The following is a 71227-nucleotide window of genomic DNA, read 5'->3' on the forward strand; positions in this document are numbered from 1 at the left end:
AGTTAGAGCAAGGAATGTGTTCATGGAGCAGAGTGTATAAAGAGAAGGGAAGAGAGGTGGTAGCTGCAGAAGAAGATAGATGGATGCTTTTTTTAAAAAAAAAGATTTATTTCTTCATTTTATGTATGAGTACACTACTGCTCTCTTCAGACACACCAGAAGATGCCATCGGGTCCCATTACAAATGGTTGTGAGCCACCATGTGGTTGCTGGGAATTGAACTCAGGACCTCTGGAAGAGCAGTCAGATCTTCAGCTCTTAACCGCTGAGCCATCTCTCCAACCCCTAGATGGTTTCTTTTTAAGGACACACTGGAGAATAACCTGTTTATAATGTCAGTTGGTCAGTGAGGAAAAACTGGTGCTCTGGAAAGAGGACAGAGAAGCCCCCTGAAGGGGCTGGTGGGGGTGGCTCTGGTGCACAGGGCACAGAGTGAGTATTGGTGACAGTGGGGGAGGCCAAGTGTACAAGCACAGGTGTTCTTGTGTGAGCAGGATGCAGGACCTTCCCAGGTCCTCTTCCTGTGGTGTCTGTCTTCCCTGCGAGTGGGAAGCAAGGCTGGGCACCTCTGCTGGAGGAAAGGAGAGCCAGTCACAGGACCAGGCATTGAGTTCTGTCTGTGACACAGCTCCTTAAATAACCCAAGGCTCACTTCACTCAACTTCAAATTTAAGTCACAAGAAACACATATGTGATGCTCAGATTTTCTTTATTTTCAATATTTACTTAACCCACTCTACAAAATGCTCTACAATGTTTAGAAAAACTCTGATAATTTCCTGAAGTTAAACCCCACCAGGTACCATCAAAATACCACACAAATATTGCTTTAGAATCCAGTTAGCTGTGATGATATACCCCAAATACCACATGAGACTTCACCTCAAGCTCTGAATTAAAAAAAAAAAGGAAAGAAATACGAGGCTGAGCCAGGCCAAAGTAAAATGACACATGACAAAGCCACAAGAAAACCCATCACTCTGTGGGTTCTGTTTGTTTGTCATTGTTGGTTTTAGACACAAGTGAAACAAAAATCCCCATAGGTTTGTTCTGCACTGTTTCAGATGAGGCTTTTTTTTTTTTAAAAAAAAAAAAACCTTCTCAATACTTAAAATTAGGCTCAAGCCCCTTAAGCAGTTCGCGCCTGGGCGTTAGGCAGATCTGAACAATGCAGAGCCACTGCTTTCCCAGCCGTCCTCTGGCTCACTTGTCAGAGGTAGAAGAGATTATTGGCTAATTCCAGACTTGGTTCCTTGTGGACACTTTGTGCCACCAGGAAGGTCAGCTTGTGTGCATACTGGCATGGCGCGGGGACACTGATTAAGCCCTGGGGAGGGAAAGAAAGGTAACATTGCAGAGATAATGCATTTGGCCTCCACAGTGACTAAACCCAACCACCAAAGGAGGGAGGCAGGTCCATTGGAAACACAAGCTCACTGGCAAAATGGGCTGGGGGTGTGTCTGTCTCTTCACTGTGTGTAAGCTGGGAGACACTGCATACAGGCCTACCCTACACTGCCTGTGGTCTGATGTCCCAGTGGAGCTCAGAGCTAACCTGGGCCTTGGGCTCTTGCCTGAGGAAAGGAACAGAGGCAGGCCTACACCTCTTACCCTCACCAGGCTCGCCCTGCTGGCTTCCATCTCTCCTAGTATGTTACCCTCCATCTTGTATCCTCAAGTCCTCTGGAGACTGGACCTGGGCCTGTTGATACGCTCCCTGCGGTTTTATTTAGTTGGCAGAGAGGGCTCCTCCTACCACGGATTTAAGGAATCGTGTACCCACTCCCTTCTGTGACACTAGGAGTGCACAGCAAGCCCAGGTGGTGACGTCACACCCGCCTCACTAAGACGCTCCTCCTCCTCACCTGCCAGTTGTAGTAGAGATGGCACAGTTTGAAGGTCAGTCGCTGCATGTGGTCCGGCTTCAAGGCATTGTCATCATAGATGACGTTGTAGTGGGTGGGACTAACAGTCCCACGGTTAGCAGTCTGGCTGATCAGGTAGAAGTCATACCTGCAGAGGAACAGGGAAGGGTGGAGAGAAGGAGTCACAAAACAAGGCCCAACTGAAACGATGCACAAGGGGTGCGTGTGAGAATCCATCTTTCCGGGAGATCGCTCAGTGTGAAACACCCTCTGTGTGAACTTGAAGACCTGAGCAGGATCTCCTGCCACTCATGTCAATACAAACAAACCGGGGCATGATTGTGTGCCTGTAATCAATCTAAACACTGGGAAGGCAGCCAAAGGTAGAAAGCAAGCAGGAAGACATTCAGTATCAAACTCTGGTTTCTACATGAGCACATATTTGCACATGCATACATACCCACAAACATGCACACACATACATACACACACAGACACACATATACATACACATACATATACACAAACACATACACACACACACACACACACACACACACACACAGTTTTCCAGGGACACTTGCCACTCCGGACGTGTTGCTTCTGAGTCCACAACAGTGCCGAGTGGGGGGTTCTGCACAGTGTGGCCAGTCGAAGCAAAGAGGCGCAGTAGACATCTCTTCCTGACCACAACTACGGACAGTCTGCAGCTCCTGCAACCAAAACGGCAGGAGTGAGCCAAACAGCTCACTTTTTTTGTTTGGTTAATTGTTACTTGATCAGGCTAAAAAATAGATAGAAAACCATGCTATAAATACTGCAAAACACAGAAAAAAATCACCCATGAATCCTCCTCCTCTTGACAGATATAGTTATTTTAATTGAGGTCTATTTGGATGTGTAACAAGGGTGAACTATGCTATCTGCCTAGTTTATGGAATGTTAATAGGAAAGAAGAATGATGCTACTTTGATTGCCTTTTCTTGCAGAACTGGGGCTGGATCGCAGGGTCTCGCGCATGTTAGCCAAGTGCTCTGCTGCTGCTATATTGAAGCAAGGTCTCACTAAGTTGCCCAGGCTGGAACTGCAGGCCTGTACCGCCCAGATTTTCAACTGAATCTTAAGGGAAGATCTTCCAGACTCTCCTCTGCAGGAGACTTCCCTTGCGTTAGCAACAGTCACCCCGGCCACCTTCACTGAGGCACCCATGCTCAGACAGACAAGTGGAAGGATGGATGAGTGGACGGACGGATGGACAGATGGGTGAATGGAGGGAGGGAAGGAAAAACAGACCAGATGCTGACTGCCCAGGTGCTAACTCACTGAAAGAACATTCTCTTACGGTGTACAGAAAACCATTCTCCCTAGAAGCCAGTGACAACTCAGTTACGGATGTCTCCTTCACTAAAACTGAAATGTTAGCTCCTTAGATTGTCACTGCTGGCTTCGCCCACCTCCTCCGGTGACATCATTTTTAGTTTTAATCGTTCAACTGAGATACAGTCACCAGAGGTCTGGTGAGGAGCAAACAGATTTCCCACTACCAGCTTAGTTACAACTACAAGTAGCTGGCTTTCCCACCTCTGTACCAGGAGCAGCCCGAGGACAAGACCATCCCTCTGTGGCTGGTGGCCTGAGCTTTGGTTGATCGCAATGTGAGCATGTTCAGAAACAGATCTGCACTGTCTGGGAATAAGATGATCTCTAAGAATTTTTCTTAAGTAAGTAAATAATTTGTTTGTTTATTTATTTGTTTATTTATTTGTTCATTTATATTGAGTGCTCTATCTGCATGTATGCCTGCATGCCAGAGAGGGCATCTGATCCCATCCCATCACAGATGGTCATGAGATACCAGGTGGTTGCTGGGAATTGAACTCAGACCCTCTGGGAGAGGAGCCAATGCCCCTAACCGCTGTACCACCTCTCTAGCCCCAGATCATCCCTAAGAATTGAAGACACCAGCTGAGAGTACAGTCTTTACTCATTTTCCCATTCTAGGATTTCCCTTGCATCTCGCCCTCCACACAATCACTGGAGAAAGTTACCCATGGAACACAAGTGACCACAGCGCTCAGTGAATGGCAGTGAGGCTCCCCACCTGTGTTCATAACCTTATTTGTGACCCAGTGACTTTAACCAGAGGCTCTGTCTGGAACTCAACTTTTAAATCACGGCTCCACATCCCAGGGGAGCATTAATATGTATACAGTGCCTTTGATATTCTGGCCTCTGCTAGCTCAGAAAGATGCCTGCCTCCCTCAACATGCCCTACTCAAGGCTCCCAAACCTTACAGCATTAGGGTATCTTTATTAGACTATCTGAACTACACTCTAACATCAGGAAAACCCATCCAAGCTGGGCATGACATGGAAACACAGCAAAACTTCACTGTCTGAAAAATGAAGGCTCTTGTCCACAAACCATACATGCAGGATCACATATGTACGTTATCACACAAATGTCAGAGAAAGAGAGGGAACACAGTACCTGGCATCCGAACCACACTCTGTTACACTTTTCAGTAGCTGTGGGACTTCATATTCCAAAACTGTCTTTAGCTGGCCATTGCCTACACCGTCCCGGTACACGACTATCCGTGCCGGCAAATCATGGTTGTGCCTGTACCACTTGCTGAGAGCACCTGGAGAATGTGATGTTAGTGAGAAAAGAGGCATCGGTCCAGGGCCTCCAAAAATAATATTTCCATGGTTTTCACGATTAAGTAACTTTGCTATTTCAGAGCACAGTAAAATGTTAAGACTTAGTTTGGGTTGTATCTACAGCAATAGAAAAAGGGCTAACTAGGACCAATCCTTCATGTCTGCTACTTGAGCAGTCACAGGGTTTCTGTGGCATAATATAGTCTTTAACACATTTCTTTAGCCAAAATTGAGTAACAAATCAAAATTTAATTCATGCAATAGACAAATGCCTAAAACCTAATTAACACTAATTCAAGTCTTTGAATCTGCTCAAGACCAGACTGGCTGTGTTTGTCTCATTTTCTTCCCTAATGAGAATAAATATGCAAACATGAGAAAATGGCTCCTGCGTTCCTCTCAAAACAGTCTAATTCTCACAGATGGGATGGAGTCTGAAAACACTTCCACCCACTCGAACTATAAACCGCCTCCAAATAGGCACCAGACAGCAATTCCCCCATGAGAGAGACTTTCAGCAGGAACGACTAAACATTGGCCAGGTTTTCAGATGGAGGGAAAATGATAAGATCCTTTTTGTGTCTACACTGCATAGTTTATTTCAGGAGAGTTTACTGCCTAGGGAACTTGGCTTGACAGAAGATAATCGTGCTTCTATGAGTGCAGCCACCAAGGGTCATCAAATTCACTTAAAAAAATATCTCAACTCCTCAGGCTTGCAGACTGGGAGAGGGAAAGACATGAACGTGGATCACATGATAAAGCCAAAGCAGGCTGGGGCCGTGAAGAGGAGGCCTGTGTCATTTCCTCTCTCCCCGTCTTCTCTTCCCACATCCCTGTCCTCGGGGTGAAAGGCTGGTCTTCCATGTGCGCATTCACTGCTGCTTGCTCTGTCATTAGCCTCCCTTCTCCAGGGCAGGCTTCCTTTCGCCACACTGCTTGCTAGGGCCACCTGGGTGGCCACACACTTGCTCTCCTCTTGACTTTGTGTTCAGCACACACAGCGACATAAATGCTACGCAGTCTGTCAGGCAGCACACAGATGTGCAAATCTCTGCCTGGGTGAGAGCTGCCAGGTTTGAGTGTTTGCTCCCACGGGTCTGTGGGTTTGGGGTGTGGAGGAGTCCCCAGAGCCCACTCCATTACATACCAGTCATGCAGACTTTGAGGCAGTCTGCAATATCAGTGGCTGTTCTCTGAAGGACACAGCGGGAAAACCACCTGAAATAAACAGAACACACAAGTGAGAATTAACTTCCAGATGCCTGCTACAAACACATCCACTAAGTTTGAGACAGATGCAGCAGCAAAGGCCAGGGCTCCTGACTCTGTTGTCTGCTACAGTCATGCTAATGGGTCCTCTTCCCTCCTTCAGTGTTGCCATCTAGACTCACACTCTGACCAGGAAAGCCAACAGCTAGATGGCCTTGCCTCAAACCCAAACTTGAACTTCTCTATGTGCACCAGGAAGGTTTAAAGGACAGTAGTTAGTATGTCAATAACACAGTGCAATATTTGTGGAATGCTACCTGGTACACAGTGAGAGCTAATACAAGCTCATGTCTCGATTGCAAGAGAATATGTTAGTTTAACAGATTTGCTTGCAAAATGTTCTAACCCAGTCCTAGAGGTGACTCTTCCAGGATCACCATCTCAACACTATTAAGCTGTCAGGACTTGAAAAGTAATCTTGATAGTTGTTAATTGAAGGTACATGGGAAATGGGAGCTGGGACTTAGTATGTGTTAGGACATGGATATGAAGGGTCCCCTCAAATGGGCTTATGTTAGAGGCCTTCTCTTCAGCTTGTGGGGCTATGGAGAAGCGGGTGTATCACCCAGGGTGCCAACTGCATCAGATGAATCCACAAAACTAAGTTGAACTCCTAGCTGAGCATACACTGAGGAAGGAGGCTTTGCTGGATGCAGGGCACCGGGGGCATACCTTTGAAGACTGTGTCTTTCTCTCTTGACACCCCCTCATGCATCTCTATATTTCTATCTCCTGGCTGGCTCAAGGTGAGCAGCTGTCTCAGGCCCACAGCAGTGGAGCCAAGCGACCACTGCCTGATACCTCCGCAATTGTAAACCAAGTCAGTCTTCCTTGAAGAGTTGTTCTCAGGTGTGTCACAGCAACAGGAAGTGACTTACACATTTTGCCACCATTGTCACAGTTCCCTGACTGTCTGCAGTTACAGTAACACAACTGCAAATGCTTTTGACAAGTCAGAAGCCTTAAGAGACATGGAGATGGTGGAACAGGCGCCTTCTAAGATCCAGTTGACAAATGATCTCATATTTGTAACAGTGTGGGCTGTGCCCATGCAAACACCATGTTTACTCTTCCTGTATCTTAAAAGTGTGGATACAAACTAACACTAGATTAATGGAGAAAATCAAATGCCTGAGACCAGGGAACAAACATTTTCCAAGTAGCTGCTATGGCCTCAAAATATATTATTTAATTACAAATCTTGAAGCAATTCTAAGAGAACAATTTAACAAGAGCCAGGAACCTGTTCAAGGCATTTCTAGTTTATCTCCATCTTATAGGCTTGCCATACTCCCCACCTTAAGCATCTGCAAAAGTTGACAAGAAAGATAACTGGATGTGCTGAGGTATTCACCTCAGCTTGCAATGTTTGGAGCACTGATCTGACATAACCCCCACAAATGCCTTATGAAATAGGAACTGCCACTCTCCCCTAACTATGGAACTTGTAGCTAAATTAAACAACTGTGCTTTGGCTGCAAAAGCAGACCAGGTACTGCAAGTACTGCTTTAAAGCTAAGGTGCCTTACATAATATATGCAGGTGCCTAATTCACAGCGTGCTCCTCACAGACACTTAGAACATAAAAACATGCACAAGAATCCATGTGTTCGTGAGCCAGGGATGTGGCTGGAAGACAAATAACAACTCACCCCAGTGGATGTGTGAAAATGGTTCTAAACTGAGGCCGCCTTTTACTTCAGTAGTGCCAATCACATTGTAATATGTAATTCACGAATTTAACAGCTGATGTTCAAAATGTAAGCAAGTAATACAGTTTGGTATGTATGTATGTATGTATGTATGTATGTATGTATGTATGTATGTGAAGAGCATGTCAGTATGTTCTTTAAAATATACTTAAAAATCTGGTGGGGAGCAGGTTGGATGCTCAGAAGGAACCTGACACCAACCTGACATCCTGAGTCTAATCCCAGGAGCCAAGGAGAGAAGCAACTTCTACTGCAAGCTGTCTCCTGACATCACACACACACACACACACACACACACACACACACACCATGGCACATGTATATCCATAAAAATATATATATCAATAATAAAATGTTTTTAAAGTGTAACAGAATAATAATGGAGTGGGCTGATCAAACTAATTCTTGTATGTTTGAAAATATAATGAAACTCACTGTCTATACTATTAATACTTTAACTTTAAACTTTAAGGCATGTTCTAATAATAAGTCTTTAACACTTATACGTATTTTTTGAGAATTTCATGCCTCATCCTTAGATGAAGAGCTATAGACCACAGATGTCTGCTAAGATGGGAAGAATTGGTATTCTCCAGGGACAAGCCCAATGCGTTATCCAGTCCAAAGGTGTCATCCCTGACCACACATCCACACAGGTAGGCCTGAGAGGTTAAGTTTAGGAGAGTTAAGAGCATTTAAAGTACCTGGTGATCCTGGAATTAATGCTGGCTACAAACCCAACGACCACCACATTCTTGTTGAGGGCATCTCTGCAGATATCAATACCCACGACCATCAGGGACTTCAACTGTTAAATCAAGTTAATTGTGGTTAAATGGAATGAGCTTATTTCTCCCTAACAAGGACATTTTAGAACCTCTCCAGTTACCACATTTTCAAAGTAAGCTGTGTGACAAACAAATGGAGTTCCAGATGGGACAGGTGATTAAGAAACCGAAAGAAACCAAAGACTGAAAGACAAGGAAGATTATGATAGATCTTCAGTGAAAGCCTGATTGACCCCAGGGCTGGTCAAGGGGCAGAGGTGGCAAAGGAGGCAGCCAATCCCTTTACCCTCTGCCCCGTCAGAAGGACCTAAGGATGAACCATGCCTGCTTTTCACAGTTGCCGTGGATGAAGAGGGACGAGCAACAGGCAGCCCAGCCACCTCACTTCCTCCCAAGGTGGCATCTGGTGAGTCCTCACCACAGCTGGGCCGTGGTTCCCCTGAAAATGCATACTCTGCTGCACAGACAAGGGTAGAGGCCATGGGACAGGGCTTAAAATGGCAGCCAGGAAAACCCAAATCAGGCCCCTCCTGGGTCTATGACACCCAAGAGTATCTTGCATGAAGTCTTTTAGTAGCTAAGCAGAACCTCCTTGAGAGGAGAGGGTGTGCCTCACCATCTTTTGGAATTTCTCTGCAAAGGTTTGTATGATGTTACAACCCTGGGTGTGTGTGTGTGGGGGGGGGGACCACACACATCAGAAACAGTGAGCCCCAGAAGGTTACAGGTTCAAGTGCTCTCCATGCTAGCAGCTAGAAGCAATCTGGAGCTGACTGGAAGCATGCAGTTAATTAATTATATAAGTTAGTTATATAAGGAAACTGAGTGTCAAAAGATTTAGGCATCACATCTTCAAGGGATCTGAGAAGCCCCCTCCCAAAGTGCTCAAGGGCAACTGGGATCACAAGATGCTATGTCGAATTGTGTCTGGAAACTGACTGGTCATGAGAAAGAAATAGTCCTCACTGGAATCTCCACAGCCCACAGCTCTCCGCCAAGTTTGCAGGTCATCTGCATGGCAATCTTGGTGGCCACACTCAGCATCATTCCCTGCTTATTCAAGGTCCGGGTCAGCACACACTGGCTTGGCACTGGGCAGTCAGAGCTCAAATACTTTTTAATGGAGTCGTAATAGTTCTTCTGATTAGAAGGCAGAATGCACATCACCTAATGCAAGACAACAACAGAAGATCAATCAGGTCCAGCTCCTTACATGTGTGAATAGCTCATGGACAACACGAAGGTGTGGCATCTCCAAACATCAGGATGCATGGATTCGCTAAACATTGCCAGTCCCATGCTCCCAAGAAGCAAAAGTAAACATGGTAGTGGTTCCCTTATGTGGCCTTGAGGCCACTGATTACTTACAGTGCTGTTTTGCTCCGTCAGAGTCCCTGGAAAGTCAGCTGTATAAGTGTTCAAGCTGCACGGACACACCCATGATTCCTCTCATCCCTCTCCTGAACTGCCATTAGGCTCCCCAAATCCCCTTCTTGCTCGCTCTTTCTCTCATGGTTAGCTGGCCACCCTGTGGTTCTGTAGTAGAGTGGCCTGGTTTTTAGGGCATTCGCATCAAGAGCAGTCAAGAGTAATGGGTACCCTGAAACGTACCCTCAAAGGGTTCCAAAAAGTGACAGTGCATGTCTGGAACTCTGGGTTCTGGGAAAGAACATGCTTGTACATGCTTGTACTTTTCCTTACAGTTTTGTTTTGATTAAATTTAATGTCCTTGGAGTGAGAATTCTTTTCATTTAATGTAATACCCATGAGAGAGAGAGAGAGAGAGAGAGAGAGAGAGAGAGAGAGAGAGAGAGAGTGTTGTCTGTCTGTCTGATTGTAACAGAGATGACTACAGTGGTCTGCAGGGGGAACTGAGCAGGCATGTGAGTGATTGCATGGCTTAGCAGCTGTGGGCCCAGACCTGGTAGATAAGGACTATACTCATTTTTATTTTAAGTAGAAAGCTCTCTGGTAGCAGGAATGCCAACCTTAACTTTTCTGGGGTGTGATGAAATCATGCTTAGGCTCTAGTCTCCAGCTGTACATGCAAAGCATAACTGGGGACACACACACATTCATGCATCCACACACTTATACATAAACAAACACACATTCAGGCAAATGGGCACATGAAACACATATGTACCGGCACACATACACACACACAGGTATGCATGTAGGCAAATACATGCATACAAATGAACACATGAGCATGCACACATACAGCAAACATGTAGACATGCACATATACCACACACAAATGAGTACACGAGTACACACACACACCATTCAGGCAAGCAGCCACACGAAGTGGCACACACACTGCTCTGGGAAATTAGGTGACTGCAGATGCACGACATAATCACACTATGCAGGAAAAAACGGCAGCTGCCAAAGATGAAACCTACAGCAGGTGGCATGAACTCAGGGGATGTTGGAGCCAATGCCACCTGAGACCTAGGAGCCTGCAAGAATCTTCTGAACTACTGTGAAGACCTCAAGTACTCTAACACTACTGGAAGAGATGGGAGTCTGTTTCTCTTAAATCATATGTAAAAGATGACTCCAGCAAGTTATACAATCTATAGACACAAATAAGGCTTGAGAAAGCAAGTAGCAAGTTATTTAAAAGTTGTTAGAATTAAGAAAATCAAATATTGATAATAATACTGGAATTTATACTTTACTGAGTATTTTGGGGGAAGAACACAGCAATCTGAAAACATCAGACATTGTGCTGGCTGGTTTTAGGCCAATTTAGCTAAAGTCATCTGACGAGAAAGAACCTCAGTTTAGAGAACACCTTCATATGATGGGGCTGGAGAGAGTCTTAGGGAATTTTCTTAATCAGTGCTTGATGGTAGCAGGCAGGCCCAGCCCACTGTGGCTGAGTAAGCCTGCATCATCAGCTCCGGAGTCCAGGTTCCTGCCATGCGTGAGTTCCTGCCCTGGCTTCCTTCAGTGATGAACAGAGCTGTGAAAGTATATCCTTTAGCTAGTGTGTGTGTGTGTGTGTGTGTGTGTGTGTGTGTGTGTGTGTGTGCAGGGAAAGTATCTCCATAAGGGAAAGAGAGGGAGTCTGCAGTCTGACTGACTGTCGGCCTGTAACAGACAGAGATGACTGCAGTGGTCTTCAGGGGGGCTGAGCAGGCATGTGAGCAGCTGCATGGCTCAGCTCTGGGGTCCACGCCTGGTAGATGAGTAAAATACACATTCTTATTGTAAGTACCAAGCTTTCTGGTAGCTGTATAAGCCAAAAGAGCCCTTTCCTCCATGGGTTGCTTTGTTCATGGTGTTCATCACAGCAATAGGAACCCTGACTAAGACAGACAATATGCTCAGAACCCTCTTTTTTAAGACGTCAGACATAAAGGAAATATAAAAATTATAATCTAAAACCCAGAACGCATCCCACACTTACCAACTGAACATCAGGGTCGCCGTGCACCTGGATGGCTCGAAGGAACGCTGCTGGGGTCTCGTCCACTTTTATGCTGCGTGGGAAGATGATTTTATTGTCTTTTTAGTGCACTCAATCAGTCATAGGGTGTTAGGTAAAGGACAGAGGCCCTTAAACAGACCAGCCATTTTACGGGAAAAAAAAAATCCTTAGAGAGAAACAAGAGCCTCTCACATCTAATGCATTTCTCCAAGGCACGATGTGCCAAATATTCCATAACTGGCCGGTTAGCATGTAAACATTAGTAAAAATAGAAATGTTCTCAGTTGTACCAAATCCCCTCAGTTAATTGATTTGCTATTCAAAAATGGGTCAAAAGTGAACTTCTGAAATTAGAAGCCCATAATTTCAGATGTCGGAAGCAGGCCTGAGTTTTCCAAAATGCTTTGGGAATCATTAATTAATACGCGAGGTTTTAACTAATCTTTGAATCACAAAAGGGGTGGTGTTTGCTCTTCTGTAGGGACAACTTGTTTGGAGCCTGTCCTATTTAACTGTAATCAGCCAATCAGTCAACAGCTATTTGTCAATTAAATAATGATATCAGGGCTAGAGGCTACAGAAAGGATTCCTACATACAGGCACTTGCCAATCTAGTCTCTACACATGAAATAAAATTATCTGCAGCTTTTTGCAGCCACCACCACCACATGAGGTGGGGAGAGGGAGAGAGAAGCAGGAAGGGTCTTAGTCATTGCCTTTTTAAATACAGTTGCTCAGCAGGTGGCAGGGCTCCCCGCCTCGTCTCACAGCCCCCTGAAGGCCTGGGAGCACTGCATTGATAATTCTGTAGTTCTGGCTTCTCCAAAGCAAACCTCTCACTCCAGCTCAGACACACCACCAGGCAAACATTTTAGAAGAGAGAGGCCAGGTCTGTAAATCTAGCAGGCAAATGGATACTTCATAGATGAGACAGAGTGAAATAAAACATGGCTTTCATTAAAAAACAAAACAAAACAAAACAAAACAAAATAAAACAAAAAGTCCAGAGACATACGGACACAGGATGGCTCTTGAGCCCGTGACAGGCAAAGACTGCACTCCCAGCTCAGGTCTGCTGGATTAACTTCTACCATCATTATAGTTATAATTCTCTTCCTGCTGTATTAACTCCAAGCTTAGAGAAACTCGAGTACGGAAACTACAGAGAATTTGTCAGCAGATTCAGTGATAAGAGGAGAATTCTAAATATGATGTAAATAAGGCTTTGGGAGGAGCTCTGGACAGTAGATGTGCTGCTGACATAATTAATTAGCTACTGTCTGCTTCCAAGTACGTCTAGTCCAAGTGAGATGTGGTCAATTCAGGTAAAATGCTGTTCCGTTTCGAACTTGAGCGTGTCTGGACACACACAGCCCTTAGTGAGTCTGTAGCGTCTTCATTTCTGGCAGCCAACCGAGTATTTGATGCACAGCAGTTACTCCAGAATGCTCAAAGCACGGAAGGCTGGCCTTGGTTTTGGTTTTTGGTTGGTTGGTTGTCAGAAAGCTACCTTAACACTAACCTTACTGTAACTTTCGAGAGCCTAGAATCTATCAAGTCAGGAATTTATGCAATGTTTACTTTTTAATTTTTTTTATTTTTACTTTTTAAAATATGTGTTTGTTTGTTTGTTTGTTTGTTTTTGGTTTTTCGAGACAGGGTTTCTCTGTATAGCCCTGGCTGTTCTGGAACTCACTCTGTAGACCAGGCTGGCCTCGAACTCAGAAATCCGTCTGTCTCTGCCTCCCAAGTGCTGGGATTAAAGGCATGCACCACCACTGCCCAGCTAATGTTTACTTTTTAATATCATGTTTGCTATTCAGTTTTATAATAACTGGCCTGGAAGGTTAACAGTAGAGGAGGCACCACATAGACTTCTTCAGGATGTATACCCAACTGACTTGAAAGACTCCATGAGACAGAGACTTCCCTAGACACTACAAAACCAACTTTACAAAGATAAAATAGAATGTATTCCAGGGTTCTTAATGATTTACTTATTTTTGTTTTCTGTATATGAGTATTTTGCTTGCATGTACATGTCTGGGTACCACTCATGTGCCAGGTACCTTAAGAGTCAAGAAAAAAACCCATCAGATGCCCTGGACTTGAGTTACATAGAATTGTGAGCTGCCATGTGGGTACTAGGAATTGAACCTGGTCCTCTGGACAAGCAGCCAGTGTTCTGCTGAGTTGTCTCCAGCCCCTATATTTTAGTTTTATAAAGCAATTTAATAAATATAAAATCTAACTTCTTGTGACTATTTCTGACATTTCAAGAAATAATACTAATGGTCTAAAGAGATGGGTCAGAAGTTGTATGTTTCTTGCAGAGGACTGAGATTCATTTCCTAGCGCTCTCACCAAATAATTCAAATCCACTCTCAACTCCAGCTCTGGAGGCTGACAACTCTGCCTCCTGTGGCCACTTCCACTTGTGTGCCTAAACCTACACAGATACATGGACACAGACATCATTTATAAAAGAAATCTTTAAAAGAGAAACATTAGTAAAATAAATGCTTGATAAATATACCAGGCGTCACTTCCAACTTTCAAGCCAAGCTAACAGATGGAAAAAATTGACTGTACACTCACATTTTAGGGTAGCTCACATTAAATCCCATGGCACCTCCAACTCTCCTCAGACAGCTCAGAAAGGCTTCAATCAAGTGCTCAGCCCTGTTACAGCACACGATCAACCATCTATTCAAAGGCTGAGAACTCAAAACTTTGCAAGATCGCATATCTTTGGACCAGTCAGCAGCAAATGCAGGTTGACACTGAGAGAAAGATGATCACGAAAGGACTGAGCAAGGGTATTCAGAGAGCAGTTTAGACCATTTGTCACAACAGAGCAACTGAAAGACAGCTGGGCCTTTGTCCCTCTTCACAGAACACACTGGCTTCCTGGGAAAAAGGGGTTGAGAGGCTGCAGTCAAGTGGCCTCTCCGTCTGGTACCTGTTTCATTTCTTCCACCAAAGCCTGGATGGAGGGTAATTCGTCTCTTTATGTGTCAGCTTACAGCCAACACTGTGTGAGATCTGTACGAATCCCTTACCTTTTGGGTAAAGCTGGCCAATGTTAGCTATTAAAGTCACTCTCTACCAGAATTTATGTGGGTGACCATGCTTCCTTGATTGCTTGTTTTCAGTTGCTTAAAGTAAGAGTGACAGCTGGTCATAGGCAGCCCTGTGTGACTTGCAATGGTTTACAATACCAATTACGTACAGACCTAAACCATGCCCACCAGATGCTGCTAAGTCCACACAAAGATACCAAACTGAAACCAAAGAGGAAAAATCAAAAGAAACTTGTAGTCTTAGGACAAAGTCGGGGCATGAGCGTGCTCGCGCGCACACACACACATGAGCATGCGCACTCATGTGCAGCAAGCCCCATCACCTTAGGAGAGTGAACATATGTACACAAAGTCAAGCACACACTTGCAAATGAAGAGAATGACTACTCACTGTGTGGTCCTGCAGCAGGATTTTTTCAGAGGGAACAACCCGGCCAGTCAGGGATAGCTGGCTTCCAAAATGCAATCCCCAGGTCTCAAGCTCAAACCGAGCCACTGGGTTCCTGTCAACAGAGTCATTTACAATCACTGAAGTGTATATCTTCTAAAGGTTTTTAAATATCAAAGACGTAATAGTGACTTGCTGAATTATCGAATGATGGTCTCCTATTTATCATGATATATGTAAAATAATTATATCTATTTTGGGCAGCTCAAAAGAATTATGTCAATCATTGTCCCCACCAAGAACAGGAAGGAGGGAGGCTTGAGGTGGGGCAGAGGGATTCCCGGGGAGAGGCTCAGGGCAGTTAACAGCTGCTGGGCAAAGGGAATCACAGTGCTCAGTGGTGTAGCACTGCTAAGTTCTCCTGGCTCTGGGGCCCACAAAGGCAAGGAAGTATGAGGGAGAACTTCTTGAGAAGAAGGTAAGGTTCTGTGGGAGAGGCAAGGACGACACAGGGACTATGGTCAAAGTGCATTATACATGTATATATTTCACATGTACGAAAGTGTTAATGAATAAACATTTTTTTAAAGATTTATTTATTTTTTACATGTAATACACTGTAGCTGTCTTCAGATGCACCAGAAGAGGGCATCAGATCTCATTACGGGTGGTTGTGAACCACCATGTGGTTGCTGGGATTTGAACTTCCAACCTTCAGAAGAGCAGTCAGGTGCTCTTACCCACTGAGCCATCTCACCAGCCCATGAATAAACATTTTTAACACACACAAAATTTAGCTTCAGAAAATCCAAAGGATATACCCAGAGAGGAGCGCTGAGAAGGCTAGTCTTATCAACTGAGCATCCTTAATGTTTCTATAAATCTCTGTATTTGTGACATAGGAGGCTTTGATCAGCTTATGGTTTAGCTTGAGGGATCACGACATGGTGTACTTTCACTGAGCTGTGAGCTCCGTGACGCCAGTGAACCTGTTCACATCACTCCATTTCCTCCAGAGCTGCCAAGACTGTATCAGCCAGCAGCCCAGAGGATGCTGGTGAGTCCTGTGAAAAGCCCCGCCCCCTTCCCTTGAAAGCACAAACCCCTCACAGCGCTCTCCTCAGCAGGGACTTTTCTATGCTACAGCTGTCCTCACACTGATCCTTGCAATTACTAAGTTGCTTCTGATGTCTGCCACGGGTGAGGCCGTCATCGGCCCAGACATGATGAACAGGAGGCATGTGGCGGTGATACGTCAGAAGACTTACGCACAGCCCAGTTTAAGGGGCCAAACAGAATCTCTTTATATGATGCAGGTATATCAGGTAGTATCTACAAGACATGTTAAAAACTGTACCCACAGAGTGGGTGCTACAAAGCCAGGGGTATGATAGAGATGTACATTTATCATACAAAAACACTTAAATGAATGATATTAGAAAATATGTCTGCTATGCTGTTTTCCTGAGAAGAGTGGGATTAGACTATGAATCTGCAAATATCAGCAACATTTCTATCATTCCCTGGAATAGGGTAATTCATTATTAACCTATTTGCCTACTCTCTATTTTCCTTTCTCCTTTTTAGTTTGCTTATATCTATTTTCACGATGACCTAGTATTACTCAAACATCTCTAAAGAAAACAACCGTCTAACCGTAATGTGAGGCCACAGAAATCTAAAGGCAAGTATTGCACACTGAATTTAAAACTTCTGGCAGCCTCATTAAGAGTTAAGAGGTGATAAGAAATTACTTTATTCTCACATCTTCAAAATGTTAACAGCTTATAATGTGCCACTAGGCACATTTCAAGTGCCCCTCAGCTGAGACACAGGGTCACAATACTGGTCAGCACAGCTTTAGGAAGGCAGAAGGGAGAAGAAAGAGCTCTCCTTACAAGTCATAGGAAACCATGGTGCAGGCAGGAGGCGCCTCAGAGATGAGCTGAGGAGAACAGAAATTTTAGAGACTGTGTTCATCCAGATCTCTGAAATCCTCGTCTGGATCTGGCATCCCTCACCGGAAGTCCTGGGAGTCTGGAGTATTGTATTGCTGTTTCAGTTTCTATTTCTCTTTTTAATATGGCCACTAGCCCTTTCTTCATTGGGAACACATTACAGTTTTGAATAAAGAAATCATATCAGCTATTCAAATCCTGTCAGCTGTGACTGCTGAGCTCTTGGCTGTACCGATGGGCTCTGGACTTGGGGATTTCAAACCCACGGGGCCTCGCTCTGAGTTGGCAAGCTTAGACATTCTTATCAACAAAGGAACAGACGATCATCAGAATCATCCGGTGCTACCCACTCAGCCCCCACACTGGACACATGAGATTTCAACTGGTGGCCCCTACCTCTGGATGTCATCCACGAGTCGGGCCAGTTGCTGCTGCCTTCCCACAGGACTGAGCCGAGTCTCTTCAGCTACTGCCTTCATCAGGCGGAAATCTGAGGTTGCTTGGCTGCTCAGGCCTGGGAGAGGCAAGCAAAGGGGAGTGCAGAGAGTGAGCACAGGCAGAGGGGCTGGCCCTGTTTAAGCATGCTTTCCACTCAAATCAGTAAGCTGACCCCATGCAGGGCACTGTGAAGTAGAGAGGTAAGCCCTAGGAGTCTTGAACATGGTGGGTCTCAGCCTTCCTACTGATGCAGCCCTTTAATACAGCTTCTCATGTTGCAGGGACAACACTAGTTGCTACTTTGAACTACAGTTATGAATCACAATGTAAACATTTGATATGCAGCCACAAGGGGTTTTGGGAGCCATAGACTGAGAACCACTGCAACAGTTTCTAAGAGCTGAGAGTAGCACACGACTCTAATCACAGTGTTCAGGAGTTCTAGCCCAGCCTGCTCTATGAGGTGGGTTCAGTGCCAGTTTGGATTACACAGTGAAACTGTCTGGTTTTTTTGTTTGTTTGTTTGTTTGTTTTTAAGGAAGTTTTGGGCTGCAGAAATGTCTCAGTGGTTAAGAGCACTTGTTCTTCCAAAGGACCCAGGATTGATTTCCAGTACCCACATGACAGCTCACAACCATATATAACTCCTAGGGGATTCAACTCCCTCTTCTGACGTCCTTGGGTGCCAGAAACACACTTAAAGAGCACTGGCTGCTTTTACAGAGGATCTGGGTTCAATTCCTAGTCCCCACAGGTGGTTAACAACTGTCTGTAATTCCAGTTCCAGGGCATCTAACAACCTCACACAGAGAAACGTGCAGGCAAAATACCAATGTACCTAACATTAAATAAATAAATACATCTTTTTTTTCTATTTATTTATTTTTTTAATATTTTTTATTACGTATTTTCCTCAATTACATTTCCAATGCTATCCCAAAAGTCCCCCATACCCTACCCACCACTTCCCTACCCACCCATTCCCATTTTTTGGCCCTGGCATTCCCCTATACTGGGGCATATAAAGTTTGCAAGTCCAATGGGCCTCTCTTTCCAGTGATGGCCAACTAGGCCATCTTTTGATACATATGCGGCTTGAAAGTTTTCTAGTAGTCAAGTTTCTAAAAAGGAAAAATGATGGGTATGCAATTATTTCAAGTAGTATTAAGTATTTAATCCAGTATTTGATCCATATTTAAAAATGAGACATATATTTTAAAATATTACCAGTTAATATTTTAAATACCAAACCTTCAGAATCTGGCCCGTGCTTTTCATCCATAGCATATCTTATTTCTATTTATTGGTGGGGAGGGCTAGTAACATTTCAAGTTTTCAATAAAGTTACGTGGTCAGGGGCTACTACATGTCAGATCTTCAGAGCTTCCAGGTCAGAAAGCCACTGAGAAGGAACACCCTCCTTTCAGACACTGGATTCCACTGCTGTCTGTCCACAAAACAAGTATTTATGGCAAAAGCACTTTAAGTAGCACAGACTCAGTCATGTGAATACTGCTAACAGCACTGCAGACTCTCAGGCAGGCTCTGTGCTTTGGTGTGTACTGATACTCAGGCAGGCTCTACTACATAGTGTGAAGCACCAATCAGGCAGGCTCTATGATTTGGTGTGTACTGACACTCAGGAAGGCTCTACTATATAGTGTTTATTGACAATCAGGCAGGTTCTACTATAGAGTATAAATCAACATTCAGGCAGGCTCTTCTGTGCAGTGAGAATTGCTTTTTGGTACATGAAGAAAATAAGAGTCATTTTGGTCTCACTCTAACAAAATAGCTTGGACCAAAAAAAGGGGGGGGGGGTCATATTATGATTTCCTCTACTAGTAAACTCCAAAAACACAGCAAAAAGGCACCTGAGCCTCTAGAAAGTATCCGGAGGCAGATCTGCCATCAGGGTTTCATGGATGATGCACAAGAGAGAGAGACTCTGAGGGTGCTTCATTCTCGCACTTGGCCAAACTTTGCTTAAGCTCCTTAAGGGTCGCTTGCCCCCTAGCTATAGGAACACGTTGGCAGTCAGCTAAAGCAAGGAGGAGTGGAGCTTGACACAGAATTTACCTGTGAGAAAGCAGAGCTCTGGCATCAGGTGGACCATCTGAGGCTCAGAGTTATCATTCCTCTTTCTTTTCAACAGACTGACAAGCACTGGCTGATTTAGGTCAGATAAGGTGATATCATATTGCTGTAAAATACAAGATTAATGACGGAGTAGCAAGCACGGATACAGAGCAGAGGGGCATCCTTGGTTACAAGCAACACAAATCCCCAAATGAGTCGCTAAGTAAATCTTTTTACTACTTTCTTTCACAACTCATCTTTTATACCTTCAATTATACTTTATTTTAAATTACATTCTAATTTACTGCGGTGTAGTACGTGCGTTTGTGTTTGTGTGTGTGTGTAAATTCATTTGTATGATGACGCAATTGTGGACTCTGTTGTCTTCTTCCATTATTGAAATCCTAAAAATTCAAACTCAAACCATTCAGGCTTAGCATGGAGTCTTTACTGCTGAGCTATTCACTGGCCCTTTATTATCTTTTACACTGCAACACCAGTTTTAAGACTTAATTGCCCTGCTTCCTCTAGGTTTCCTTCGGATTCAGAGCAGTCTTCAGCTATATACACATCATAAATGTTTGAAGCACATGCTTAAATAACCTCAATTCCCCTTAACAATATCTACGCACACATTGCAGGCCAAGATTATACTCTACTCAGTTTCTCAAAAGAACAAAAGTGTCTTTGATACCCAGGATGGCACTGTGTATCAGAGTAGATGCAGCCCAGAACTGACGAGGGGAATTTGGGCCCTTCCGTCCACTTTTCTTCTTCTATGAAATGAGACTGTCAGGGAGTTCACAAGTCCTGCAGGTCAAACCCATGCTGGCTGTGTGGTCTATGATGAACTCTTAGTGCTTCACTCAGTGCTCCACGCCCTCCCTTCCTACACTTTCATTTCACCTTGCCAAAGGTTTATTTCCAAAGGCAAATTATAACTAATACTAATTTCTAGTACAACTAATAACATGACTGGAATTATAAAATTATAATCTACAAAACAACCTGGGAATTATGTTTTACTGACCATCACAGTTAAAATTAAGGGCATTAGATGCAAACTTTTCTCTGGTCCCATAAGGACTTTTTTTTAAAAATTAAAACCAATTCAGGAATACAAGATTACAGTTGTGAGCACAGCAAATATTGTGAGGAGATGGTCAGGGAAGCCTTTATCAAGAGTCTTTACAAAAGTCATTAATTCAGTATAGATGGCTGGAGCACCTTCTTCCTCTCAGGAACTGAGGTAGACACAGTTCTTGGCTTTTTTGGTGACTACATTATCTACATAGCAAAGCCACACACATTACAGACCACACCCATGGGGACAGACCCTAGTGTGGTTCCTGAAGCCTGGGACTTTACCCTCACTCAGTGCTACACCACTGGGTGCTGGGCTAGAGCTGCCAAGTCAGGGGGCTTCATGAAGGAGGGAGAGCCCAAGAATGGAGAACATGCAAGAGTAACAGAGCCCCCCCCACAGAAGGACCTCCAAATCCAGGCCACATTGGGAAGGGTCTTCTACCATGGCACAGCTCTCCAGAATGGCTGTCCTAAGGGAGCTTTTACCTCCTCCCTGGCTCCAATTTTCTAAGAATTTTCAAATATTTTTCTTAACACGTTTTAACAGAAATTTAACAGAAATGTAGTATGTATTTCCTAGTTTAGAAAGGAGGACATTTTGAAACCTGACGTGACTTTGTTTCCTTCCCTCCATAACTACACAGAACATGCCAACTCAGCACAAAAAAGGACCAGGCCTTTCCCTCCATGTTACAGAAGGACAGGTCCTAAAAGAGATTTGTTCAGTTCACTGATGCAGTACAGAGACCCAACCGTTTAACAAAGTGTGGGTTTTATGCACACACAAAGAGTACATATCATGCACAAATACCTTACAAGCTACTGTACAGCCAGGATTCCCAAGGACATCTCTGGTCTAAGGAGAACGTGCCCCAGGAGCAATGCAATGCACTGATGCAGGCCGGTGCATGCTCACCTCTTACAGAAAGTACAATGAGAAAGCTTGTAACAGATGAGGTAACACATGATACTGAAGCTGAATCTACAATCTAGTGATAGAAAGGACAGGTACAGTCTGTTCCATGCAGGTATCAGCTAGGAACGTGCATGGAAACTGGGCTATTAGTGACTAGCAAGCACACTGGGATACAGCAGGAAGGATGAGCTGGAGGATGCCGAGGGGGGAGGCTAAACGAGAGGACAACCCAAGCTCTGATTTAGAGGTAAAGAAGAGGAAGGTAGCAAGGGTCTCTACCACCTGCTTGTGCTCACAACATCCAGGTGTCAGGCTAAAGGGCCTGGATGCATCATTACTGTGTGCACTGCTTACACTACACCACGGAAAAGATAGGACTCCATGGCAGTGAGCTTAGATAGGCCCCTTACTAAACCCTGAGTTTAGTGTGTGCATGCGACTGAGGAGGTGATGCACTGGTGCAGGAGAATGAGGCTAAGAGGAGAGAGAGGACAGCAAAAGGATTTTCCACCTGAAACTCAAAATCCTAAGGAGAAATAGGGGAGTGAACAATATCTGACTGAGACACCCACAGGGCACTTAAGCAAATAAAATGTTGAGGACATGGTAGTGAGTGTGCTAGGCAATAAGGAGGTGTGCTGGTGAGTCTAATGCAGGAATGAGTGTGCTTGCTACTCTAATGCAGGAATGGGGTGCACTGGCTAGTCTAATGTAGGAATGGGGGTGCTGGCTAGTTCCATGCAGGAATGGGGGTGCTGGCTAATCCCATGCAGGAATGAGTGTGCTGGCTAGTCTAATGCAGGAATGGGGTGCTGGCTAGTCTAATGCAGGAATGAGTGTGCTGGCTAGTCTAATGCAGGAATGGGGTGCTGGCTAGTCTAATGCAGGAATGAGTGTGCTGGCTAGTCTGATGCAAGAATGGAGGTACTGGCTAGTCTAATGCAGGAATTGTGGTGTACTGGCTAGTCTTAATATCAACCTGACACACAAAGTAGTGTTTCCTGAATGGAGGAACCTCTATAAAAAGAATGCTTCCATATAATCCACCTGTAGGGTATTTTTTTAATCAGTGATTGATGGGGTGGGCCCAGCTCACTTTGGATGATCCCATCCCTGGGCTGGTGGTCCTGGGTTTTATTAAAAAAACAAACAAACAAAAATAAGCAAAGCAAGCCAGTAAGCAGCACCCCTCCAATAGCTTCTGTATCAGTTTCTGCCTCCCTAGGTTCCTACCCAGTTTGACTTCCTGTCATGACTTCCTTTGATGAGGAACAGCAATATGGAAGTGTAAGCTAAATAAACCCTTTCTTCCCCAATTTGTTTTTTGGTCATGGTGTTTCACTGCAGCAAAGAAACCCTAACAAGGGGCACAGCAAACTTACTGGGTCTGAGCAGTCTCAAACAACAATGGAGAGAGCAGCCTTTCTAGGAGCCACAGTGAATGGCAGTTCTTGAGGAGAAGGAAGAAGAAAATGTCAAAAGAGACTGATACAGATCAATCTGAGACTCAGAGGAAAGCCACAAAGGATGTGATGCAGGGGTCAAGTAAGGCAGGGATCAGGTCAACAGGAGGCCATGTTCTCAGAGACCTAATGTCACTGTAATATACAATATGGTGTTGTTAACTGCAGTCAGCCTTCCCCTGTAGTGACAATTTCAAAATTTTGGTTTCTTTGCAAAACACAGAAGTATCATGGGAATATGTTTTCATTTTAACCCCAGGTGTGGAAGATTGTATGGGAGATGGGGCTGCTTCAGTTTGTTCACAGTAGCTGACTATGATTTGCCTCGTGCTCTAGCAGGGGCATGATTTTCCCAGCTACAAATAGTTTCTATGACTGTGTGACATTTGGAATTCTGGGGACATTTTAGAGGGCATGCAAATGCTTGGCCCCTGAGAGGTTGGTGGGTTGTTGGTTGCTGTTGGTCTCTGTTTGTTAAGTAGTCGTGCACAAAGAAGAAACAAGACAAAGAAATAGGTATCCTGATAGTGAAGCTCAAACTTGCCCCAAGTAGTCTAACATCACCGCTTTCTGGCCCCCGACTTTATTCAGGGATTTCTTTCCTTTCCTCTCTCCTGTCTATTGTTGGGGTGTTGAGGGGATGGAGAACAGTGGAAGAAAGAAGAACCCACAAAGTAGCCAAAAGCAAGCTCCATCTTCTTCAGCCTGGAATACCAGAATGCATTCCTCCTGTCTGACTGTGCTTTCTCCATCAGCCAACCTCTCACATCTCTTTCTACCCCTGCCATTCTGACTGTGCCTTCTCCATCAGCCAATCTCTTTCATCTCTCTCTGCCACTTCTGGCTTCTGGCAACCTCTGTTCTACTGGCTAAGTCAGTGGATCCAACTGTTCCCTATTCCAAAGAAGAACTGTGTTGTGTGTCCCTTTCTGTGCTGCATTTCCTTTATTCAACACAACAATCTCAGGGAGATGATGTATAAATGTCCCAAATAAACATCATGGAGATATGTAATTATCTATTCATGAGAAAACAAAATAATTACTGATAAATAAGAGAAACGAAAGCCATGGAAAGCTGCGTAGGCTGAAAACAGTTGCACAGCTTTGACCTTCACAGAGCTATTTCTGTAATGACAAAGCCAGATGCATGACCAATGACACCCCCAGAAGGAAGAACTTCAGAGGACTTGGAATCATCACAGCCATTTTCCAAAAGTGGCAAAGGAAGAAGGCACTTGTCCAGGAGAAGTGTGAGGACCAAGGACACAAGTCTCATTTTTGATTTTCAATTCCTCTGTGAGATTTGAGAGGGAAGACACTTCTACCAGAAACCTGGAAGGCGAGGTCCACACAACTGTGGTAAATGAACAGGGGGCTTCCAGGGACAGCAAGATTGCTCTCGAGTGTCTGCCATGGGATAGAACTCAGCTAATAACCCAAGATTTCCAAAAATAGTTCAAAATGTGACTTGAGGAGACAAATGTTCAGGGGGAGGGTGGACTGCTCCTGCCCTGCTCCCAACAATGAGGCCAGAGTTCAAGGAATGCACACCTCCTGGAGGCACCTCAGGCTCCCAGGGGACTTGCTGCCCGCCTGGGAACTGAAGGCTGTTCACTGCTTGCCTGATTTAAAGAGATATCCAGGAAGGGGAAGCATGCGCATGAACATGCAGGGGGAGAAACAGAGTCAAGAGCCACAAAAGGCCAGGAGCAGAGGGGTGAGTATGGGAGGGGCATGGGGGAGATTGCTGTGACCAGACCAGAGCATCATGAGGAAGTTTACAACTGACTCCTAAGACAATGAACTCCTGGAAACTTTAAAGCTTAGGTGTGACATGATCAGATCTGATGTTAAGGCCAATCGCTACAGAAGAAAGAAAATAGGAAATGGAGTGAGGAGCTTAGCCAAGCCAGAGACAATGAGGGTGCGGAAGGGACAAGCAAGAGAGTGAGTATGTGTGAGGTAGGCTCACCCTGACAGGGGAATTTTCTGGAAGGAATAGTGTTGTGGTCTACATCTTCGAACTCCTGTATTTGAACATTTGATACCCAACTGGAAATGTTGTTTTAGAAGGTGGTAAAAGCTTTAGAAGGTGAAGTAGGTCATTGGGCAGGCCAGGCAGTCCTGAGGCTTTAGGTCAGCTCCACTTCTGGTCACTCTGTGCAGTGTGTCCAGACAGCTTCCCGCCTCCTCCCTAGGGTAGAAGGATCCACTGGCACTATAAACCAGAAGAAACCAGGCCCCCCTTAAACTGTTTGTTGGAGAGGTTACAACCACAAGAAAAGTGACTAAAACAGAGAAGGCTGTCTCTATCTAGGCTAAGATAAAAGAGACAAGAGGAACCACTCCTACCTGCTTGTAGTAATCCATATACGTGACCTCTGAGCCGTCCCGCTTCTGAAAGGCCTGTGTGGGCTTCACAGACCAGTCAATGTCATCGATACGATATGTTTTGTTGTTGTATCTGGTAAAGTTGAGACACTTAGAAAGCACTTTGCCAAATCACCTTAGGTACATGGCTACCACACCACAATCTTGAGTAAATTCAAAATACAAGATCCATGCCTGACATTATGGAAGATACTACATGCATAGTCACATCTTTGTGCAGCAGGATCAGCTCTCAACAGAGAAGAGTGTGAACGCTTCAGTACACAGGAAGATCTCCACATTCCAGCAGACATATTCAGCAAGCCGTACTCCAAAGTGTTGGACTCAGCTAGACTCTACCCCTAGGTAAGTCATTCTCAAATGTTCCAATGGTAGTGTTCTATTCAGCGTCCATGCCCTCCCCTGGTGTCACAGATCAACCCCAGCTAGTCTTTATGATGACAAATATCAACACAGCTGGCCAATCACACAGTTCCCATGTTAACCTCTCCTTGGATTGACCTTTAGCAAAACTGAAGAACCAGTGGGTTAGGCAATTCCAAGTGCCCCTTCCCTCTCAGCACTATGCTCTCCTGTGCCCTGGGCTACAGCAGACACCTCCAAGGCAGGCTTCCTAGAGCTCTAGGTACCTTAAAAGGTGTCTCTGAAAGAGTGCAGTAAACCAATGTATCAAAATATACCTGAGAGGGCAGGGGGACAGCTCCTGTGCCTGGCAAGGTGAAACTGGCTGGGCTGCCCCTCTGCTGAGATGAGAGTCCATACCAGGCTAGTCACTGGGATGGTCCAGGAAGTCTTTGACAAGCTTTGGAGATCCTAGGAAGATGCCTAACCTGTCAATGTTTGATTTGGCACAGTGATCACTGAAGGCAAATTGCAGCCCTAAACCTAAAAGCTTGCTTCAAGGGCCTCAGACTCTCCAGGGGACAGCAGTGGAGTGTACATACTCTCATGTTACACAATGCAATGACCAGGAAGGGCCTAAGCAAAGCACTACGGGGAGTGGCCAGAGGAGGGTGGACGGTTCTAACAGAGTGGACAAGTGGGGACCTCGGGAGCTTCAGAGCTAGGTTTGGGGAGGCAGATATCTGAAAGGGGGAACCAGACACTAAGTACTAGGTAGAAGTATTGGAACAACAAACTGCAGGCTGCTGAAGGCCAGGCAGAAGATGGCAAGAGAGCATAGATAGCCATGTTGACCTGGGATGGCCCAGAAGTCAGTTGTGACTACAGGGAACAAACAGGCCTTCTCTAAGGTTGAGCCAAGTCTGTCTGTGTCTGTGTCTGTGTCTGTGTCTGTGTCTGTGTCTGTGTCTGTGTCTGTGTCTGTGTCTGTCTGTGTCTGTGTCTGTGTCTGTGTCTGTGTCTGTCTGTGTCTGTGTCTGTGTCTGTGTCTGTGTCTGTGTCTGGGTCTGTGTCTGGGTCTGGGTCTGGGTCTGGGTCTGGGTCTGGGTCTGGGTCTGGGTCTGGGTCTGGGTCTGGGTCTGGGTCTGGGTCTGGGTCTGGGTCTGTGTCTGTGGTGTCTGTGTCTGTGGTGTCTGTGTCTGTGTCTGTGTCTGTGTCTGTGTCTGTGTCTGTGTCTGTGTCTGTGTCTGTGTCTGTGTCTGTGTCTGTGTCTGTGTCTGTGTCTGTGTCTGTGTCTGTGTCTGTGTCTGTGTCTGTGTCTGTGTCTGTGTCTGTGTCTGTGTCTGTGACTGTGTCTGTGTCTGTGTCTGTGTCTGTGTCTGTGTCTGTGTCTGTGTCTGTGTCTGTGTCTGTGTCTGTGTCTGTCTGTGTCTGTGTCTGTGTCTGTGTCTGTGTCTGTCTGTGTCTGTGTCTGTGTCTGTGTCTGTGTCTGTGTCTGTGTCTGTGTCTGGGTCTGGGTCTGGGTCTGGGTCTGGGTCTGGGTCTGGGTCTGGGTCTGGGTCTGGGTCTGGGTCTGGGTCTGGGTCTGGGTCTGGGTCTGGGTCTGTCTCAGTCTCAGTCTCAGTCTCAGTCTCTGTCAGTCTGTCTCTCTCTCTTTAGCTGTCTCTTTCACACACACACACACACACACACACACACACACACACACACACAGAGCCACGTTCTCTAGCCAATGTGTTAAGAACACTCTGGATCCCAAACACTCATAAATGTGTGTCCTAGATAGCCATCAGGGACCAACTCTTACCTGGTAAGGACAATGAGCCCCACTAGTTGTTTGTGGCACGTCTCGGTGAAGCAAGACATGCCAGTTCTGAGGCAGAGATCAGTCATGAAGTCCAGAACGGTCTCATTGCGGAGGACTTTGTAGTTCACGTCAGCATTGAATAGGAGTTTGCTTTCAAAGTGAGACACAGAAATGGCAAACCCAGGCCACAGGGACAATCTTCAACAACACGTAAAGAACAACAAGAAAACAATATTTTTAATGTTAGAAATGTACTACCAGAAACTCTAGAGAGACTCTAACATGTTGGGCTTCTGCTCTACTTCTCCAGAGGGGATGTTTTCTTAGTTTGGCTTTTTGTTTTTTCTTCGGTGTCCTTTATTCCAGTTACAGGCTGAAAACATTGGGTTTTTTCATCTGGAGTTTCTTTAAACATAGACTTAGGGTAAAATCCTAGTGAGTCAGAATTTCAAGCTGAGCCCTGACACTTTGGACCCTGTATGTTTGTCAGGAGCTGCCCTGGGTGCTGTACGGTGCTCACCAGAACCTCTGTCAGATGCCCTGGCTGTGCTTGTCGGACATTGGTTCTAACACTTTGATTCAATTGAGAATCTGTGTGTCCAAACAGTAAAGGTCCTCGCTCCCAGATGGTTTTTGATGGATCAATAAAGATGCCAATGGCCAATGGTTAAGCACAAGGTGGGACCCTTAGAGATGTGAGGGTGAGGACACAGAGAGGAATGGGCAGATTCACCATGACTCAGAGAAGGATGGGACACAGTCGCAGCAGGCGATAAAGCCAAGCAGCCATGTGAGATTTCGGGTTGGTGGCAACTGACCACTTCCCCCGCTGAGCCTGAGGTAGCCAAGACGTTTAAAAATAAGCTAATATGTGTGTGTGTTTCATTCAAGGATCCATAGTTCCTGGGCAGGTATGAGCGTGCGATCCGCAGGGAGCCAAAACTCACTGTTACAGTGCTAACAACCTCCTTTTCAGTGGGGGACAGGACCAGATATGTTTCAGAACAACACATTCTGCTTTTATTGCTGACTATCCACAGGAAACTGAATTCTGAGTCCCTTCTAGAATGTTATGACCTAATGAAATAACCAGAGAACACAAACTTCTCACTTCACACTGGGTTCACTCTTCCCTAAGACAAAATAAAATAAACAAAAGAACACTTGAAAATTACAAAAACGCATTGCATTCCGTATTCCAGACACTCAAGCCTTCACCAGAGGCAGAGCACCACTTATATCTAACAGTTTTACAGGAACAGAAAATATAAACAAACCTACTTGTACTGAGGGATCTCCACTGGTTCTGAAGGCTTATAGAAGTTCCGTCCAATTTGGTACATACTCAACTTTTTAAAGATCCTGGAAGTATAGTTTTGAAACCTCTGTAATACTCACAACAGTGTAATTCAACATTTGGGGCTGAGGAGATGGCTCAGTGAATGAAGTGCTCATCCATGGGCATGAAGACCTGAGTCTGGATCTCCAGAACCAAGTAAAGCCGGACACAGTGTTACAGGGAGTAAAACCCCAGTTTTTCTATGGGGAGATGGGAAGCAGACACAGGGAAACCCTCTAAAGCTATGGGACAGTGAGCCTGGCTGAAGCAGCAGTTAGCAATAACAAGGATTTGTCTCCTACAGGGGAGAAGAAAGCCAACAGAAGAGGCTGACCTCTGGCCTCCACACACACTAAGGCAAGTATGCACAACCAGAGCAATATATTTGTAAAAACTATAACTTCATACTTTAAAATAATGTTGTCGGCATATTTAAACACTTAACTACAGTAACACAGTCAACTCTGTATAACTGTGATTCCAGGTAACTATAACAATAAGGCCACACATGGGGCTCTTGTGACCCCTCCCTATTTCAGAAGGAAGAGGCACCCTGGGTGCCCACATCATGGTGACACTATCTTCAGCAACTATCGATCCTGGGAATCTCTGGGAACGGGTGAGAGTGTCAAGTGCATGGGGAAATGTAAGCAGCCTGAGTCAGAACCCCAGAGTGACAACTCTGATGATCTGGCTACAGCTGTCACCGAAGCCAGTCTCCCATCTGTAAGGTAAGGGTTTGTGTTAACAGTGCTGCCGCAGTGAGCAAGGAGCACTGTGGTCAAACACACTGGAAAGCACCTTCCACACTCCGGCTGCTGTTGTCCCCTCACCAGAGCACAGGAGTCTGGAAAGCCCCAAATTTCCTGACTTCCTCCTCCCCAGGCTGCTGTGGAGCAAAAGTGTGACTGGCATCTCTGTAACAAGCATCCTGACACACACAGTGCTATGTGGGGGTGTGGGGTCTGGGGTCAGAGTGGGGCAGGGCATGAGGAATGAAAGACTAAAAACATTGTGGCCAACTCTGGGGTAAGGCTAGTTACTGAGATAGATGGTATCCCACCTCACTGCTGGCACGCCACTCGCCCAGCCAGCACAGCGGTTGATCGAGTTAATACCCAGACTGTATCAAGATCAAGCCACTTACTTTCTGAAGATGACATTGAAGAACTGAATGCACACAGGGGAGTTTGGGAAGAGCTTGCTCGTTAGGGTGAGCGTTATCTTTATAGTCTCACCTCTTTGCGTTTCACTTGTCAGTTCTGTGACCTGGGGAAAGGAGGTAGGGAAGAGGCATGGCTTACCCTCAAGTGTGTGGAACACAAATACTATAAAGTGGCCGCATGTACACTAACAACACCAGAGCTACAGGTGTTAGCGTGTGCAATAATCCAATCCACATCTGGGGATCAAATTATGGTAAAAGTCTGCTAAAGATATCCCCACAAGAAAATCCCACAAATGTCCGTATAGGAAAGCAATGAATATATTGCATTTAGGAGGATGCAGACTGGCCCCTTCCAAGGTCTTAAATTCCTGAAAAATTCCTCCAAAAGCTTATTCACAAAGCAGAAAAGCTGGGGAGGGGAAGTCCTCAAGGGAAACGGATCAGGCAGGAGGAAGAGAAAGACAAGGGGAGGAGAGAAAACATGGGGGCTGGGGTGGGAAATTTCATTCTTTTACTAAGAGCCTACAAAAAGCTGACAAAAGCCTTGGGGCTTGGCTAGAAGGAAGCGTCTAGCAACATAAAAAACGCGGGCATAGGCCCTATTTGCGTCATCAACTAAAGAAAATTCCAAGCCACCGAAGGCTGGAGAGACGGCTTGAAGTCATCTTGTTTCTGCAGAGGAGTTTCGTTCTTAGCACTCACAGTGGGCTTCGCACAACTGCCTGTGACTCCAGCTCCACGCGATCTGAGGAGGTTTGCGCATGCACGCACACGCGCGCACACACACGCGCACACACACGCACACACACCATATATAATTAAAAATAAAGCTTTAAACAGCAAAAAAAAAATAAAACCCCAAAACAAAACAAACAATCAAACAAAAAACAACCCTCTAAATCAGGTAAGGCCCAGTACAGGATTTTTCAACTACAAACATACAGAACTCATGTCAATAAATATCTATCGGGCAGCTCATTATCAAGCATCTGTGTATCTCACCTCTGTTCTTCTAGTTACCAGTGTCAGTTTTAGAATCGGATCTGGACTGCATAGATGCAGAGAGAGACCCGTCCCTCCACATGGCGTGGGATACTGCATTAAGGAGATTCCTGGCCTCAGATGACTCACACAGAAATGGCAACAGCTACAGAGACCTCACCAAGGTCAAGATGAGCTGTCTATAAGCAGGAGCAGGAGGGACATCCTGCTCCCAGCCCCACAGGGACTGCAGACAAAGGATGTGGCCAACAATGGTTTTGAGGTGAAGAGCTGAAGGAGTTGGCAACAGGCAGTCTGGGAAACTGTATTTCTCAACAGCTTCCCAACATCAAACACTTCTCCCCCTCCTTCCCCCGCTCAGCAAACACCAACTGCTCCTGTACTTCCTCCATCTGTTCCTGGACCAGCACCCTCCAGTCCCCAGGCTGGAAGCTCCACGCACACAGTTCTCATCCCCTCCCTTCCCCCACCACCTGAGCAAGCCCCAGGTCTCTGTGCACTGACACAGCAATGGCTCAGTGATTTCCGCTGTTCTGATGCTACCATGCTGGAGAGACTCTGGCAGCTGCCACTGTGAGACCCAGAGGAAGCTGCTTCAACGCCTGAGGCTTCCTCACCATCTCTAAAGTGGGAGCGAATCCAGCTGCTCCCACAAAGGTCAAATAGAGAACAAACCTTTGGATCTTTCTTCAAGCCCTTTTTGACACATTGCCCAGGCTACTCCACTAGTCTTCCCACTCCTTTCAGGATGTGTCCCGGACACTCTCCTGCAGTGTTCTGTGCTCTGAAAGAAGACAAATTCTTCTTCCTACCTTCAGTGTTCAAAGGACATTTAAAGTTCTCCCTCTTTCCAGGGCTACTTCTACCCCCTCTAACTAACCCTCTATGACCAAATGTTTCTCAAATGTTCGCCTCACTTCTCACTTGGCCAGGCCCCTGACCACTGTCCATCTCTGTGCCCCTGAGATCCTTCCTAAGACGCCAATCCTCTCACCAAGACTCCTGCTAGGAATCCATTTTTCACTGTGCCCTGAGATCTGATTTTGTGGTAAGATCCTCAAGCTCTCTGAGTGACAATAGGGTTAAAACATGTGGTGTCATATTGGAGAGTCTGGCAGGGCACAGGGTGAATGAATGTAGTGTTGTAGTCATATGTAAAAGCAGCATATAGGATAATCCTGTGACACTGATGTGAAGACCTCCCAGGCATAGACCTCTACATTTATTCAATAAATGCAGTATAATAAGAATACTGATTCAATGCTAATTATTACTAAGTGTGTTTATGCCATTCTGCCTCATACTGTGTTTATTTCTAACTCTGATGTTAAGCTGGAAACCTTTTAAAGAAAAATATCCCTATCTTTACTTCTTCCTTGGTGCTAACACTCCACTAAGAACACAGTAGGCTCCTTATATGTATACAAAGTCAGCAAATAGATGTTAATGATAGTACCTCCCAGCAGACAGATGGAGTGTAGAAAACACTGGAAGACCAGGAGGCAGCTGGGAGGTGGCTTCCAGAAGTATGGGCAGGAGGGTAATGTAACGCAGAGACTCTTCAAACTGTAACATGCACCCTAGAAATGTGAAGACTGGCAGGGGTGCAGGATTATGCCCAAGTCCATTGAAAGGTGAGCAGAGCAATGTAGTCCTTAGGATGCTCATGATAACAGTGTCAGGACACAACAATTCTCTGTACCCAGTATCACTCAATCTGAAAATGAGGCCAGCATCCCAGACAAGCCACATGCTCTATCTTACAGCCTATCTTGTCGCCTGCCTCCTCACTGGACTCTGTTCTCAGCATGGAAATGTGTTTGACACATACTACACACTAGTTCTGAACTGTGGCAGGCAGTGCTAACATGTTCCCGGCATGCACAGAACAGAATTTTTCTATCATGGCTAGGAACAACTGAGGTAAACTGGACCATTCCAGTGACACACACGTGACTTCTAACACCACTGAATTTCCCAACTACCGCGATAAAAGTGACTCTAAGAACAAGATGATCTTAATCCTGACAAGACACTGGAAGTACACTCCATGAGGATTAGAAGATCTGTCCCTTGCTTCCCACATATCACTGGACAAAGGACTTGAAAGGTAATAGAAACGTTTCTAAACACACAGATTCGGATATTCTGAGCCACCAGATCTGACATTTGGTATCACACCTTTCAGGGGCTTCACAAGGATAGAGAAATACTCAAAACTTATTTCTTGGATAAAAGCATAAAGACTTGCTTATAATCTATCAATTTTTACGGATGCTATTGGCACTATAGTGCTTAAAAATGCTGAGCTCATTGACTAAGCACTCTTGATGGAAGCATCAGAGATCTAACTCTGTTCTACTAACTTTTAAAAACCTGGTCCTTTCTCTCTTAGTAGCTCCAGTCTTATTTTAAAACAGAATATTGAGAGAGCCATGCATATTGATAGCTGTCTGGGGACTGACAATCTTGGAAATCTGAAGGTGGGGGTAAACATTTAACTACTCCAATGGTCTCATTTTGCAAACACTCTTAGAACCGGCATCAGCAACACCTCTTTCCTACAATTAGTGATACGGCGACAGAAAGGGTAGCCCTACATTCAGAGCTGATGGGGTTATCTGGCCACACAGGCAGCCTGCACAGGGGCAAGAGCATCGAGTCAATGCATACAGAGCTCTAGAGCCATGGAAATGGTGACTCTGGAGGTCTCACCTGCTTGGAGAAGGTTTCTAAGGACAGCTGTCTTAAGAATCTGCAGTTCGACAGGAACCTGATATGGCTGACTCCTAAGAGGCTCTGCCAGTGCCTGGCAAATACAGAAGTGGATGCTCACAGTCATCCATTGGATGGAGCACAGGGTCCCCAATGAAGGAGCTAGAGAAAGTACCCAAGGAGCTGAAGGGCTTTGCAGCTTCATAGGAAGAACAACAATATGAACTAACCAGTACCCCCCAGAGCTCCCTGGGACTAAACCACCATGATGGGACTCATGTCTCTAGCTGCATATGTAGCTAATGATGGCCTAGTCAACCATCCGTGGGAGAAGAGGCCCTTGGTCTTGTGAAGGTTCTATGCCCCAGTGTAGGGAAATGCCAGGGCCAGGAAGAGGGAGTGGGTGGGTTGGGGAGCAGAAGGAGGTGGGAGGGGATAAGGGATTTTCAGAGGGGAAACTAGGAAAGGGGATAACATTTGAAATGTAAATAAAAATAATCTAATTTTAAAAATTAAGAATCTGCAGCTCTTGAATGATTAGCCTGATGGAGCATCAAATGGCTGCTGACATCTTAGGAAACCTTTTAGCTCCCAAGCAAGGGAACAGGACAGTGTAAAGTAAAACTGGAGGGAAACAATCCTTCAAACTGTCAAGAAAGTCAATGGTCTTCTCTGCACATATATAATAGGCAAATATATTAATTCTTTCTCTCTCTCTCTCTCTCTCTCTCTCTCTCACACACACACACACACACACACACACACACGCACGCACACGCACGCGCGCGCACACACACACACACATACAGTGAAATACCGACCATACTGTACCTTTTGGTCCAGCTTTTCTGAGAGGAAAAGGCTGGCACCATCGAATGCTTTTGCCTTGTCTGAGAGTATGCTGTGATTATAAAGCAAAGCAATCCTCAGCCTCCTAGAGGCTAAATCTGGGCTGTACGTGACATGGTACTGGTACAGCTGCCAATCCTGGGGCAAATCTAAATTAAAGAGATTTGTAGTCAGCCGCACAGGTATTCCGCTAGAACCTGGGGAAGAAAAAAGATGTTTTTCACCGGAAGAGCACACCATGTTAATGTTAATCATATTTCTAAATTTTACATAGACAGTGGCTGCTATAAAGCAAGGCCACTTGCTGATCTGTGGTATGGGATAAATGCTTGCACTTTAACCTTGCAATAGCACTGGGAGTTATAGTGAGCTCCTGTGCACAGCGGGCATCCGAAAACAGAGGAATGGGTACGAATTTCCAACCTCAGGAGAAGACTCTGAGCACAGCTGCCTGGACTCCTTGATTCCCTCTGGATGTGATTCTGTGGTTTCCACCAGTTAGCCTAATGTTCTAGGATACCACTCTGAGATCACATACACAACAACAATGCAAACCTGCCCCACTCCCACATGAATGATACAACTCCCAAGCTCTGGGAGATCCACATCATTGGAACTTTGCCAGGATTTGGAGAATTCTGACAAAGTCCCATCAGAGGTTAGGCCACTGTGCAGGTCCCCCGAAGAGGTAAAGAGAGGCTCTGAGAAGAAACAGGAACTCTTGTACAGAGGCAGCATAACTCAGGCTTCTGTTTCTACAGGCACATGCTGACCATGTGTGCTCCCTGGAAGCCCTCCCGCTACAGACATCTTGCTCACAGCTTAAAAGTCTGCAGGACAAAGTCAGAGCTGGCCTGAGCCATGTCACAAGCTGAGGATGTCACAAGCTCATCCCCAGGACAGATTCTAGGAGGGTACAAATGACTTTTTTCTCGCTTGTCTTCACAGAAAATCACTCAGTTTCTATCTTTCCACCACACGCCTGCACTATTTTGCTTTTTTTTTAATGGAGAGACTGGAAGTGCAAGCCCCTTAGGTAGAGAAATGAATGGTCTAAGTGCTCCCTCAGCCTTGGTCCATGGTGCATGTGTCTGGTAGAGACAAGAGACAGTCATGTCATTTTTTTACTTAAGAAAAATGTTGTTCTCTCAGATTTTGAGTGAATGGCAACACATTTCAGCTGGTTGTTACAGGACTGAGAGAAGTCAGTCTACACTGCCCAAACTAGTAGGGCCTTGGAGATCATCTGTGCCAGTGTCTTTCAGCTGCAGCAAGCCCCATCAATATTGGGGTTAGGAAGGTATGTAAATCAGTGGGGTTTGTTGTAGAGGGACTAAAAAAGATTTACGTATTACCACTTGTAGACACACCCACATACACAACAGGTGCCCACGGAGGTGAGAAGGGCATGTAGACCCTTAGACCTGGAGCTATGCTGTTTGTGAGTAGTGGGATCTGAATTTCAGTCTTCCCATAGCATAGTATGTGCTCCTAACCACCCAGCTATCTCTCCAGCCCAAGAACAGCAGGTTTCATGAAAAACCCACAACAGGAGACTAGACCCAGAACATCTCCACGCAGTATCTATCAGGTTGCTTAACACATTTACATATGTCAGAATCAGGAATTTCAGTTTCATAGACTTGGCCTTTAAAAAGTAGCAAGGAGACAGAAGGCTGCATAGGAGAGTTTCTCATAGAATCATATTCTCACAGTCTCATTGTCTTTCAATAGGGAAGGGGACAACTGGAGTCAGCTCAGTGTACTCAGGGACTTGCTGGCTAGTTTACATCCCCGAGGATGAGACACTGATGCTGTAGAATGGATGCTTTGCTTGTGCTATCTGCCCCCATCTACCAGTACTGGACACCCTGGCCATGCTGACAGCCAGGCAAGAACCATTTGTCCAGTCTCAAGTTTTTCTATGGCAAAAAGCAATCAGGCAAGGGAACAGAGCAAAATCCAAGACAGCAGAACAAACTGAAGACAGAAAGCAAAGCTTAGCCTCCTTTGCTAACCCAGATGCAAATAACTACCCAGAATGCTTTACACAGAGCTCCCACTATAACAATTGCTGCTGGAGGAAGCACAGACCCTGCTCCCTCCAGAGGTCGAACTCCAGAGTGCAAAGATCAGTAGGAAACCTCAGCCTAGGGAGAGATTAGAGGCCCTTGACCTCTGTACCCACGAACCCCACAAAACGATGAGTCCTGAACCCTGACCTGACCTGACCTGACCTGACCCATTACCTTACCCTGCAAAGCTCTGGATGGGTCCCAGACAGATGAGGTCGATGGATAAAAGATGAAGATGTTGAGTTTGACTCTGATGAGGAGGAACCCCCTGCTCTCCCTGAGGATTAATAGCCCCTCCCCTCCTTTGTTCTACAATAAACTGCAGTGGGTCCTGGGAACACACTTCAAAAAAAGTAACAAGGAGGTACTGGCTACCTGTTTTACAATCTTTTACGTGGGTCAACTTTTCCCTGGTACAGACACCCAACTCTTCGAAGTCCTGTCTGCCGTTGCCTCTTCTTTCCATGAAGGTACATCCACCATCACCAGAAGAGTCACCAAGCTCATCTGAAACAAGAAGATAACATGGTGTGTTGGACCATGCGCACCCTCTCCATCAAAACCACACTGACCGTCAAAACTTGGAGTTTTCAATAAAATGTGCCTGGACTGCCAACACATTCCTGACTGTACCAACACTGAAAATTATAGAAAAGGCAGGGAATGTTTAATTAGAAATAAGGCTTAGCATTGGACATGCAAACTTTATATGCCCCAGTACAGGGGAACGCCAGAGCCAAAAAGTGGGAATGGGTGGGTAGGGGAGTGGGGGGGGGGAGGGTATGAGGGACTTTTGGGATAGTATTGGAAATGTAATTGAGGAAAATACGTTAAAAAAAGAAAAGAAAAAGAAAGAAAGAAATAAGGCTTAGTGTTAGCTTTTACAGTGCCATAGATGTCCTCTTCTTGGGCCAGGCTACTGCTCCCACCTGTTAACACGCGACTATCCTTCCTTCTCCCTGAGCTCTGACTGGTTCCAGGCGGGGACAATCCACACTGATTTGCTGAGTCTCTCACATTTCCCAGTGGAAAGAGAAACTAGCCAGGCACGGACAGCAACAATCTATTCCTTAAGAAAAGTCTACCATTTACTATAGGTCATAAAAAGATCGAAAGAAGTCTGTTTGTATCTGAGTGACTTCTGTTTAAGTGAGTACAGTTTTTAAATGCCTTCACCACGTGGAAGGTACTTTTAATCCTCAAAATTCAGGATTTTAGGGCAAACAACATGCCTAACAGTCTGCTGACCCTCTGGGTTCAGGGTTCATCTGTCCTATAATGTAGTCCCTCATTGCACTGTCCCCAAATGCCCCTTCCATCTGCTCCAAACTTCCTCCCAGACCCTTCTCCATGGAAATGGAGTCTCTCAGGAAGATTTAAAAACAAGGAAACAAACAAAACAATTTAAAAACCCTCCGTCTCATTTACCGAGATTGATTTTAACTGACTATCTATATTTCTCACTGTTCTAGATCACAAGTGATTTTTAGACAGTTTAAGCATTTCGAGCTGCCAGGGCCAGGGCACGTGCTGCTCTTGGAAAAGACCAGTTGGATTCCCAGAACCCACAGCATGTGGTTTACAACTACTTCAGGGGGACCCAGTGCCTCTGGCCTCACACACGCACACACACACACACACACACACACACACACACACACACACACTACACATAAAATAAAATCTTGATTTTTAAAAAGTTCAAACCAGACTAGGCAGTGGTGGCACGTGCCTATAGTCCCAACACTTGGAGGCAGAGGCAGGCAGATCTCAGAGTTCAAGGCCAGTGTGGCCTCCACAAAGAGTTCCAGGATAGTCAGGGATACGCAGAGAAACTCTGTGTTTAAAGCAAAAAACCCAAAAAGTTCATACTACCATAGAATTGTGGTTCTCTGAAACTGAAAGGATAGGAAGTGGACAGTTATTTTTAACAAATAAGTTTCAGTATTACCATACAAAAGAGTGCCAGAGATAGATGCCAGCAGTAACTGTACAATAAGAGTGAACTTAAAATCCTGGGACTGGGGCTGAAGAGACGGCTCAGTGGTTAAGAGCACTAGAGATCTGGAGTTCAATTCCCAGCAACCACGTGGTGGCTCACAACCATTTGTAAGGGGATCTGGTGTCCTTTTCTGCTGTGTCTGCAGAGAGTCACAGTGTACTCACATACATCAAATAAATAAATGCATCTTTTAAAAAAAAAAGAAAAAAAAACAGAACTGTACACTAAGAGTTAAAAGGGGAAAAATCAGGTTATATGTCTATTACTGTAAAGGATGGACTGTCTGCATGCTGAGTTACTCATGATAATGTCAGAGATGCAGAGGCAGGCAAGCCAGCATGCTGCATCTCACAGCAGGCCTTCCGTGCCACATGCACATTCTCCTTGCAGTTCAGATCAGACCACACCAGAGATGGACTCTGAGAGTCTGTGGCACCTCAGCGCTTGCAGCTTACTGACCAGAAATCAATAACTTCACTGCATGTTCACAATACAGGACATGGTAAACAGGTTTCACCCAGGGATATGAAATGCACTATGTTCTCAGATTCATTTCAACCCTCTAGAATCAGGGGAAAACAAAAGTCTCTTATTTAAGCCCCTCAGTCTATGGTACTTCCTCATGGCAGCCCAGGCAGAACCCAATACACCTGGCAAGGCAACTTAGGCTGTGTGGCCCGGAGTGGACAAGACCTCTGAGACTGAACCAGGCTTTGCAGAGAGGACTGATGGAAGGATTGCAGTTGTGTGTAGCTGGTTTCTCCCATCCTGGAAAATGGGCACTTTGATGTCACTGCTCTGTATTTTTGGAATGTGTTCTTCAAAGGCTGGGAATGTAACTCAGTTAGCAAAGTGCTTATTTAGCAAGCATGAGACCCTGAATCCAATCCCCAGAACTATATAAAATGGGTATGGTGTACCTGCAGCCAGTACTGAAGGGCTGGGGAGGGAAGAGGCTGGAGAATCAGAAGTTCAAGGTCATTTTCAAGAATACAGTATGAGCTTAGCTGGGCTCGGAACACTCTGTCTCCAGGTTGGTGGGGTTTCAAAAGGAACACCAGGATGCCAGCAAAGCCACAGTGAACTCCTGAGGAGGATCCCTCAGGGAACCGTTGCAGAGCAGGCGGTGTGGTCTGGTGTCTCAGGGCTTGGTGAGTCCTCTTACTCCACTCAGACTGAAGGAGGTCAGGGAGGCAGATCCAGAGATACTTACATGGCTGTGAAATGACACTTGTCCCACCTCCGGCCTCACTGTCCCCAGGACTGGCAGATGTAACCTACAAAGAGGTAGAAAGTTTGCTTAGATTTAAACGAATCACAACCCATGACATTATCAAAAGACAAGAACAGTATCATGTGTCATACTGTAGATTACCATGATCCAGGAGGAGAAAACACTAGAGGTAGATGCCCTTGAGGGGCAAGAGGGAGGTGGCCATTCTCCACAGAAGGCCAAGGAGGAACTGGAGTGCTCCCCTTGCCAAGTGCATTTAGTGGAGTCATGCTACCATCTGATAAGAGATAACAGCCCCAGATAGCAGCATTAGGCCCCAGAGGTGTGAGTGAGCTATGGAAGTGGGGTGATCCCTCAGCATAGGGATAACCCCTGGGGATGAACTGAACCAAAGCCAGTTCTCAACACAGGGAAGGACAGAAGCCACTGACATAGTCTCTGCAGAAACTTCTTTGTCCAAGAAATTATTGTATCTTGGTCTGTTAAAAAAAAAAAAAAGAGCAAAGTCAAGAGAACTCTACTAAATGTCAACAATGACAAAATGATCACAAACCTGTGTGGCCTGAGTCTAAAAGGTTCTTCAAACAGTAGATGTGTCGTTCTTATTCAGTATTGTTTCTGTCTGACCACCCAGTGAACAGCCACACTCCAAGTGTTTGCTCAACCAACAGCAGGTGAATCTTTCCACATCGGAATTTGAGACGATTTCTAGTACCATTTACCAAAACCAACTGTATCACACCAAGGCAAGTGAAGATACTTCAGGGTTTATTTAGTCTGTTGGTCTGTCTTTTGCTTATTCTTTGTTTTTCTCATTCTTTCACACACAATTTACAGCGACTGAATTAAAGCTAAGAAAGTAGAAGGCAGCTATGCATCTCCTAGCCACAGTGCCTTTTGCACTTCCATGGTATCTACTTGAAAGAAAAAAGTGGGAAAGCCTCAAAGGAGTAAGACAGGCATGTAGAGGAAAACACTGGTTAGGATGGCCACAGGAAGGATAGACAGAAGCACTCACCATGAGGTCTCTTGAGGACCGCCCCACTTCCCTGGCACTGTGGCCAGTGGTGATGCCTCGCGCCCTCGCACGGGCCCGTCCACTCATGTTCCTGGGTGCCAGCGGCTTCCCAGGGCTGTTGAGCCTCAACAGGAGTGTTTCCTCTTCGGCAAAAGAGATGGTGAGGCTGTGACTCGGAGTTTGGGAGTATTCAAGCTTCCTGAGATGATTGCTGCAAACAGCAACCCGAGCGTGGGTGGGCAGGGCCCGGTGGACCCCCAGAATGCGCAGGCGCATGAAGGGCGCGGCAAGGCGGGGGTGGGCACCTATTAGCATTGCATGAATCTCTCTTCTTCTCTTTGTCCCTCCCCCTCCCCTGCCCCCTCTCTGTCTATGTCTTTCTTTTTTTATTCTTTCTGTCTCGCTCTCCCCCATACCTTTTTTTCTCCTTCCTCTGTGTCCCTCATTTGCTATAAATACCCAGCTTACAGTCTTTATCATTTGAGGATGTATCTCTCAGCTCCTGGTTTTTAGAAATTACCCAATCATAAATGTATATAGAATGGCATCACACACCACTCTGGAAGTGTGAGGGAAGCTTGAGGGAAGGTCATAAGATGTGCTTCTCTGAGTATTGTTAGGGTGTATCCTGAGAAGAGGTGAGAGCCGGTAAAACATGGGGTGGGGGAGGTTAGTAGACAGACCATTACACAAACGTTTGGAATGACCCACAATGGATGTAACAATGCGAATAAATCTTAAAGAAATGAGATTGGGGCTGGAGAGGGTTTAATGGTTAGTATATTCTTATTGCTCTTTCAGAGGACCAGGGTTTGCCTCCTAGCACCCATGAAGTGACCCACAACTGTGTGGAACTCCAGCTTCAGAGGACCTGGCACCCTCTTCTAGCCTCCTTGGCTCCTGTGTGCTCATGGTGCACATACAGACCCACATATAAAGATGTTTATTTGTAATTCAGGTAACGGATGTACAGTCTTATAAACTCTTAAGAGAGACATAACCAGAGGGATGAGGAAGAACTCTGAGGGTGACTTCACTGGAGACAAAGCACTTGTGGAGACAAATACGGACAAGTCACCGCATGCTCTGTCTGTCAGTAAAGTTAGTATTGTACCAGAGACCTGTGGGTACTATGTCCAGAGGTCTGCTGTGACCTTCCTAAAGGAGCTGGTCGCTCTGGAGCAGTTTTCTCTGAGATGAAACCTTGTATTTCTGGAGGGATGCTCCAAATTCCCAATCAACAGCTTTTGGCTAAATAACACAGGGTAGCAGAAAGGGTGCAAAGCACCAGGGGAGGGACATGTTCCATCCTGCAGGCAAACTCTTAGGCTCAGGAACTACAACTCAAAAGATTCACCAAGTCCCTAAAACTGACCAGATACACTAGGCCTCTCAATTCTCTACCATAGAGAAGCTGTAAAGGAGAGCTGAGACACGCTCAGAGATGAGCTCTGTAGAAGGGCTCAGACTGGCTGAGTCATCTGGAAGAAGGAGACTAGTCAAGCAGCCTGGAAGAGGCACAGATCAACTGAAGGTCTGGAATTGTTGAGCTGCCTCAAGCTGTGCAGTGTGCTCAGCTTCATCAAAGACCCCATCAGCAAGCCCACCCATGCTACAGTGGGCGCTGGTAATGCAGATGTTTTTGAGTCACTTGCACTCCTGTAAGTAACCCCTCACCCATATTTCTGTAAGTAACCCCAATAAAACTCATTGGTTCACCAAGGTCTGGTGTTGCGTCCGCATCTGGGGTGAGTAGATGTTTGTTAACGTCCCCTCAGGGATAGTGTCAGATAGCACTGACCCAAAAGATATGGAATCAGGAATAGCACCCAGCAAAGCTGCTGGTGTGCCAGCCAGTTCATTGTGGATAAGAGCAGCCTGAACCATTTCCTTCCAGGAATAGGAAAGCATTGCCAGGTGTCTAAATAACAAAGAGAAAAGATGTGGAAAGTGGGGATTAAAAGCAACAGCAGCAAAAAAAATTTCTTAGAATGTTTGAAAGCTGGGGCAGTAAAGTCAAGCGATCTGTAGTTCAAGGCATAAGTGCAACAAACATCCTTGATACACACAATACTCCATGAAACTATCTAGATTAAAGTCCAGAGTTTGAAAAACGAGGGTTATTATTTTCTAAGAAAGTTCACTCATATATAGGTGTCTTATCTTATGTCCCAGTGAGAGAAAAAAAAAGAAAGGAGAGGGGAAGGAAGAGAGGAGGGAGAAATGGGAGTACAGAGGGAAGCAAGGAGGAGGGGGGGAAAGCAGAGGAAGGAAGGGAGGAATGAAATGGTAGCACAACATTGGTGCAAAACCACACCTCTCAACCCCAAGGGAGCAAAAGCTAGTTTTGTTCTGGAACCAAATTATGAGTGACCATGGCCTGAGAATGTGGGGCTAGGTTACCCCAGGTTCTGGGTTCCAATATGCAAACAGGCCCATGGAGTTTTTACAGTAACAGGACAAAGGACGTTACAAATTACAGCACTTTTAAAACACATTGGTGGGAGCATTCAGGAAGCAGGTCAGTGAAAGATGGGGGAATCTCCACTTCAGGTCTTAGATGCTGTAGTTTAATCAGCATTTGTAGACATAGTTTCTTCTCAGGTGTTCTCATTCACTAAAGAAACAACAGCGGATAGGCAGTAAAATCAGGAAGAAAGAAGAAAGGAGGAAACAAAAAGCCAGGCTCTATAACCTAGTCTTAGAAAGTCAGCCATCATGTCTGCATGTTCATTTTTAGTGGTGGGCTACCCAAACCCAGTCAAACTCTAGGAGGGCAATCACATGACTGTGGAGAACAGGAGACCGGGACCAATGGTTGTCACCATCCCACTGTCTTTCACTGGAGGACAATCATTAGAGGCAGTATAGCTTAAAGTATCCTGTATGGACCAAGAGCTTTGCAAATAACAATTTTTAGTCAGCTACCCTCGGGAATACAGCATTTGTTCAGGAGCCATATCTGTGTTCCTCCCCAGGAAGGCTTGACAAACCATCAGGACTTCTACCATTATCTTGAGGTGTTATTATTTAATCACCAAGATAGTGGGAAGTTGTGGGAGCCTTCTAAAATGTTGACTTAACCTCAAGAGAACCAGAAAACCAGAGGGTGTGGACAGGTGTGCCTACTTGCTAGGAGAGCAAATTCCACTATGAGGATTAGTCATTTTGAAGGTGGTCCTTGAGCACAGCTCTCATTTAACTGGAGTATTAGTGACACCATCAGGTAGATAACGTACTGAGGCCAGAGGTTGCAGTACTGACTTTGTTCTATATACCATTACAGGAACTTGGCTTGTGGTGTTGGGGATGAGGGGTGCTTCCCTGATTTGTGGGGTTCTGATGTTTCCAGGGCTCCCATGAGGCCTTCAGACTGTGGTTTCAAACATGCTGTGATAGCTCTTCCTGCAATAGACATTTATTGTGGCAATAGCATATTTTGGAGTTGTTTGTTGTTGACACAAAAGCCACAGATCTCATCTTAAATAAGAGATAGGTCATTCTGGAGCCTTTTGGGTGACTACTGCCTAGGAACACAGATGTAGGTTACCTAAGATCCAGGTTCCAATGTGGAAGCAATTTCACAGAGGTTTTATAGTTTTAAAGAACAGAGAAAGTTATAACTCTAGGCTAATTTAAAATTCATCCCTGAGCACATCAGCAAGGCAGGAATACCAAGAAGGGGAAGGTCTAGATGCTGCCTGATAATACTGTCAGCTTTTGGATTGATAGAAGCTAGTTTCCTGCCAGATCAATAGATTTTAAAAGGGTTTTATCTGTTGTCACAGATGTTAGTTCTGACACAGAGTGAAAGGTATAGCTGTTCTGGAGGGCCAGAACTTAGCCCAAGGGAAGGCAATTAGCATTGGAACCTGCAACTTTCCACAGTACTGAAGTTCTAACCAGCCAATAGTCTGCAGATCGCTGTCAGGGGTTTTTGTTCCTCCCCACTTCCTTGATGAGAACATACACATCTGAATGCTGTATGTGTTCCTTCATCTTTACATCTCCCTGTCTGACTGCAGAGCCTGGGACCAGGAGGCACTTAGATGTATTTCTTACTTACTAACACTCCACAGTCCTCCATTGAAAAGATCTTTTACAAATGCTTAGCATGTGGTCTAATGGGACATTCTCTTTACTGTAGTATTAGATGAGACTCAGCAATTTAAAACCACACTCATTTATTCTTTTACTGTATATGCATGTATATGCGTTGGGTATGCACGGGCCATACACACAAGTGGAAGTCAGGAGACAATTTTGGGGAGCCAGTTTGCTCCTTGAAGATATGGGGCCTGGAGATCAAACTCTGATCATCAGGCTGGTGGGCAGTGCCCTCCTCCACTGAGCTGTCTCACTGACCGAAGGCACTGTAATTTAAACAATACTAAAGATCTCAAATGAATGCCAACAAAATCCAGTTCTTCACATCTCAATTGAAGTAGATTTTCAAGGCTTTACCCACAATGTAAATGTGCTTTGCACTCCATGCCCCACCCCCACCCCACTCCACCCCACCCCCACACATTAAAACAATGTTGGTAATTGTTTCCAAAAATCAATTTCTTTTAAAAATGGATATGGAGGACCAATGATATATGCTAAGTGGAATTAACACGAGATTTTTTTTCCCAGATCAAAAAAAGTAGCATTCATAAGCATTCACGAGCCTGCTATAATGAATCTGGGTTTTATATTAATTCCTTGTGCAGTAAGTTCGTGACTTGACTTCACTCCCATCAGCCCACAGAGGCTGTTTCAAACTGCACAAAGGATTCTTCTCAGCAGAAGGGCATGGTGGATGGTGCTCTTTAAACTGGCCCTCGTCTGGTGCACACACCCCACTTTCTTCTACTTCTTTGGGCCTTCAACCCACCTCCTCCTCTGTCCTACTCTCACCCTCCTTCCTCAGGCTCAGCTTCTGGGGTCTCTTCTCTTGGTTCCCACTGACTCCATACCTATCCCTTCCTCACTCTCCAGCCAGCTTCACACTTTAACCCATGTTTTCCCTGGCAACCCTACTCCTGTTAGATGGCCTCAGCGGCATTTCCTTTGGTACTTATGTAGTATGTCACTGTGTGTGTGTAGGAGAGGACAGAAGAGAATCCCCAGTGTTCGTTCCACCTCACACTTTCCTCTCGCGGTAAATCGTGTGCCGTCTGTAAAGCATGAAACCTGGCTTTTCTCTTCTAGGCCCACCACTCCCCCGTTAGGTTTGTAGTCTCTAGTCTACCCAAAACGGACATTACTTGTGGTGGGCAGAGCTAGTAACTATACTGCCGAGAACACAGGAGCATGTAGGGACAAGCCTGGTGGGAACCCAAGCGTGTGTCCTTGCAAACAAGTCACTGTAAAATGAGAAAGGAAGTAACAGAGAGGCCAGCTGAGCTGGGCCTGCCTGGTGCAGCTCCACACAGGCAAACCAGCGCCAAACCGGCCGACACAGACTCCACCCCACCTGTGGGTCAGAGAGGAATTTGTTAGTGCTTATAAATGAGGAGCTATTTTCTATCTGATTACTTTAATCTTTTGTCAAAATAACCTCAGCTTATTTACATAAAGACTGGATTTGTTAAGAGACCATGTAGCACAAAGGTCCCTGAGACACAGGCAAGAGTGACCTAAATGTATACCTTGCCCAACTCAACACCAAGAACTCTTCTCCACAGTGTCTGAGAAGTGTAATGTGTACACACACACACACACACACACACACACACATTGGAGCTAAATCCCTCACTCTGTCCCCTGGTTTGCTGCCAGTTTCCTGCTCCTAGGTGTGAAGCCACCTGAAAGCAATTAACTTTCTGAGCTCTAGGCAGCCAATTAGCAGAATGGGGGGGGGGGGGGTGGGGAAGATGAGGAGAGACAGAGACAGACAGACAGACACAGACAGAGATGGGAAGGAACCAGAAGAACCAGAAGGTCCCTAGAGTTTTTGATCAGCCCCCTCAATCTGCAGTTTAAGTGGCAGTGCTCAAGGGATGTGACACAAACACACAAGACACATTAATGTCACTTTAGGTAAGTCCTTTAGAGGGTTTGAACCTTGGCCCCTCCCTCTGTAGGCGACCCTGGTGCCAGTAATCTCAGCAAACAGTTTCTAAGAACATCCTCAGGGCCAGGACTCCTTGAGGGTCTTACCTCACCCCTCTGTGCCTCCATACATGGTTACCTTCAATTAGAGATGAGACTACCAAAAATCATAAAGTTTCAATACTATGCCCACGAGCAGACAACTAGGGAATGCTGCAAAGCTGGTCTAAGAACCCAGCAATTTCCACCCCCAGAATTCTTAAATCCTAATTATTAAATCCCCTCTAAAGATGCCCGTCGGGTTATACTTTTTAAAAACAGTTAAGTTTCTGGACTGTCTTGTATCATCTGTAAACACTTAGAGCTGAGTTGGTGAACTCTGTCTGACTCTAGGGCTAGTGTCCCTGCTGGTCTGCATCCTCTGGGCTGCCCCTGCATACCCCCAGCAGAGGAGAGTACAGGCCACAGAGTGTGCAGCCTGCAAAGCTTGAAATAGTCACTTTGTCCCTGGACAGAAAATGTGTCCTAAACAGCTCTAGGGCCTTCAAGGATTTGATTCTGCAAGACATAGCGCCCTACAGTGGACAGAATGCCTGGGCACACACACATTCACCAGGATGGTTTCCTGGGGCATTCACGCCATACAACAGCCAAAGATACTACTCAAGGACTTATATAGCTTGCCTGACTTAGGCCACGGAAGCCAAAGGTGGCCAAGCCACTGTCTCAGGTTCTGGCTCCCTACTGCAAGCTCTTTCCTGAATGCACCCTGGCACCCTAGCTGTCTTCCTCTGACAGTCAGGGAAGGGCTTGTGAACACAAAAGAATCTAAGTCCTGCCAGCAAGTTCTCCTGGCTTCTGAGAATATCCTTGCAGACGTATTCATGGAATGAGAGTCATCCAGGGGTAAAAAGGTTACACTGGTGTTCAACTTTAAAGGAAAGTGTATGCCTTAAACAAAGCCATGACAATGCCAGAGAATACATTTTGAAATACATAACAGATTCAGAAGCGCTCCTCCTCATAATAAGCATTCCAGAAACACAGGCTAGTTTTACACTGATTTAATGCAGAAGGTATAGGTGAAACAATCCAAATCATTTAATTACATAGTTTTATCAAAACATACATACTTCTAGACTGAAAATATAAGCTCTATAGAAATTGTATGATCCTGAAATATGGCTCAGTTTTAAGGATTTAATTGAAATAGACAATATATGGCTAACTTTCCTTTGTTTTATTCATTCTGTAATAGATCTTGAAATTAATTTCAGATATAAAATGTATATTAGGGTATACAAAATCCCTGCAAAGAAAAGTAAGCGGTATGCTTATGCATAACCATATTGAACCAACTGCCCAGTAAACACAAGGCGGCATCGCTTACGTCACACAGTAGGTCTTCAGGCACCCTCGTCCCACGAGTCACAGAAGAGGACCTTAATGCTTGGGCGCATTCCTCATCCCAATGTTCCTCAACTGGAAAGCAAAACTAATCCAGACTACCAAATCCCAAAGCCTCTCCCGTTACCCAGTGTAGATTCCCGACAATACTAAGACCCCTGGCCAATATTTCATTAACATTCATCTTAAAAACATAACTTTGAAGCTGGGTATTGTGGCACACACCTTTAATTCCCGCCCAAGAAAGCCAAAGGCAGGTGGATCTCTTGAGTTCAAGGCCAGCCTGGTTTACAAAGAGAGTTCCAGGACTATATGGAGAAACCCTGTCTGAAAACCAAAGTAAGCAAACACAACCCCCAGAACTTTTGTTTCCCTTTGTTGGGCGGCTGCTGTTCTGCAATTGTGGCTCTGTCCACACTATAACACTTTAATGAGGCAATGTTAGTCTCAGCTTTTAATTACTCCTTTTATGGAAAATGGGCTGGTAGCACCTGGGCCTAAGTAGTAGTTTTGCAAGCCTATATGTAACGAAAGCTCTTGGTTGTGAACCTGATCTAAGATTCAAATAACTATCCTGCCCCAACAGGGATAGAACTTTGTATACAGTCAGTTAATCTTGGGCCCTGCCTGTAACAGTGTGTGTGGGTCCTAGTTTCATAACTTGAGGCCTCAGTCAACTGGCTGATTTAGGAACAATACTTTGTGTAACCAAAATCCCTATTCCCCTGTGGCAGTAGTCGATTGTAGGAGCCCCAAAGAGGAGGCAATTCCTCACACCTTTCTTTACCTTCCTTCCCCTGGGAGCTCAAGCCCAGTGTTTGGCACCAGCAGGCATGCCCTGACATCTGTTGAACGTGGAAAATCAACGACTATGTTTTCAAGATTGGTCCCACAGCGCAGGGTTCAAGGCACTGGAATGAGTGAGTGTACCTAGAAGCAGGGCAGGGGGTGGGGGGACAAAGAACAGAGAACTAATCGTAGTAAGCACTAGCTCAGCTCCATTGAACAAAACCTGGACAGAACCCAGCCAGCCACAGACAGACTCCACTAAAGCTTTCCTTTTCCCTGTGTATAAACTCAGAGTCCACCAAAATCTTTACTGTTCTCTCTGCACAGCACTGCCATCACTGCTGAAGGACTCACATTCCAGGTTAAATTTCAGGCCCAACAGAGACACAGAATAAACAAATTTGTGGACAACATGTCGCCATTTATGTCTCTTCCATTTGTAAGCACGGCTGGGAAATGAGTGGGAAGACTGCTTGTGGCTCTTCCATATCGGTGTTTTTAATGTTTTCCCAATCCAGGTCGTGGGAAGCTCTAAGACAGAAGAAGTAATTAGAAGACAGTCATTCACATTGTAAAGGGACTTTTCATTTATTTCTAAGTACTTTCACTCTTTTAGGACCCTGAATTTGGGGTGTCACTTAAATGCAGCTTTTCAGGAGAAGGATTCTAGCAGGAAGTGAGGTGCGCCCAAGTCTTCATCCTAATTTTCCTCTGAAGATAATCTTGACACTTGTTTCTAGTCACAGCGCTGGGGACACACATGGCTGGTGAAGGAACTCAGTGGCTTCTTATCTTTTCCAGGTTCGGACGGTTTGAGGAATCCAACCACCAAAGAAAACCCCACCTGTGGGCACAATCCTTCCATTATCTCACACCCACCGGCTTCCAAAAACCTGTGGTCTGCTCTTCATTGGTCCAAGCAACCATGACCAGAGAACAAATATGTCTAAACTTTAGCAGCCACATGGGCCCCTGATAAGGCCTGTGGCCAGAATAGGCCACTTCTTCACATGGGTGACAGGTAAGGAAGGGCCGGCCTCCTTCACCCAGGACACCGCAGCCCCTTACCAGAAAGCCAGCCCACCTCTCTGTAAAAAAGCCATGAGGGCCGGGGAATTTTCCCATCCTGTGCTAAATAATATTAATTGGTAACTCATCTTCACATAAAGAAAAATTGGGTATTTAGAAAACTCAGCCAAGGAGATGTAGTCAGTTCACAGCAGAATGGCCTCATCGCTGGAACCAGTCTGCCAAACTGTGGATGCTCTTGGGCTGGTCCCCAGAGGTCTGCACAGCTTGGCATGTCCGGCACCATTGCTCATCCCAGAAAGAGGTGATGTGCACTGCAAAGCTCCGGCGCCAGCGGAAGTAGCGGCGATAGACAGCCACGTTTCGGTCGAGAAAGAGCAGGTAAGCAGCCAGGGAGGCAGCATTAGGGAAGTCGTCCACGTGGATGAAGGCGCCACGAGGCACGAAGCGCTCATAGTTGGCACGATCTGGGCCAAGCACCACTGGCACTGCCCCAGCCAGAAAGGCATTCCGCCACAGCTTCTCAGTGATGTAATCCACGTGCTGTGAGTTTTCAAAGGCTAGATAAAATTTGTAGCGGGCCACAGTGTGCAGCAGCCCAACGGCTGGCACTGGCTGTCCGGGTCCCATCCGGCCAAACACGTCCACAGACACGTGCCGACTCAGCTGGTGGTAGTAACGGACCCGTGCATGGTGCTCGTTCCAGTTGCTCACAACCCAGGCCACCAGTCCTCGCTTGCGGGCCAGCTGGGGGCCCAAGCCTGAAGGCTGTTCAGTTGGATCGCTCCTGGGATAGAGGAAGCCATAGGGCACGAAGACATCTGAGTCGGTCCGGTAGGACAGTGTCCAGTTGAAGAGGTCCTTGGCCAAGCCCCGCAGCCGTGGAGTATGGGAAGGCGATTCGAAGTTCATCCACACCCACCGCTGACCAGGGGGACGAGAACCTACGGTCTTCAGGGCTTTGCCAGTTAGCATCACTGCTCCCTCCTGGTCGTCGGACGCGCGTAGCGCCAGCGCCTTATCCGTGCTTTCTCGGGCGCCCCAGGGCGGGGGCCAGTCGTGGAGTTCCTTCACCAGGTCGCGGTGGTGGAACAGCACTGCCTGAGCCTCCCCGTAGGCCGCGCGGTCGGTGAGCAAGCGGCAGCCACTGATGTTGAAGCGCAGGCTGCAATCGGGGGGAGACTTGGGGTAGCCGCCGCGCCCCCTAAAGGGTTCCCACCAGAGCAGCACACCCACCAGGCGTTGCGGAGCTGGGGACGCCCAGGGCAGTGGCGGCAACTGTGCCCAGCCGATGAAGGTGGTCAACGCGGTGCACAGTAGTCCCACTGCCGCCAGCGAAGAGACGCTCCGGGGTAGTCCCCAGGCTCCACACCGTGTGCGACGCCGGTACCCCGGCGTCTCCATGTGGCGTCCACGAGTGGCCACCGCGGCTCGCCACGCGTCCACCGTCCGTGAAGGGCGGCACCGGCTCTCATGCTGTAGCTCTTGCCCGGCCGGAGCCATGGAGGGGGCGGGCGGGGCATCGGCGGACCCACGGGCGGTGCCTCGCCCCTCCCAAGTCCAGGATAAGGTGAGCCGGGCCCGCAGCCCTGGCCCAGCGCCACCCTGACCCTTCCAGACACTGCTCTCCTAGCCCTGCGGGCCCGGCCTGGGGCGTTTCCTGCTGCGCCTGCGCTGGCTGTCCTGCCCAGCCAGGGCTCTTGGGCTCCGAAACAGCGCCCCGCTGGCGCCTCACCTGGGGTCGTGGCCTCTTGCTGCGCCTTGCCTTCGCTGTTCCTGCGCCTAGGCTGCAGAGCCCTCGCCTTGCAGCGTCTCACACTGGATATCTCCCCCAGAAGCCTCGAAGGGGTGGAGGGGTGGGGGTGCGATCCCACTGCAGAACTCAGAGCAGAATCAGCTTCCTTCCTTATTTCACTCTGCCTGGCCAACGACGCCCCTGGGAGGGGTGGAGGGGGAGGGAGGGAGGAAGGGAGCCCTAGAACAGCTGGAATGTAGTCGGGACAAAACAGGTCAGCTGTGGAGTCAGACACCAGCTGGGGCAGTGTGACTGGTCCTAAGAACATTCGCGGTGCCCAGAACAGGGCAGAAGGCAAACTTTTTTTTTTTTTGAAGATTTATTTATTATTCTACATAAGTACACTGTAACTGACTGACTTCAGACACTCCAGAAGAGGGCGTTAGATCTCATTATGGGTGGTTGTGAGCCACCATGTGGTTGCTGGGATTTGAACTCAGGACCTTCCGAAGAGCAGTCAGTTCTCTTACCTGCTGAGCCAACCTGCTGAGCTATCTCACCAGCCCGTTACAGAAAAGCATTCTTTCCTGACTCTCCACCAGAGAGAGAGAGAGAGAGAGAGAGAGAGAGAGAGAGAGAGAGAGAGAGAGTTTTAAAGGAGTTTATTTAACTGAAACCTATCATATACATGATTTTACCCAATAAGACAATCTAAATTTGCTTCAATTCTCCATATCATATATATTCAGGTTTCTAAATTTTAGATTTATTTATTGTATTTAATATATATGGACGTTTTCCCTATACAAGTGCTGCATGCATGCTGGTACCATGCAGATCAGAAGAAGTCATCGGATCCCCGTGATTGTGAGCTACAGTAGGAGTGCTGAGAACAGAACCCAGGTCCTCTTCAAGAGCAACAAGTGCTTTTAAGCAGGGAACTATCCATCTTTCTAGCCCCCGAATAGCTGATTTCTGAACATGAATATTCAGTGTAAGGATGGCATATAAGGACTTTTATATATAAAACAGACAGGTCACACACAGGCATGTGGAGCACATTGCCACAGGGATCTATGTCCATACTTCAATCAATGCTAACTTTAAATGTCTTCGGATTTCCGTAAGTAGCAATGCCTACTGCTGTGAGTGCAGCTGAACGCCTTTTATATAATCCCCGTGTTATATAACTTCTCTCTTGAGTCTCTGATGAAAACGGCTGTACTGTAGGAGTGAGGTTTCCCTACCCCCACACTATTGCTGGCTAACAGCATTCCTTGTACTACAGGGCAGAAGACGCAGAAACCAATGAATGACCCTTGTGCTTTTAGATGTCTGGTTGAGGATCGCTATTTTTGAGCACTTAAATAATTTCTGCTTCCAGGAAGGTTATACAGAAGACTTGGGACTATAAAATGACGAATCAGATATCCTTGTGCCCCAGTAAAGGCTGTGCTAATTCTATACGTTTGTCCCAGAGGCCATAACCAGGCACCCACATCTGTTAGTCACTTGGGAAAGTTTGGCCCAGAGCTAGATCACGACTTCCTGGGCTACACGCTCTCTTATTAAGTTCCTTGACTGTTATTAGGTGGAGTTCTAAAGTGGGGAGAGCTGATTTAAGGATAGGAGGCAACTTTAAGGAAAGTTTTACTAGGTTCCTGCTGTGCAGCCAAGGGCTCCAAGCCTACAGTTGTGGTATCCATTTAAGATGTTAGGGAGAACCCGCTGGAAGCCGGGCCCCTCTTAGCCTAAGCACAGAAAATACACCTGGATTTGCCATTCACATGCATTTTCATTGGTTTGTTTTAATTTTTAAAAATGTTTGTTACGTTTTTATTCATTTACTGTGTGTGTGCAGGGGGAGGGATGCTCGAGTACCGTGGCATGCGGTGTAGATCAGAGGACAACGTGCAGAAATGTCTCCTTCCGCCATGTGGGTCCTGGGAAACCAGGAATAGAATGTAGAAGCTTCTGTAAGTGTTTTCTGGCGTCATGACACTTCCTATGACACTCAGAAAGCAAGTGGGAAGTCTTGAAGGGTTATGAACACTCTAGGCTCATCTGTCCAGTAGTGTTCTCTTCCTACACCCTACAACATTTTATAGTGTCTCTAGGGTATTTTTTAATTGAAAAAGAAATGAAATGAAAAATGAATTTCAAAAATGTTTGTTTGAAAATGGAAGTTTCAGTAATTCCCCACTATTTTTGTTTGAGTCAGGGGCATCATATAATGCAGGCTGCCCTTGAACTGATTGTGTCGCTGGATGCTGGCCTTGACTTTGTGATTTCCTGCCTTCACTTCCTAAGTCCTGGGATTACTGGCATGCACTCTAATAGACAGAACCACTAGGCCTGGCTCAATTTGGGGTTTTATTAACATAAGAACTAAAAGGCACAAACACCATGTTTCAATCCCAAGGAGTGCAGTGGCCTCCCCTTGTATGCAACAGACAGTTGGAGGGAAGAGATCACTGAAGTCTAAGGAGAGCCCACTGGAATACTGAGGAACAGCTAACATGAGGGAAGGAGCAGCTGAGATGTCCGTCCAAGTGTGTGTCCAGCCTGGAGGCAAGAAAGTGACATCATGAGTCATATTTGAAAGTGACATCATAAGAGTCATATTTGAAAGTGACATCATAAGAGTCATATTGGAAAGTGAAATGTTTGTCATAAGTGGGGGGTGAATATGTGGGCATACACTCCTGAAAAGCTGGCCTACTCCCAGGTGTAGGCTCTAGTGAACAGGTGTGTTGGTTAAAGGAATACAAGCTTTTTGCTTCAGATATTCTTTTGTATGGTCCTAGGAAAGGTGATATGCTGTGGGGAAGGAGGAGTTTTGAGAACACAGCCTGACCCTTGTAGGCCAGATCCCACAGCCTGAAGAGCCAGGCCACACCCCCCTGCAGCTCCGGAAGAGAGGTAAGAAGCATTCAGTTTATGGTATCTGGCTCTTCCATGATCTTTTTCACTATGCTATATTGAATTCAATCCTGTCATGATGTGAAGCTTCCTTACCCTCTTCTCCAAACTCATAAAATGTCTGACATTTCTTTTGTTGCTCTCTGAAGAGGTTCCTCTGGCTGCCTCCTCCACACTCAGGGTAGTGTCCCTGTCCCCTCTCCTCTCCTTCATTGTATGGCTTCCATCACACAAACATCCCATATATTATATTGCTTTTGTTTAATGCTCTTCCTGCCACCTGGAGACCTGATCATGGCCTGGAGGCCATTTCTCTTAATAACCAGCATCCTCTGAGAGAATTATGTGTCAGTGGCCTTTCCAGACCAACCAACCCCTACCCTTTCTTTTTATTCACAGAAGCTATGGTTGTAGTTCAGATATGAACCAAAAATGTGAGACCAACAAAGTGTTGCAGGGCTAGCTATGCAAGCCTGCCATCAGTGTCACATGGCATAGCCAGAAATGGCCACTTCATGTTGTTAGTGCATTCCTGAAATGATCTGTCACTATCTGTTCCTTATGAGAAAGTGACTGGGTATCAAAAGACTGTGACTATGGGAATAGCTTACTGTGACCTTTAGACACTCCATAGGCTTTCAGTGGAAAACAGTAGACATGTATGTGTTCATCAGAAACCAAATTAGGTCACTAAGGTTGATTTATATTGGAGCAGCTGTACATTCATACAGTAATGGCCAGGGAGATTTGGATTGGTTTTAGAACCTTTTCAAGATCGAAGAGATAGAAATAATCCCGTGTAAATTTCTTGGGATAAAGATGGGAAGAAAGTAGTTCCTTCAAAGATAGTGTGAAGTGCTACTACCTAAAGAAGAGTTAAGCAGAAATGTGCCTCACCCCATAAATAAGGTGATACTAGTAGACAATGAAGAGACTGGACTGATGGTGCTCTCAATCTCCTTGGGAATCATTCTAATTTAGAAACAAGGACTTTTATAGTTAGAGGTCTCCTGTTTCACAGAACATTGCTCAGGGGGAATCAGCTTTCAATTGTCTGTGTAAAGATAACAGCAAGGGCATCTATAGAGGAAGACTGTTTGTATGCCAAGGTTGTGTAGATAAATGCTCTGTAACTCAACGCTCAGGTGGAGGAAATCAATTCACAATTTGCAAAGGTTGTCTGTTTGCCTCCCATTTCATATAGGCCCAGGCTCTGTGGGGAAAGGAGCCAGGAGAACTGTAATTCCTAAATTCAAACTCATTCTTTATTCTTCCTCCATGAAAATAGTTCATTTGACTTTTCTATTTGTTTTTGGTTTATGATGTATGGTCCGATGGAGCCCAGGCTGGTCTCAGGTTTACTAGGCCGCCAAGGCTGATTCTCCTGCCTCAGCTCCATGTGCTGGGGTTACAGGTGCATGCTGCCATGCCTGGCTGGAGAGAATTTGAACCAAGACCACAACACTTCTTCCTAAGATTACCTTGTGTTCCTCACCAGAGAGAGCTGGTGTTTCCTAAGGGAAGCCCCAGAATATGTTCTGATGGCCTCAGTCTGTACCCAAACTCTGTGAGAGTCTGGCTGCTGTCAAAGGGGCTGGTATTTTTTGGTTGAATATAAGGTTTCTGGAGCTGAATGCACACCTCTCAGATGTGTATTCAGTTGCTTTCCTAGAAGAGAGAAAGAGGCAGTGCAAAGTCAGTTTTCTGTTAGGAGTCATGTGAATAAGTTATGTGCTTATCCTACAGGCCAGTGAGCAGGCGTAGCAGGCAGGGCAAATAGGCAGGATTCTTTCTTATGTCACGCACACATTTTATCTGCATAACCGGGGAAATTGGTATGAAAAGAACAATAGTTAAAAGTTGTTAGGGATTGCTCAAAATGAACAGCAATCTCAATTTACCCTCCTCTGCACTGTTCTATTCTCTATTGCTACCTAGAGTGGTGGTGATGTGTGTGTGTATGTGTGTACATGTGTACATGCATGCATATGAAGGGTGTGGGAAACCCTGAGTACTAGCCTTGGTTATTCCCCTTGTGTGAGAGAGATTTTTTTGTCCCCACTTCAAATATACATGAGGCTAGCTGACCTGTAAGGCTCCTGAGAGTCCTCTGTCTAGCATTTTGAATCATGTGTGCTGGGATTACAGATACATGCTGCTGTATTTGGTTCTACCTAGGTCCTGTAATTCAATATAGCAATCAGAACATTGCATTCTTGAACATCAGGACATTACCCATTGAGTCATTTGGCCCCTGCCTTGTTAAGTCCTTGATAGGAAACCAAGATGAACACACCTGCTTTGTGTTTTTTCTTTTGCTCAAATGAACCATTTCACTGACCTTATTAAGTTGTTATAGTCAATAGAAGAATGTGTTCTGACTGTACTTTTCCTTGAGTGAAGAGGTAATGCAAGAATTTTGGGTGTTCAGGAAAATGAATATAGGGAAATTTTGGTAAAAATCAGAGACATTTGCCCACTGTTATAAATAACTCCAACCATTTACCTCTGCATTCTTGCACATGCTTTTTTCCCTGAGGTAGTGGTCATTTACAATCATGTATAAAAGTGATGGGATGTGGAATCTGAGATTTACTCAAACCAGGCTGTTCTGAGTGGAAAGGGAGCTGAAGCCTAGCCACCTTTGAGGAACCTAAGTCCTGGTGAGGTTGTGGTCTAGGCAACCAGGCAGAGATGCTGTGGAGATTCTCCCTGTGCTTGCTCTTGTCTGGTGTGCACACTCACAAGTTCCGTGAGGCAGAGTGAGGAGGCAAGTGTCGTTTATCTTCCCGGTCAGTGCAGTTTGGTGGAAACAGAGGGCTGTGTCCGAAGCTGATCGTTACTGTGTGTAGCAGTTACTTTACTGGCTCTGTGAGCCAGGCAACTCTTAAAAGGAAGGGTGTATGAGGGCTTGAGCTTCCAGAGGGATACGAGTTCATTGCCACAGGAGTGAAAGCTGCGACCACTCGAGTGTGCAAGAGACAGCAAACTGGAAATAGCAAGAACCTTTAACATCTCAAAAACACCTCCAGTGACATACTTCTACAACAAGCCACAGCGCCTAAGCCTTCCCACACAGTGCCACCAACTGGGAACCAAGCGCTCAAATACAGGAACCTACCAGAGACATTCTCATTAAAACTACCACACCATGGACGGAAAAGGGCTTGGCAGCTATAGATGAAGAAGCGTTTTCCTGACCGACAGAAAAGTATTCTGAGCACCTAAGCCTGCTGGGCAGTTCTAATGTATATTGTCTAGTATGTAATGTGCCATGAAATTCTTAATAAAAAGGGAAAGCATTCTAACCTTACTTACACCCATGGATACTGTATATACATGTTACTGTCACACAGGGCAGCCCCTAGCTTGTGCCTAATGGATACTTACCAACAATTAATTTTGTACTTCGTGGAGTATTAGTTAACTGATTGGATTTGTGCAGGTATTCAGATAATGCAAAATGCTTTAAACTGTAAGGTGGTAAATGATATTACACACTGTGCCTCCTTAGTGTTGGGTAACAATGATAAGGACTTACTAACCCACCCCCCCATCAGGGTTCCCTTCAACCCACATGTACTTGAGTTAGAGCATGTTTATAAAGTCAGTGGGCACCCAAGCAGGATGAGTGCGCCGTTGCTCCTGGGTGACCTGAAGTCTATATTGTGTATTATGACTGTCTTTCCTCTGTATGTACACATGCACAGAAAGGGAGAGAGATGGTAGGTTACAAACCTGAGATCTGTAGGATTAGTCAGGGCTTTACCCTAACTCTGAGCCATCTGGCTGTGTCTTGACTGACAGCCTTTGGGTTTCAGCTTCTGACTCACAGTGACTGTTTTTGAAGTAACCAGTGACGGAAGGCTTCCAGAACATGACAGTAGCTAGAAACACACATACACCCAGCCCTTCTCTCTCCTCTCCTCTCCTCTCCTCTCTCTCTCTCTCTCTCTCTCTCTCTCTCTCTCTCTCTCTCTCTCTCTCACACACACACACACACACACACACACACACACACACACACCTCGCCTCATTCAGGGTGTGATCTAACTACATGGAAAATTTTGTATTAAGTCTGGAAAAGTTTGGCTCTTGCCTCAAGACACTGACTGTTTCACTGGGTGAGTATTTTTAAGCAGGGACAGGACATAGCAGTCAACAAATCATTATTGAGTTTATTCCATTAGCAGCAGGACTGAGTTTGAGAACGGAGGGCTGGGCAGCCTTAGATGAGCTTATGCTTTAGGGGAGGGGGGACACAACACCCAAAACTGGAAAACAAGGAGACAGAATCTTCTGTCAAGTATGCCACAGCTGACATGAGGTTAAAAAATCAGAAAAGTCCAAATACCTAGCAAGCAGACTTCCACAAATAAATTAGATACAATTTGCTGTTGTCTTAAGAGGTTGGGAGAAAAAAGAGGTTTCCCTCTGTAGCTGAGCTACAGAACTCACCATGTAGCCTAAGCCAACCTCAAACATTTGGCAATCCTCCTGCCTTAGTCCCCCAGGTACTAAAATTTAAGGCTGAACTAACTTTATATGAATTTTTTTGCAATTATTCAGGATACATAAATGAATTGGAAGCATTGTTTCATTAAGTAGGATAATAAATGTCCAAACTATACAGCAGTGATTCTCCACCTTCCTAAACGTTGCAGCCCTTTAATGCAGTTCAGCTGTTGTGGTGTTAGGCAATCCCTGGGACAGGGCTGTTGACCTCCCCAGGGGATCAGTTTGAGAACCACTGCTATTGAGCATGCTGTCAAACAAGTAAAGAAAAATAAGCATAAAAGAAAATGGATAAAATGTATCAATGTGCTGTTTGTGACTCTGGAAGATCAAATACAAAATATTTTCCTTTGTATTTCTTTTGTGGTTGTTTGGGATAAACTCATGTAGCTCACACTGTCCTCAAACTCATTATGTAGTGAAGGATGACCTTGAACTCCTGATCCTCCTGCGATCCTCCTGCGGTCCTCCTGCCTCTACCTCTTCCGTGATGGACACCCAAAATTTACCACAAACCAGGGCTTCAGGCATGCAAGACAAGGACTCTACCTACCAAGTTACACCTCGGCCATTCTTTATATGTCATTTTAAATTTTTTAAAGTTTTTTTTATATTTTATGGATATAGATGTTATGCTTGCATGTATGGCTATATACTAAATGCTTGTAGTGGCTGCAGAGGCCAGAGGAGGGTTGTCATACTCCCTAGACCTGGAATTACAGACAGTTGTGATCCACTGTGTGAGTGTTAGAGTCTCTGTAAGAGCAGCAAGCACTCTCAATGCTAAGCCAATATATACATGGTATGTATATATTTCTATGAAATTGGTGAAAGGGCTTTTCTCTCCTTGTTAACCTCTTTTTAAACTAATTAGAATTAGAGAGATAGACAGACAGACAGATAGATACATAGATAGATATGTAGATGCATACATACAGACAGACAGACATATTTAGTGAGCACTGGCTCCTTACCATTTAGTAAGAAAATTCTAGAGGAACAATGAGCTGTGCTGAGCTATATAAAAATAATTGTCTTTGAGCCAAGCTCTTTCGCTGGTCATCCACTCACCAGTCCACAGGTACTGTACATTCTGTTCTGTGGCACCCATATCTGAATCACTCTCTGTACAGAACAGGAAATGGGTGATCCAATTACACTATAGGTAAAGTTTCAATTTTATAATGTTTAACTTGAAACAGAAGAGCTGTGATTTTTTGTTTGATACATTTAATAGAATAAGCTGAACAGAAGCCTAATACATCCCAACTGTGAAAACTAAAAAACAAGTGTATTTTCTTAGCACATGTTCTCACTGGTATTTCATTTCTTTGGACTGACGTACATATTGGTATTACAGGGTAAAACCTTTTCTCTCCCCCGTGTATCTTAACTGAGAAACAAGCCTGAGTTTCTTCTGCCTTTAGACATTAGGTGAATGAAGTTCCATTGCTGTGGAAAGATGTGTCCGTCTTATCCTAGAGTGAGAAAAAGAACATGTCAACAAACGTGTTCTATGGGGAGATGACCTTTAATCCTAACCCCATTTCAATCTGACGTCAGAGTCATCATTCTCATGGCAGTTCACCTGCAGGGCAGAATGTGGCCCAGAAGCCCCGATCCACCCCGAAGCCCCAACTGTTGGAGTGTGGTTCTGGGCAATGGCAGCACACTGAAGAGCCTCGAAGCCAGCCTGGCCTGAAGCAGGGTCTGAGCCGTCCATCATAAGGAACCCATGGACTCTGCAGGCACCATCGAGCTTACAGTGGGCTAAGTGACCATTTGGCTAAGTGACCATTTGTTCTTCTGGTTTGTTAACATGGTGCAGAATAAGGAAGTGGTGAGAGCAAATGAGTTAAGCTTGTGATGCAATGAGGACAGTGGATATTGTGCAGTCTCTAAATCAGGCGTGAGAACCCACCTAATAGCCACGACTCTACACTCGGGAGAGGCACACTATCTTGATCACACATGTGTGTACAGAGACAGACAGACAGACAGAGGAGAGAGAGGGAGGGAGAAAGGGAGGGAGGGAGGACTGGAATTCTTGGAAACACAGAAAACTTCAAAAGTGTGACAGAGTCCAGGATACATATAAAACATATGCATGTTATGATTCCCCTCCCCTCCCCTCCCCTCCTCCTCCTCCTCCTTCTCCTTCTTTCTCTTTCTCTTTCTTTCTCTTCTCTTCCCTCCTCTCCTCCCCCTCTCTCTCTCCCCTCCTCCTCTCCTCTTCCTCCCCTCCCCTCCTCTTCCTCTTCTCTTCTTTCTCTTCTCTCTCTCTCTCTCTCTCTCTCTCTCTCTCTCTCTCTCTCTCTCTCTCTCTCTCTCTCTCATTCTAATGTTGCCTGCCTCACACAGCCCTGGCATTTGTGCCTGGTTAACCACAACCTATTTAATTGGCTCTATCCTGTTGTTCAGTGACCAGAATCTCTATCAGGAAGGCCAGTGGCTATGCACAGTCTTGGAAGCCAGATGGGCAGATGCTGGTAAATTTCCACTACACCTCAGACCATAGATCATAATGTCCTTCCTGTCACCTGGAAGATGAAGCTCATCATCTTCAGTGTTTGGTCATGTGGCCTATACAACTCTGTGAAATGCTTGCTGTCCCACCTCGCAAGCGGTAAAACCATGGCAACTGCTTTATTATTGCCAATCCATGCTCACGGCTGAGCCCCCTTCAGTTCTGTCCTTTAATCTTGTGTCTCAGTCATCCGTATCTCACCCATCCCCAGCCTCCTCTTTTGTAGTCCACTTGGGCTGTACCCCCTTGTCACTTACGGGCACTACATCCCCACTCTCTGGTCTCTGGGCACCAGAGCACCTCATAGATGAAGGCATAGGCTCAGGGATGTGCTGCCTAGGCTCACAGCGCTTCCCTCAATAGCTAAGTGACACTGGGTAAACGCTTCAGCCTCTCTGAGCCTCAGTGTCCGCATCTGAGAAATGGATTGTGCCTATTCCTTATGGCAGGTGTAATTCTTAAACAGAATAATATGTTAAGAATCTGAAACAAGTAGTGTTTATAGAATTTGCTGACGTGGTTCATATCCTGGTTAAGAGTGCACAGGTTGGGGTTGACTCGGTGATTGAGAACATGAACTGCTCTATCAGAGGACCAAAAATCTGGATCCCAGCATCAATAACATAAGATGCCTTTAACTCTAGCTCCAAAAGATCTAATCCTGTTTCTGACCTCTGACCTCTGATCTCTGTGGGCACTTAGCAAATGCATACACACATAACAAAAATGTCTTTAAAAAGGAAGGAGAGAAACAGATACAGAGAGAGAGAGAGAGAGAGAGAGAGAGAGAGAGAGAGCTTGCTTGGCTTCTGTGTGCTGCTCTTTTGCACTCAGGGTCACCTCCCAGTTGTAGAGTGATATTCATGACTCATGTACCTGCTCTATGTCCCTACAGTATCTGTACATCGCTCTTTGGTCAAGACTTCTGTCTCCTTCCCATATCTTGCGAAAGATTTGTTACAGATATTGAGACAGGAAGGAATGAGGAATGCTTCTAAGTTTATGCTTTTGACAAGTACACTATACAGACGGCTCATGTACTTAGACTAAGGGGACACTAAAGGATCTAGGCAAGAGACTTGCTGAGTCCTTCCTTAATTCCCTCACCTCCCTTTAGAAGAAAGAATCCTTCCCCTAGAGGATGGCTGTGTGCAAGAAACACTTGTGAGTACAAAGTAGAGTCAGACATGTAAGTCTAGGTATGAACTTCTCTGATGGCTGTGGAGGTGTGCTCCTTAGCTGAACTGTTTGAGTCCCAGGATGACAGACAGTGGATATGTAAAATGCGACCAGACAGAAGCAAAGCAGGAAAGGTTGGCCTCGGGCTGAGGAGCTTAAGGGTTTGCCACTTGTTTGTAAGCTGTGGAACCCACTCAAGCCAGCTGTGGGGTCCGGGGTCCAGGGGTCTTACTTCTCAGTCCTCCGTGCCTTGAGTAGTACTTGGCTTGTGGGAGTGAGCTGTTTCTGCTCTGCTGTCCTGATATGGTGCCTCCCACGGGGAGATTCCTTCGAATGCTCCAGATTCCATCCAGGGCCACTGTGAATGTGTTAGGAGCAAGACAGTGATAGTGAGTAGTGTATTCTTCAAGCAAAAAGTACTTCAAAGGGATTTTCCTGAGTGATTGTGCTTCCAATTAATTGGGTAGAATATATTTGACCAATTCATCAAGCCACACGAGGTGTTTGCCATCTATTTAATCTTTGATACACTTCATGCATTCAGCAATAGAATTAAACTACTGTGTGCTCTTCTTATGTTTGAGTCTCCGCAAAGACACAAAAGGTCATTATGGTAACATATATTGCAAAACAAAGGATCAAGAGTAAATAAGACAAACTCTATATATTGTTCAGTTTTCCATACCTGATTTTTATTCAATTCCTTCATTAAGTGGGGATATTTTCATAGATTTAAAAACATTCAGAAGACTCTAGGCTCCCCCAAAAGCCACGAGCCAGGTGTGGCTTAATGTCCCCAGGAACGCACCATGACAAACTCAGTGTACCCTATTGTCACAGTGCTGAACATCTGGAAAATGGTGTCTGCACCATGATCTGCAGATGGCAGGTCTCGAGTCCTGAGAAGGGTGCCTACACAGCAGCACATGTCTAAGTGTTGCTAATACTTTGAATCCCAACATATCCTAAAACCATCTGCTTAGCTATTGCTTTAACTTCTGTGCTGGCTATTATTATGTCAATCTGACACAAGCTACTCATTTTCAAAGAGGACCCTCAACTGAGAAAAATGTCACCATTAGATTGGCCTGTGGACAAGCCTGGGGGAGAGGACATTTTCTTGATTGATGACAACAGGGGGGTGGGGACAGCTCACTGTGGGTGGTACCAAACTTGAGCAGGTAGCCCTGGGGTATATAAGAAAGCATGCTGAGCAAGCCAGGAACCAGCATCCCTCCACAGCCTCTGCATCACCTCCTGCCTTGACTTTTACTTTTAGGGATAAAGTGTGGCCCTTGAGTTATAAGCTGAAATAAACCCTCTCCTCCCCCAGTTGCTTTGTTCAATGGGGTTCACCACAGGAATAGCAACGCTGACTAAGACAAATTTACCCACAAGGAAAAGCACGGTCCATGCTGACTGAGTTAGTGAACTCAGGTCAGCTGCTGTTACTTGTTATATGGTTCTGAACACATGTGAGCATCTTATTGCTGAATATTCTCCTGAGAGCCAGCAGCAGTCTCACCAATGCTTTCATGACACTTGGTAACTCCCTAAAAGACTCCACAGAAAGCAAATGCCCAGAGGGAACACAGTCTCTGGGCTCAGAGTAGAGGTGGGGCTTCAGTCCCAGCCCTTCCACCATCAACTGAAAGAGACTGGACAAGTTTTATTAACGCACTGGCTTTGTTTCCTTACATTTGAAATGGGGATAATAATACCATCTTGAGGATTCTTCTTGGATGTGAATGGGATGCATATAGAGTGCTTTGTGTTTAACAAATGGTTGCTGTTGTTTTCAAAAGGACAGTGATTTCACGGTCAAAGGGTGAACTCCTCAGAGTCTCTCTGCAGAGGTGCAGCCCTTGGCTAGCCAAGCTGAGTGCTACCCTAGCCTCTCTGGAACCGACTGGGAGGAGAGTGGCTGATGCTACCTATCAAGATGAGAGTCAGCCTCTTTCTAGGTCCTTAAGGATAGACTTCACAGTCTCTTTCTGTCAAGATCTTACGAAATCAAAGCCGTTCTTTGAATCTAACCTAAATCTTCCCCTCCCATTCAAGCCAGTCTCCTCCGCTGTCCTCTCGAAAGAGATAAAAGGCTCCTCTCGGGTTCTCAAAGGCAGGTGACCATAAATATTTGCCCTAGAAGATCTAGCAGGTAGAAAGCAGTTTGCAATCTAGAGCAGGGCTCTGCACATCTGCCACATTGCATTGGATATGAAAATGTTGTGAAGGCCAACTCTGGTTGCGGTCTTCCTTTCTTGCTGTAGTTCAGGCTAGCCTTGAACTTATGATAGAGCCAAGAATGACCTTCAACTCCTGGTCTTCCTGCCTCTACCTCTCAAGTGATGGAATTTAATTTAAAGCAATAAAAAAGACACTGTAGATGTTTGAGCATGGAGGTGACCTGATTAGTCCTATAGACCATTCTGGTTTCTGTGTAGAGAGCACTTAGGAGACCACAGTGGAAGCAGCTGCCAGCCCAGCTGCTCTCGGGAGAGGAGAGGGATGGAGGAGGTCAACTGGGGAAACTTAGGGCTCATCCACACGTGGAGTCAGCAAGTTTCGCTGTGGTCTGAAGTGGAGCTTACGGGCTTGACTTCTAAATGTTGCTCTAATCAAGTAAGTGGAGTGTGTGCTACTTCTTGATGTGGAAGACCCTTGAAGAATGGGTAAAAAATAATCTGGGTACAGAATTAGAGCTCTCTTTAGGATGTATTAACCTTGGGGAGGGGGTGTTGATCAGACATCCATTTGGAAGGCAGCTATGCTCACCGCTATACGGCCAATGCAACCAGACATCCAGTTGGAAAGTCAAGTAGGCTCCAAGGTTGGAGGAGGGAAAACAAAAGCTACATTTTGGAGTGGTTATCATTCGAGGGCGTCTGGAGAAAAGGACCAGGATGCTGAATGTAGTCGTACATGCTTTAATCCCAGCATTTGGGTGGCAAAGGCACGTAGATCTCTATGAGTTTGAGGCCAGCCTAGGCTACATATAGAGACCCTAACTCAAACAAGGGGGTGGGGTGAGTTATCCATATTTTTGAGGCCAAGTAGAGGTAGAGAAGTAAGGGAGAAAAGGGTGGTAGAAAGATAGGAGCTGAGCCAGGGGAATGGAAACTGATGGTATTTGGGCCATATTGAGGCCTTGAGAACGGAAAAAAGGAGTGGGACCCATGCCGGGTCCCACTGAGGGCATGGATATGGTGGGGAAATCACAGGTTTTGGCCTTCAAACAAACTTTTTGGTTTGGGGGACCAAAGTGTACTTACAACAGGGAAGAGAGAGGAACAAAAGATGAATGACACGCAAGTAACCCCTCCATGTGCACTCACTCTTAGCATCTATAGATAGAAGCTATAGCACTTGAATGCTGCATGTGGAGTCTGGGCTGTGTGTGACAATGTGTGTCCTCTGGAGGAAAAGCTCCAGCGGTCATCAGGTTTTCTGCACACCCTACTAGAAGGTCAATGGCCAGTTAGGGGTTGCCTGCATGAAGATCAATGGCTAGTTAGGGGCTGTCCGCACTGCAGTGGGCAAGAATCCATCGCTCTCCCTGGGTACTAGGTCCCTATGCTGGAGGACCCCTTTAAAGCACGACTTTATACCAATTCCTACTCTGAGACTTTTCTAGGTGAAATAGTGCCTTTGTGCGCCCTCTGGTGGATACCATAAAATGCAGCCCCTGGTAGCTTCATGCTAAGTGAATAAAAATATTTACAAAAACAAATGTTTCTTTCCTATTCTCTTAGGCTGTCTCACATTAAAATGCACTCAGCAAGAATTATACAACACACATTTCCTCCTCAGAGAATGGCAAATACATTATTTAGTTCCTATGTGGTCCTTCGAAACAAGCTAAATCTAAACTATTATAATAACTTTGACAAAAGTTGCTTAACCACCAAAACCATATTATACATAGGCCTTTCTACATCTACTCACAGCATGTTGAGTAGACTTAAAGCTTTTCTTGAAGATGCTGCATGCCATTGATGATATAGTAAGACCTCAAAGCAAGTACCCATGGCTGATTAGAAATGTGAAGGGGACTAGATTCTGGATGACACCTTGAGGTTGTCAGCATCTCTCATCAGATCCCACCTTCCCAGAACAGTCCTCTCCAATTGCCAGTTCTCTGAACACTGTACTCAGGCTCTCTCACTTATTTTACTTTTCATTAGTATTGCATATGTGCATGAGGTGTGTGTGTGTGTGTGTGTGTGTGTGTGTGTGTGTGTTGTAGCATGCATGTGAAGAACACAGGACATCCTTGTGGAGTTGCTTCTCTCTTTCTGCGTTTATAGGATGTGGTGATTAGCTCAACTGTCAGGTCTACACAACCTAGAATCACACAGGAAGAGTCTCAATGAGGGATTGTCAAAATCAGGTTGACCTAGGGTCGTGTTGGTGTGGATAGCCTTGATTATGCTAATTGATATGCAAAGAACCCAGCAGATTGGGCAGCACTGCCCCTGGGCTTGGGGTCCTAGACTGAATTAGTGTACAGAGGGCAAGCTGAGCCATGAGGTTGCATTTTCTCTGAGGGCAAGCTGAGCCATGGAGTTGCATTTTCTCTCTCTGCCCCAGACTAGCTTGTCTAACAGTTTCATGTTCCTGCCTTGACATCCTGCCATGATGAAGTGTGACCTGGAACTGTGACTCACATAAGCCTTCTCCGCTGAAGTTGCTTGGTTCAGGGTGCTGTACACAGCAGCACGAAGGAGACTTAGGACTCCTAGGGTTCTAGGGTCTAAACTCAGGTGAGTGGGCTTTCTTTCACAGTGGCATCTTAGCCAGGAGCCATCCTGCTGACCTGCTTGTTTCTCCTAGAAAATTCAAGACCCCATAAACATTCTAATAAAAACCTGATTATAAATATTCTCCCAGTGATCAATTGCTGAAAGGAATCAGGGGCACATGGGGCCAGTCATCCCAGACCTACATCTGAGTACAGGCATCGCGTCATCCATCTTGAGAGCTGTCTGTACCCAGTTGTATCACTCGTGTGCCCTGTTTTGCTGAAATGAGGTCTTTGGGTGATCTGACGTGGTTTAGTGATTTGAATTCTGCTGTGACAGTAGTTACCAGGGAAGGGCTCTGCATAAGGAGCACCAGTCACCTGGGAACTTGGCAATCTAGGCATCCAGGTACAATGTACCATGTGGGAACCCCTGACATTGAGCAAATCTACATAGATGAGTCTGAAGATGTTACTGTGTGTCCCAAGCATGTGAAAGTGTCCTACTTACGATTAAACAGAAGTAAGTATCCCAGGACTTACTTCTTTTGGTGGCTATTGTTTCATTACAAGTAAAATAACCAGCCTGTCATCAAACAGACAATTTCATATTCATTTAGCAAACGTACTTCCTTGAGGCAAGATTACCTGTAGGTGGGCTTTTCACATGGCATTCATCCCTCTTGATAGAAAGTTCTTCTTCCAAAACCTCCTTGATTCTCTTATGTGGCTCACAGTATAGAAATGTCTTCCCTGTAAAGACATTGACAATGGATTTATCACCAACTCTGCCTTCCAGCCATCATTCATATATGAAAACTGTATATATATATATATATATATATATATATTAATGGTATGTCATGGTTGGAGTGATGGTTCAGTGCTTAAGAGCACTGACTGCTCTTCCAGACGTCCTGAGTTCAACTCCCAGAAACCACATAGTGGCTCACAACCATCTCTAATGAGATCTGACACCCTCTTCTGGTGTGTCTGAAGATAGCAATGGTGTAGTCATATACATTAAATAAATAAAAAATAAATAAATAAAAAAAAATAAATAAATAAATTTTAAAAATGGTATGTCTTTCCTTAGAACCAAAAGTCTGCTTGCCCACAGGCTCTATCTTGTGATTATCTCTCTCATCACAACTTCTGATTTGGAGGAGTCATCCTTTCCTGTAATTCCTGAGTGTGTGAGGTAAGCTTCGGGATTCTCTTTAAGTATGGTGAAGAAATATATGAAACGTTCTCGTTGCCTTGGTGAAGTTTTGCTTATCAACAGGAGGGTTCAGGGCTTGTGCTTTTCTTTATTTTGTGGCAAGGTTTTCCTGTGTCTCCCAGGCAGCTGGAGAACCTGCTGAGATTGCAGGTGTGCATCACTGTGCCCAGCAATGAATTCTGGTTAAAGACCGACTCTGTCCCTGACGTTTGGCTTAGGGATGAGGACAAAGTAAAAGGTAAAACAGACCTGTACCTGGTTCTTGCAGTCCAGATGTAGAATGCAGTGTGTGTGTGTGTGTGTGTGTGTGTGTGTGTGTGTGTGTGTGATGCATATGCTCCAGTGAGCCTGGGGAGAGGAGAGAACACTCAGGTTCAGTCCTCATCCATCTTCCACTCCTTTGTTGTTTGCCATTGCATATTGCCAGGCTGCGTGTTCTGAAAACGTTCAGGAACTCTCATGCACTAGCCTCCCATCTCACCACTGGTGCACGGAACTACAGGTGGATGCTACTGTGTCTAGCTGGGTTTGAACTCAGCTTCTCTGCTTGCACAACAAGTGCTTTAGGCCAGTCTCGCCAGCCTCATCTCAGCATCTTTAGAGTTCACTTTTAAAGATTCCAACTGTTGACTCATCAATTAAGAACGCTTGCTACTCCTTCAGAGTACTGGCATTCTGTTTCTAGCACCTACAGGGTGGCTTGCAGCAGCCCGGAACTCCAGCTCTAGGAAATCCAAAGCCTCTTCTGGCCTCTGTGGCCACCCACATACAAGCGCACGTGAACACACACAGATCCATGGACACTCGCGCACACACACACACTGGAAGACTTAGGACCTTTTCCCAGCCTGTGAGGATGGCCCCGTCTCTCCTTGTTGCTCCAGCCCAGGGCTGATGTTTGTTCTCAGTACCTTTCTATTCTTCCCAGAGAACAGAACAGTAAGAGGGCAGAAGAAGCTGTGTGCTTCCTGGCCTGGGCCAAATCTTCAGATTCACCTCCCTATATGCTTCTCCATGCTCAGTCTTCCACCCTGGCCCTCCCTCCCCTCTAATCTCACCTTTGCATGCCCAGTCTCTCTCTGAGCTTCTGCCTAAGTAACTGCCACTCAAATTATAAGTGCCAGCTTTATTGAGTATCAGTTCCCTAGGGAAGCACCTCTACAACTGTCCTTTTTGCCTTGTAACCTTTCTTTCCTCTTTTGTTTCATTTATTGTCCCTTCATTTGCATATCTGCATCCAATTATTGTGTAACTGAGGATTTAGTATCTGTCTTTTTAAAACCACCATCAATTCATAAAGGCAGAAGTCTTTCTGTCTCAGTGATTGGATGCTGAATGGAGAGTGGTATAAGAGATGGAAAGCAGATGCTTGGATACCACACTACTGCAGGTGGGTATGTCTGTCAGCACTAGAGAACAAGGGGCTCCTGTCACAATTCACCCCCAGAGAGAATGCAAGGAAATTTGTTACATATTTGAGATTTGATGTTACTCTCACAAAGACATGGCAGACATCTCCTCTTATTCCAGGTTAGCCAACAGGTAGCATGAGTGTACTTGTCCTGACTACAAACTGGCTCAAACAGGACTCGACCCCGGTCCACTTCAGATGGTAAGGACTCAGATATGTCTCCAGACTCAGAAAAGACACAACCAGGCACTTTGAGGTTCTCGTTCTTGTTTCCTAGGTTGGTCAAGTGAGCAGGAACCAACACTGCTTGAACCTAACTGCTTTAGGCTTTCTCTGTAGAATCGCAGAAATAACATGGATCACAGAGAAGAGCTGCCTGCTCAAAGCGCAGGTCTCTTGACAGACTGCAGGTTGGCAACAAGAGAGTTCACAGAGGAAACTGCTGAAGGAGATTTGTGAGAATGACAAAAAGCTAGAGAGGGGAAAGTCCTCTGTTAGGAAAGAGCTAGGGAAGGAGGGAGGGGGACTGGAGACAGAGAAAAGAGGAAAGGAAATGCAAATACTATACCCTTGCTTATGCGCTAAGTTTAAGTGTTGGTCAGCAGGCAGTTGT

At 45.6% G+C, this 71227-nt stretch overlaps 3 protein-coding genes and 1 pseudogene across 5 annotated transcripts in view; 1 reads left to right on the plus strand and 3 right to left on the minus strand.

Annotated features, from left to right (window-relative positions):
* Nucleotides 1–1210: 1210 nt before the first annotated feature.
* Nucleotides 1211–41185, minus strand: Piwil4 (piwi like RNA-mediated gene silencing 4). Of its 3 annotated transcripts, none has more exons than XM_029482019.1 (20): nucleotides 41099–41185; nucleotides 40060–40123; nucleotides 37220–37351; nucleotides 34752–34966; nucleotides 30183–30304; nucleotides 28978–29058; nucleotides 27697–27894; nucleotides 25509–25620; nucleotides 19690–19813; nucleotides 17569–17686; nucleotides 15218–15329; nucleotides 14342–14526; nucleotides 11723–11795; nucleotides 9268–9468; nucleotides 8218–8321; nucleotides 5680–5750; nucleotides 4357–4510; nucleotides 2453–2578; nucleotides 1866–2013; nucleotides 1211–1327 (listed from the first exon to the last, which is right to left on the minus strand). In XM_029482019.1, exons 1-20 carry the CDS (start codon nucleotides 41183–41185, stop codon nucleotides 1211–1213), a joined length of 2544 nt encoding a protein of 847 aa, XP_029337879.1. The 3 variants fall into 3 exon arrangements, with proteins under 3 accessions (XP_029337879.1, XP_029337878.1, XP_029337880.1); XM_029482018.1 differs by having other exon boundaries at nucleotides 2450–2578; XM_029482020.1 differs by lacking the exon at nucleotides 40060–40123 and having other exon boundaries at nucleotides 2450–2578; nucleotides 41074–41185.
* LOC110302279 (sodium channel modifier 1 pseudogene) lies at nucleotides 36566–37132 on the plus strand (annotated as a pseudogene).
* A 7020-nt stretch (nucleotides 41186–48205) lies between the features above and the next one.
* Nucleotides 48206–52242, minus strand: Fut4 (fucosyltransferase 4). Its single transcript, XM_021173316.3, has one exon. The coding sequence runs from the start codon at nucleotides 51863–51865 to the stop codon at nucleotides 50564–50566; it is 1302 nt and encodes a 433-aa protein (XP_021028975.1). The 5' UTR covers nucleotides 51866–52242; the 3' UTR covers nucleotides 48206–50563.
* Nucleotides 52243–59203: 6961 nt separating this feature from the next.
* CUNH11orf97 (chromosome unknown C11orf97 homolog) overlaps nucleotides 59204–71227 on the minus strand; it is a 13603-nt gene continuing 1579 nt past the window's right edge. Inside the window, exons 2-4 of the mRNA XM_021173152.3 lie at nucleotides 68630–68734; nucleotides 63473–63598; nucleotides 59204–61012 (exon numbers count right to left, since the gene is read on the minus strand). Of these exons, the coding sequence (XP_021028811.1) occupies nucleotides 61008–61012; nucleotides 63473–63598; nucleotides 68630–68734 (236 nt within the window). The 3' untranslated portion in view covers nucleotides 59204–61007. The remainder of the gene's footprint in view (nucleotides 61013–63472; nucleotides 63599–68629; nucleotides 68735–71227) is intronic.

The sequence above is a fragment of the Mus caroli genome, unplaced genomic scaffold, assembly GCF_978045245.1.
Source record: "Mus caroli unplaced genomic scaffold, Mus_caroli_1 scaffold_11, whole genome shotgun sequence".
NCBI classification, from domain to species: domain Eukaryota; kingdom Metazoa; phylum Chordata; class Mammalia; order Rodentia; family Muridae; genus Mus; species Mus caroli.

What these genes read in the sequence shown, in the direction of transcription:
- Piwil4 (XM_029482018.1), bottom strand. Translation starts at nt 41,185, where the DNA reads ATGAGTGGACGGGCCCGTGCGAGGGCGCGAGGCATCACCACTGGCCAC. An exon ending in GGGCTCATTGTCCTTACCAG is followed by an intron (nt 25,621 to 27,696) that starts GTAAGAGTTGGT and finishes CAACTTTACCAG; the next exon opens with ATACAACAACAAAACATATC. An exon ending in TGTGGGCTGTGGAGATTCCA is followed by an intron (nt 8,322 to 9,267) that starts GTGAGGACTATT and finishes TTGATTTAACAG; the next exon opens with TTGAAGTCCCTGATGGTCGT.
- Fut4 (XM_021173316.3), bottom strand. Translation starts at nt 51,865, where the DNA reads ATGGCTCCGGCCGGGCAAGAGCTACAGCATGAGAGCCGGTGCCGCCCT.